The sequence below is a fragment of the Pipistrellus kuhlii genome, unplaced genomic scaffold, assembly GCF_014108245.1.
Source record: "Pipistrellus kuhlii isolate mPipKuh1 unplaced genomic scaffold, mPipKuh1.p scaffold_m20_p_5, whole genome shotgun sequence".
Lineage (NCBI taxonomy): Eukaryota > Metazoa > Chordata > Mammalia > Chiroptera > Vespertilionidae > Pipistrellus > Pipistrellus kuhlii.
Window position 1 is genome coordinate 69,011,678 of NW_023425551.1, and position 72,089 is coordinate 69,083,766.

Here is a 72,089-nt window from a genome sequence, read left to right on the forward strand (position 1 = left end):
CCCCTTTTTCGGGAGGGTAGTGAGCTTGCCAAACAGTAAGTAAAAAAAAAAATTGCAGTTTAGAATAATAACTAGAAACAAGAAAATTTAATAAGGATATATGTATAATCCTTTTAATACATTAATTTATAATTTTAGTTTCAAAAAAATAAAAAGTACCCATAAAATTCCAGAAGAGCTGACATGAAAAGGTCGTTAATTTAATTGAACTCTCATTGAAATGTTAGTTCTGACCTGTGACATTGTGATTTATAGTAAATATCTATTTGGTCTTCCTCACCCTCTGGCACAAGACTGGGGATTTCCGAAGTGATGACAGCAATGAAGAAGTCTTTTGTTATGTTAGTGAGATGACTTTTGGAAAACCTCTAAGTCAAGCATGTCCAACTCAAAGGCCAAATAAAAAGAAAGTTTATGTGGATCGTAAAAACACAAAAGCTTCAATTTTCATAGAAACGTAGGTTTATTTCAATAGACATGCTGAATACAAAGGGCTGAAATAAATGAGTAATCATTAGCATAAAATAATAGGACATCTATATAATAAAGAGGAAATAATGCTAATTGGTCCTAATGGTGTCCCAGTCACTACCAGTGAACAGGCTGCTTGTGCATGCGAGCTGGTGGGTGGGAACAGGGGCGGAGACTTCCACTCCCAGTGGAGGCACGTGCAGGCCTGCCCAGCGCTGTCTTGGAGGCGGAGGCTACTCCTGAGGTTAGCACACACAGGCCAGTTGTGCCAGCCAGCCCGGAGTAAGGGGGCATCAGGATGGAGGCAGCCCCCTCTGATGGAATTGTGTGCAGACCCATCCTGCCACCTGGCATGAAGGGGGGTGTCAAGATGGGGGCTGGGCCTTGGCAGAGAGTTCTCAGCACTCCTGTACCAAGGTCTGAAGGTGCAGAGAGGAAGGGAGAGCAGATGGGCAGTTAGGGGGTTTATACCAGAAGGGGAGAGAAGTTAGGGCCATTGAGCTGGCAGGGGAGCAGTTAAGGGCATCAGGCAGGCAGGTGAGCGCCTAGGAGCCAGTGGTTCTGGATTCCAAGAGGGATCCCAGATTGAAAAGGGTGCAAGCCAGGCTGAGGGACTCTTCCCCCCACCCCATGCACAAATTTTGTGCACCAGGCCTCTAGTTTATAATAATAAAAGGGCAATATGCTAATTATACTGGACATCCTTCCAGGTGTCCTTCCTTCTGAACAAAGCTGCAGCAGGTGGGGGCCACAGCAGAGGTGGCAGAGGCTCCTGGCTGCAGCTGCAGCAATGGGCAGCATCAGCAGGCAGGGGCTATGGCCAAAGCCTTTTCATGGATTTTGTGCATCGGGCCTCTAGTTTTAATAAAAATTAATAATTTTTCTTGAACATTAACTTAACAGATACTAAATAACTGCACAAATTAATATGCATAGATCAAATAAACCTATTTTTCTTATTCTCTGAAAGCAAAATATTTCCTGTTGCACACACCAAACAAGTCGGTACAAGACTAATGAGGAGGCAATCGGCTGCTAAAACATTTGCTACTAGTATTAGTGGAGAGAAATGGTGCTCCTGTACATAGGTGCATAAGGGAAATGGATGCAACATGATTATAGTAATCAGTCATTAGTTAATGTTGTAGTTCATTATTAATAACTAGAGGCCCACTGCATGAAATTCATGCACTCAGTGGGGAGGATCCCTCAGCCCTGCCTTTACCCTCTTGCAATCTGGGAGCCCTCGGGGGATATCCAACTGCCATGGAGTGGGAGAGGCTCTCACCACCACCACTGTGTGCCATGAGTCTGTCTTCTGGCTGAGAGGCACTCCCCCTGTGGGAGCGCACTGACCACCAGGGGGCAGCTCCTGTGTTGAGCATTTGCCCCTTGGTGGTCAGTGTGAGTCATATCGACCCATTGTTCCACTGTTCAGCCCATTTGCCTATTAGCCTTTTATTATGTAAGATTTTATATAACAGGATATTGTAAAAATTCAATTACAAAATTTTTATTAAAACTTTTCTTACATACTGTTATGTTGGCTGAGCCACAAAAATATTTATTGTGGGCCATATATGGCCAGTGGGCTGTGAGTTTAACATGCTTGCTCTAAGTAAACTAAAGGTGTGAGCTGTTTGCCAGTGGAGCTATCCACCTGATTAGAGGGTTGGAACTTTCAGTCATCCCCACCTCCACCCCCAACCTCTGAGATGGGGATAGAGGATGGGGGCTGGAAAAAATAGTCTTATTTACAAAAGATCATATTCTAGCTAAATAACAAGCTGTGCTTGAAAGTAGATAAGTATATTTCAAAGGTCTTTTTAATAACCTGGTTGAAATAAAGGAGGTTTTCTTCCTTTAGTTAGTCAGAAAATTATTAATAATTTTGTTGAGCAGTGTGCATTACAGGACAAATCTCCTTTATTCTTTACTGCAACCAAGTACTAACATAGGCATTATGTTGTTATTCCTATTTTGCTTTTGGTGAAATGAGGATTAGAGAGTTTCAGTATCTTCTTTAGCTCACCCAGCCTGACCTGGTATTTGACTCCATTTTCTCAACTGCTGTTTGTTTTCTAATCATTCACACTTATTTTTTTTGAGCATATGTGTGTGGGTGGATGCATATATACAATTATTGTTTATTATTACCTGACCACATATTCATTAAGCCTCACTACTCTCCTATTTTAAATTTGACAGCAAACCTTTCAATGCACTGTTCTAAACATTTTGCTGATATTAACTCATTTCATCTTAAGTGACTTGTCCAAAGGCACAAAACTAGTAGCTACCAAAGCTGGGATTTGAACCTAGGAAGTAGGATACATTTTGTTTTTTATTTAAATACCAGAGGGCCAGTGAACAAAATTCATGCACTGGGGAGAGGGGAGTCCCCTCAACCCGGATTATGAGGGGGTACATGCCAGGCCGAGAGACCCCACTGGTGCACAGTTAGGGCTGGGGAGGGACACAGGAGGTTGGACAGCCAGGGAGGGAACACAGGAGGGCTCCCTGGTGCAACTAGCCCATCTTGCTCAGTCCCAATCAGATGGACCCCAGCAGCAAGCTAACCTACCAGTTGGAGTGTCTGTCCGTTGGTGGTCAGTGTGTGTCATAGTGACTGGTCAACCATTCGACTATCTGTCCCCTGGTGGTCAGTCACAACATAGCGAGTATTTGAGTGACCTTAACATATCATTAGCATATTACACTTTGATTGGTTGAATGGCCAACCAGACAACTGAACACTTAGCATATTAGGCTTTTATTATATAGGATATTCATCTGACATATAATTATGTATAACATAATATTAAGATTTTTAAGTAGAATTCTATTTAAATCTTAGTTAATCCTTCAAATTCTTCTTGAAGTCATCTTGAGAGGATTTTAGAGACAGGAGAGGCAGTTAGGGCAAAGCAGGATAGATGAAAAGGAATGCATCCGTGACAGATGGAGACAAGCTCCGAGCCACCAGGTTGTTTACTCTACATTAGGGGTGTCGAACTCAATCAGAGAAGGGGCCAAAATCTAAAATCCAGCCTAAATCACGGGCCGAATGGTTTACTGAACAGTCATAAACTGTCATTGTGATGGAAACGCAGCGGAGTGCAGTGATGACAGCGCAGTGCGGGCCACATTGCAAGGCCTGGCAGGACGGATTTGGCCCGCGGGCCTTGTGTTTGACACATGTGCTCTACATACACAGAAGAGAGAAGAATGTTACAAGATAAGGGGAAGAAGAAGAGGGGGGCACCAGGTGAGCTTTCAAACTTTGAAACTGATACCATGCAGGGGAAAGTGGTCAATTAGGAAAAGCACAGAGGATATGAAATGAAGAAGGGTCCAGTTAGAAAGTGGCATGAACAGACAAAGAAGCTGCCAGCATTTATAAACCCTTAGACAAAGAGACTCAGAATTTTTTTAAAAACCATTTTGGGGATTTCTCCCCAGAGAAGAGTGTATATAAGCTTACAGTAAATTTCCATGCTTTTGTTTAAAATCTTGTAATCCGTGAATTTTTATTTTTCCAAGTTCATAGGACAAGAACCTGGGATAGGATTCCACATTGTTATTTGGGGCATCAATCTCACCTATTAAGCTGTCTCCTATGGTCTTGGGCTGAGCTCCCCAGACTCATATAGATATATAACTTACAGCACTCACTGCAACCTTTTTGCATTGTTGTGTAGTTATTACACTACAGATTTTCATTTCTTTGCTCTTACCAGATTAAAAGCCTCTAGAGGTAAGGGGCTATCAGTGAAATCACCCTAAGCCACATCTTCTCTCCCTGTCACCTAGAAAATACTTAATAAACATTTGTATAATGACTAAGTTTTGTTCATAATTACGAATATCAGTTCATTATTATAGGGTGCTATAGAACACCCTGATGCTCTCATATGCTACCACCATATAGAGAGCTGCTTATCTTGACTCTCAGTATATTTGCATTTTAATGAATTCATTATTTTGTTTATTATATACTACAGGTCTTGTGCACAGATTCATGCACTGGTGGAGTCCCTTGGCCTGGCCTGCGCCCTCTTGCAATCCAGGACCCCTTGGGGGATGTTGGAGAGCCAGTTTCAGCCTGATCCCCGCAAGCCAGGCAGAGGGACCCCACTAGTGCACAAATCCATGCACCGGGCCTCTAGTATGTGTATAAGACCTTTGGTTGATCTCTTCCTGCCCTCACCCATCCCCCTTTCCCTCTGAAATTCATCTGTCTGCTCTATGTTCCCATGCCTGTGCATTGAGCATCTGCCCCCTGGTGGTAATTGAACATCATAGCTGCCAGCCAGTTGGCCAGTCCCTTAGGTTTTTATAGATAGAGATGTTCTTTTTGTTTGTTTGTTTGTTTTTTAGTTTCCCTTGCTGGCTTATGGTCTGCAATCCCCTCTTTTTAAATTAATAAACTATATTTTAGAGCAGTTTTAGTTTCCCAGCAAAATTGAGAAGGGCAGGGAATTCTCATGTAACTCCTGTTCCCACACATGGACAACCTACTAATAACATGTGTCATCACTGATGAACCTACCTTGAGACATCATGATCATCTATCGTACATAGTTGACATTAGGGTTTGCTCTGGGTGCTGTACATGCTATGGGTTTTGACAAATGTATAATGTCTTGGCTGCTTCCAAGTCTTGGCAATTATGAATAAAGCCATTATAAACATCTGTATACAGGCTTTTGTGGGAATATAAGTTTTAACTCATTTGATAAATACCAAACAATGTGATTATTGGATCATATGGTAAATGCATGTTTAATTTTGAAAGAACTGCCAAACTACATTCCAAAGTGCTTATTGCTTGGTTGTTGAAATACATTTTCTCTGGTTATAGAATTTTAGGCAAATGTCCTCTCTACCACCTCATTTAGCACTTTGAACACTCTGGTCCATTGTTTCTTGTTTATGTCTGTGACATCTTCAGTTTTCCCCTGAACTTCATTTTCTATTGAGATAACACATAACATGAGATTACCCACTTACAATTTTAAGTGGACAGTACAGTATTGCTAACAATACACACTTTGTTGTACAGCAAATATAATACCTAGAACTTTTCATCCTCTATGACTATTTAAAGAACATATCCTTGGGTAAGGATCTTAAAATATATAATGAACACTACAATAATAGTTATATCATATTTGTATATGAAATCTATTATTAGATAGAGGTCCCTGATGCCTGCCATCATAGCTGACAAGCTGTCATATTTATGCCCTCCTTGACATGAGAGAGGCTGGAAAAATTTTGTTTGCTGTTAAAATAAATTTTCAGGGTTGATGTATTTTTAAAATGTGGTCCTCTTGTTATTTATAATATTCTATTCATTGCATGAAAGTGTTACCTGAGTGGTTCTCAAATTATTTCTGAATGAAAATTTCAGTTGCTACTAAAAATAACTACTGGTATGTCTTAAAATATCATCTACCGTATTTTTCGGACCATAAGACGCACCGGACCATAAGACGCACCAGTTTTTAGAGAAGGGAAATGAAGAAAAAAAGATTCTGAAACAAATAGTGTCCTAAAATATTTTATGTGCATTAAAACCCAACATCACAGTCATAAACACATGTAATCAACCCTGTAAAGTAAACAGCAGCATTTAGAACCATTTTAGAGCCGGGCAAGCACACAGAGACCACACAGAGCCGGGCAAGTAAAAAAACTTTTTTTAAAAAAGTATATGTGTAGGTTATATTTGGACCATAAGACGCAGGGACTTTTTCCCCCCACTTCTGGGGGAAAAAAAGTGCGTCTTATGGTCCGAAAAATACGGTACTTCATCTCATTCACTTTCCTCTCTCTTTGAAACTTCCTGTGAATGGATGCATATCTACAGTTTGCTCCCTGTAAGTTTCCAGAGTTAATTCAATGAAAACTTTCTTAAATTCCATTCAAAACACACCCACATGGCTCTTTTTTGAGTTTTCTTATCTAGCAGGCCTCTATGTTTCATTTGAGCACAACATTCAGCATTTGCACACTTTCCAGGATATTAGTCTAGAGTTCATTAATGTGCCCAGTCATACTGCTGCTGGTTTTGACTCCTCATTGTCCCCACTGCCTCATTGGGGCAGGAAGCCTTGCAGAATGAAGCATTGGGTCTCCAGCTGATCACCCAATGGTAGTTCATGGACTTGTATGGGTTCAAGCAAAGAATAACAACTTTTAATAACTTAAAATATGATTGTGATGAGCACTCTTGGCTTGTTGAACCTGAGATGTGTGTTTGTCAGTTACCAGAGTTTTTTACTTTTAGCATGAGAACCCCACGTTATACTTCTCTCTCGTCAATTCTGATTTTTGTAATGTTTTCATTTGCTTTGCTTTTATATATACTATACATCCCATATGACATTTTATTATTTTGGCTTAAACAGTTGCACTTCCAGAAGATTTAAATAATGAAAAGAGCATTTACATAATTATATTTCTGTTCCTTACCATTCCTTTGTGAAGATTCATATTTCAGCCTGGCATCATTTTTCTTCTGCCTTAAAGAATTGCTTGAACATTTGTAGTGTGGGTCTGCTGCTGCTGAATTCTTTTGACTTTTGTATGTTTTTAAATGTCTGTATTTACCTTTGCTTTTGAAATACATTTTCTCTGTTATAGAATTCTAGGTAAATGTCCACTCTGCCACCCCATTTAGCACTTTGAACACTCTGGTCCATTGCTTTTTATCTTGCATTGTTTCTGGTGATAAATTTCCTGCCAGCCTGTATTTGTTCCTCTGTGTGTGATGTGTCTTTTATCCTCTGGCTCCTTTTAAATTTTTTTTTCTTAATTATTGGTTTTAAGCAAATCAATTATGATGCACCTTGATGTAGTCTTCTGTGTGTGTGTGTGTGTGTGTGTGTGTGTGTGTGTGTGATTGTTGAAGTTTGTTGAATGTCTTGGATCTATAGGTTTAGAGGTTTGTTTTTATTTTCTTAAATATATTTTTATTGATTTCAAGAGGAAGGGAGAGGGAGAGAGACATAGAAACATCAATAATGACAGAGAATCATTGGTTGGCTGCCTCCTGCATGCTGCCCTTTGGAGATTGAGCCTGCAACCAGTCACGATTCTTTATAGGAATCAAACCCAGGATTCTTCAGTCCACAGGCTAATGCTCTATCCACTGAGCCAAACTGGCTAGGGCTAGGTTTAGAGTTTTAAACAAATTTGAAAAAAAAAATATATCAGTTATTATTTGAATATTTTTATGCTAAAGCAATTGCACATATGTTGAACTATTTAAAGTTTTCCTGCAGCCTACTGATTTACTTATAAATTTTTAATTTTGTTTTCTCTGTATGCTTTATTTTTTGAGTTTTGATTTTTTTTTTTCAGGTTCACCAGTGTTTTGATCTAGTTTGTCTAACATGCTGTTACTCCCATCCAGAGTTGTTTTGTTTTGTTTTAATTTTTATCTCAGACATTGTAGTTTTCATCTTTATCAGTGTGATTAGGGATACTTGTATATTTTTCATGTCTCTGGTTAACTTTTGAGCATGCACATGGAATACAGTCATAATAACTGTTTATATGCACTAGTCTGCTATTCTAATATCCCGATCAGATCTGGGTCAATTTTGATTGGTTGATTTATCTCCTCACTAGAAATGGCATTTACTTGCTTTCCTTCCTTCCTTCCTTCCTTCCTTCCTTCCTTCCTTCCTTCCTTCCTTCTTTCCTTCCTTCCTTCCTTCCTTCCTTCCTTCCTTCCTTCCTTCCTTCCTTCCTTCCTTCCTTCCTTCCTTCCTTCCTTCCTCTCTCTCTTCCCTCCCTCCCTCCTTCTCTCTCTCTCTCTCTCTCTCTCTCTCTCTCTCTCTCTCTCTCTCTCTCTCTCTCTCTCTCTTTCTCTCTCTCTCTGCATCCCCCAACTCCATATTTTCACCTTAGTAAATCTAGATTCTTCCTCTTTGAGTTACACCTGGAAACTCACAAGGCAGAAAGCTGGGCAATAGAGCAGCCATGGAGGACACACCATAAGGTGTCATTGGGGCAGAGTGTGAGGGAAGTGAGTGGGAAATCTTTGAAGATGTCTGAGAAAACATCTTTTTCAAAATACATGAAAAACAACAATTGACTACATGTTAGGTGATAAGAGAATCTTACTATATTTTGAAGCATAGACATAATCTATTCAGCATCCTCTTACCACGGCAATGCAACTAGAAATTAATGATACCTTTAACTAACAAAACACCTGCCCACTGAACAGCCCTTAGGACAAAAGTAGATTAAAGAATAAAATTGCAGAATTTTATTAAAATAATGACTTAGTAGATTTCCTGACTCATAATGAACAAACTTATATGGTTTTTCATTTAAATAGCTAATATTACCACAATGTTCATATGGATACTCTTATATTGTATAGAAAATGCCGATATCTTTTAAACCCTTTATTACTTCCTCCTCAAAATTCCAATGTTTGGGCTTTTATTTTTTATTTATTTTATTTTTTTTAATTCATACTTTTTGTGGCCATTAGTTATCTTTTCATATAGATTGTAAACACAATTAATCCTGGAATTTGGGTTTGCTAAATTTACAGTCAGAGATTTCATTCTGTGGCAAGCATGAATCTATGTAAAAGGCATGACTGAACATGAGTAGAAAATCACATGCAGCCGGAACTGGTTTGGCTCAGTGGATAGAGCGTCAGCCTATGGACTGAAAGGTCCCGGGTTCGATTCCGGTCAAGGGCATGTACCTGGGTTGCAGGCACATCCCCAGTATAAGTGTGCAAGAGACAGCTGATCGATGATTCTCTCTCATTGATGTTTCTAACTCTCTATCCCTCTCCTTTCCTCTCTGTAAAAAAATCAATAAAATATATATTTTTAAAAATCACATGCAAATTAAGGAAACTAATGTTCTTTGCATTGTTCTCTGTTTCTTCATCCCCCAACTCCATTTCTTCAACTTGGTAAATGCGGATTCTTTCTCTTTGAGTCACACCTGGAACTCTTTAGGCAGAAATCTGGGCAATAGAGCAGCCATGGAAGGACACATTGGTGTGTCATTGGGACAGAGTATGAAGGAAGTGAGTAAATGTGGATTGGAACTCCCCTTCCTCCTTCCCCCCCCCCCCCACACACACACTCCCACTTAAGCATCTTTTCATTACTTTTCTCATTCCAGTATCTTTCTTCAGAGAGACATAGGATTTTTAAGGTTTAAAAAATAAATCATCCACAGACACTCCAGGCTTTTGAAAATAAGGTATCTTATCTCCAGGCAGATAGGTGAGTAGTGAATGGGAGATGAATTGAGGCATGACTTATGGTGAGAATCTTTTAAAAAATGGGATCATATAGATAGCCAAGATATGGAAAAATCTGTGTCCATCAGGGAGGAAGGGATAAAGGTGAGGTTATTTTGTACAATGGAATATTATTCAACCACAAGAAGGAAGGAAATTATTTTAGGACAACACAGATGGACCTTGAGGGCATTATGCTAAGTGAAATAAGCCAGACAAGAGACAAATACTGCATGGTCTCACTTATCTGAGGAATTTAAAAAAGAAACACAAACCCATAGAAACAGAGTCAAAAAATGATTTGTGAGGTTCTCTTCTTCTTTGTCAAGCATTTATATTAGATAATTGAAGAGAGTATGTTTTGATAAAAATTAAGTTAAGAAAACAAATGATTAATAAAAGCTTTAGGATTAAATTCTTGATTATTTAAAAATCAACCTGAGATTTTGACATCTGAAAAGAGAAAAGCAAGTATATGGTGTCTTAAAGTACATTCAGCAAACAGCACTGTTCTAGTTCTCGATCAATTTAAGAGCCCAGTGGCTGCCGCTGTGTTTTTAATCACCGATAAGTTAAGCTTCCAAAAATTGCATCTCTCCTCACAATTCAATAAGATGAGATTATATTTTCCAAGGATGTGATTGGTCCTTTCCATAGAGGGGTGGAGAGAGAGGACAGTCTAGAAAATGAATACCTTTCACTTGATAATGTCTGGAAGCAGCTGAGGCGCAGAGTAACGGGAGGGAAGCACCAATAGGAAGACATTGCAAGATCCCAGCAATTCCAGCCTGAGCAGCCCAGGAAAGGGAACTTTGTGTTGGCAGGCCCTGAAACTGGTGAGTTGCAACAAGGGGATCAACTAAGAAACAACAAATGCTAAGAGGTACTGTCTGGAAAGCCGGAATATGAATTGCATAGTCACTTAAAGGGGATTATGATGATAGCCAAGGTGTGATTCATGGGGCACAGAGACAATGGGGAATTAACTTTTGGGGGCTACCCCCCTCTTTTTTGTGGTTATAAGAACTAAGATCATGTTAGAGCCTCTCTGTTAGACTCTTTATTCTGAATACCTCTGTGTAATTGATGACATTAACTGGATTTTGTTTTTCTCCTGTTGAGTTAAAGCTGAAATCTATCAACTAATATTGATCAACTTATGTTTAAAAGGTATCTCAGAAACAGAAATTCAGATCATGAGTAAAACAACAAATGTACCCAGCAGTAGAATAATGAAAGACTATAAAATAAACAGTTTCTGACCTGTCTGATGTTCTTGCCAAAGTAACTGTGTGTCTAACCTGTGTGTTCCTTCTGGTTTGTATTTTGTCAAACCTCGTATGGTATGGTTCATTTCTTTTTGAGAAAGAAAGTGTACATTCTGTTGTGGACAATTCTGCCTGTATTTTATGTTGACTGTTGTGATTACTGAGGGCAACTTTATAAGCATAAGTCACAGCTAACATGATCAGTAGAGATGTATGATCTCAAAGCAGGAATATTAAACTTGGGGAGTAAATAGGGGATTTCTGACTATGTTTTTCAAAGTTATTTTACTTTGCCTAGATTTCCTTTCACAACAGAATTTTAGAGTTGGAGGAGGAAAGACAACATCTGTGAAGGGTGCAGACGAAAAGTGTCCCAACTGGAGAGGGGTTTGCAGATCCTGTGTTCTGTAATGATGCTGAGCGTAGTCTGAGGTTCTAGTTTCCTCCCTGGGGTTGAAAGTGTCCTGGATGTCCTCGAGCCAACCTCTAGGCCAGGTGCAACCTTGATTATCTCCAGAGGTTTGGGCTGTTTGATTGTTTCTTTAGAACAGGCCCTTGGGTGAATGGGAAGTCCCCCCAAAGAGGAATAGGAGAAGAGTCCCCTGCCAGAGCTGGGCAACATTGTCTGGTACATGAGTTGGAGGGGCCTTGTGTTATGAGATAGAAAAGTATTGAGGGCTGGTAATTAAAATAGTAATTATTATTTGAAACATGCACCTCATCCCTTTTGCCTGGGGGGAGTAGATTGGAGAGAAGGTGGGATCAACTCATTTGAAACTTATTACTCAGACTTTCAGAGAGAAGAGAGGTGGTTGAAACAAGAGTTGCATGACAGTTGACACTTTAAAAAATTAATATTAAAGTTTAAGACAATATTAAAGCAGACCTCTCTATTGCTTACAATACTCCCATTACCTTAGACTTGCTGATTTGTGTCAAGCTGAGCTCCTAAGGACAAGTTGGCACAAAGGTTATTATTGCCAACAGACAACTCTGCCCCTTTTCTGAATGGCTTAGGAGGAGATATTGAGTTGAATTGATTGCTCTCTTGCTGGCTTTGTTCTGTAGAGGAAAATATTATTTTTTCTTTCCTCGTTCACTTCTTCCCCCCTTTCCTTCCTCCTTTTCATTTCTGTGTCCTGCCATACTTCTAGTTAAGTGGATCAAAAACTAGAACTGATTCATTTCTCCTTTAGCATCATATTGAACCATGGCAGGAAAGCCTGAAGGGCGTGCATGCATTTCTGTTTGACAGCCAGCCGTGGCTGGTCACTAGTTTTCTTCGTGGCTGGGCCAGTTCCCCTGCAGAGAAGGCAAGACTCTCATTAGCACCAACTAATAGGTAAAGGTCATGGGGAGAGGGGATTTCAGTCCCCAAATTGTTTATTTTATTTCTTGATTGCCACTTTGGAAAAGTGCATATTGTTTCCTTTATAATGTATGGAAAATACTATATATATCCTTACATATGCAAAATAATCCAAATCTGTTCAGGAGAACACAGATTTGATCCATAACCTATTAGCATGGGTATTATTACTGCTTGGTGCACATTAAGCACCTGTAGCTGCTGACACAGAAAAAGAAATCATTACGAAGTTCAGGCTTATGCTTATTGAATTTACAGAACACTCGGTGAGTAAGAAGAAGCACAATTACTGGGGATAAACTCCCTGCTGCTGACACACAGCCCAGACCATGCCGGCCACATGATCAGGAGCACACATGGGAGCTTCCAGCTGTGTGGTGAGATTTCAGGGCCATGAAAGGAGTCCTTTGCTGAAAAATCTTCTATCTCAGCTCCTGGGGGGCACCTCATTAATGGCAAAGCCCCAAGGGAAGTAACCCATGGACTCCGGAGGGCCCTGCCACATAACCCGTGGTCACTAAATATTGACACAAATGGACGAATTAGTGGTTGTAAAGTTTCACTAATATTATAAGTAATCTGTAGCAAATCTTCCATTAAAACATAGAGAATATATATATTATAAAAATAGCATAGCATTGCATAATTAGAAAATGGGTATGTCAAATAGCACCCCACTAAAGAGTAAAGAAAAATGGTATTCCTAACATCACTACCATAACTATACTACCACTATTCATAATTTAAAATTTTAGTCCCTCGACATATGTCTTTCTATATATATTTCACTATGCTTTATTTCTCTTAAAAAATGTTTTCTAACACCAATCATTGTACTTTTCCCACCAAGTATATTATGAACATACTACCATGTTGATAAAATGTGTACTTTTATAGAAGAATATGACAGGAAAAGAATGGGAGTGGGAGGAATGGCATGAGACACTCTGGTGCTCAAATGGGGAAGACAGAGGTAGAGGTTGAAGAGAACAGAAACCAGAAAAAGAAGCTAAAGAAAACACCCCTCCCTGGTCTTTAGCAACATCCTTCCTGAACCCAGAGGTGGACTCAGGCTGGCTGTCATCAAGGTGGAGGTGCATGAAAATTTGGTCCTGGGTTCTTGGCTCCTCACCATAAAACACTAGCCTACGTCAGTGGCACAAATTTCTAAAGTTGATGTCAAAATGAATTTAACCAGAAACCCTTTCTCCTGCAGGCTTAATCTGGGTAATTCTTAAAGACAGTGGTAAAAATGGCACTCATTCCTTTGACAAAGACTGATACATTAGACCATCCAGAAAACTTCAAAAAAAATTTTTTTAAACCATGTTTTCTTGTTTACATTTTATCAGGCAATTTTATCCCTAGAAGTTAAATATGTCAATTCTTGCTGCTCATCTTTTGTTGGCATCCTTTCCTAGTTCTTGGATATTCTTTTGTTAACTTTCTGGACATTTTCTGGCCTTCCATGTTCTTTCAAGGATACCCATGGATTGCACTGTCCCCAACTTCCTCTTCTGAGACATGACTGATATAGCCTATGTCACACCCATTTTCAGCTCCACTGGCTACTACTATGTATCAAGTACCTAATCTCATGAATTCCTTCATGTTCAAGTTTTCATGGGTGCTGGTAGATTCAAATCTTATGTTCTCAGACAATATATACCTAGAAATAAATTTGGGTACAAGGATGCCTTAAAGCAAAAAAAAAAAAAAAAATGGTAAAAGTTTCAGAGGCCAGAGCAGGCCAATGGGAACGCTCATTTTGAGCAGAACACATTCAGACACTTTGCATACACAGCCCTCCACAGTGTCCATTCTTTTTGCTAGCCCCTTAAACCAGTGAAAATGTAGCATGTCAAAAAGAAAAAAAGGTTGCCTAGTATTTTTGAAGGTAATTCAAAGACTGGATAAAGTTGAACTGCATTACATTGTCATCTTTGATGCTAATTTATTGGCCTTATTTCCCCTTAAAAGGTGACACTTTGCCATTTCCCCCCCCCCAAATCAGCTAAATAGTGTTTAAAAAAAATACCATTCAATTTAGGCATGTGAGGACTTGAATCTGTCCATGCCTCAAATTACCCCTTAATTTTTATTGTGGGATCATAGAGATTTTTTTTTTCAGGTTAATCCTAGTAACTCAAAAATATTTATAACTTTTATGGATGGTGAGGGTGGGGATGTTTTCAAATTTTTCTATAATAAGCTGTTATGAGAATAGTCTTAAATATTTTTATGGTCAAAAGGACCATTAATTAGCACATATGAGGGCAGTAGAGTATATTTTGTTGCTTAAAGGATTATGCTAATATGAGTAATGTGAATAATCACATATAATTTATGCCAAGAGATTTGCTTTGTATGTTTGCATAGAATCGTAAAAACAGGAAGAATCTTGAGAAGTTGTTTATTTTATTCTCCACTTTTACACAGAATGCTTCCTTAGCAATGCCCTCAACATCTTTTCTGAAATATTAGATTTTTCAAAGAAGTGCTTCCGGTGGTATGCAGTATTTTTCCAGCAACCAAAAACTTCATTCAGTTTAAAGTTATCCTCTCCACATGCAATATGCTTTTCCAATTCCCAGTCACAAATAAGTTATTTAAAGTGCTGTATCTTTAATGCAGTCTTCAAACACAGGCGGTAAAAGCAGCATTTCCCCACGTATACTCTCCCTCTGAGCACTGGTACAAGGAGATACTGTGAAAGAAAAGTTTCCATGGTTACAAAATTTGGCAGCTTCTGCATACTACAGGACCCTCCGGAAATTATCTTGGTGTAGCTATCACAGTCTCTGAAAATTGTCTCCAAACCACATAATCTAAAGGACAACTAGGACATAACTAACAAGTAACATAAAAAGCAAACTAAGTGCAGAGGTACTCAGATGTACAGCTGGTTGAGAACCATTGCTATTTGTTTATTTGTTTGTTTTGTTAATCTTCACCTGAAAATATTTTTCCAATTGCCTTTTAGAGAGAGTGGGAGACGAGAGAGAGAGAGAGAGAGAGAGAGAGAGAGAGAGAGAGAGAGAGAGAGAGAGAAAGAGAAACATCAGTGTGAGAGAGAGACATTGATTGGTTGTCTTTTGCATGTGCCCTGACCAGGGCCGGGGATTTACCCTAAAACCCAGGTACATGCCATTGACCAAGAATTGAACCCATACACTACTCTAACCACTTAGCACCGTGGCCAGAGAAGGGAACCATTGTATTTGATTATAGGATGCTGTCCCAGGAACTGGGGCATGCAGTGATGAGGATCCTGAGCACCCAGAGCATAGAATGGGACAGGTAGAATGTGCTCAGTCTTCACACACAGGCGGTAAAACAGGGAACAAAATAAACAACCTTCTTTCATTTACACAGTGAGGTAACTCAGGTCCACTCAACAGTGAAAAAGGAAAATGCACAAAGACAATCATGGCTGTATGTTGTATTGATTATTTTAGGTAGTAGAGCTAGCATTGTTCTATAAACACCCTTGTGTTGGTCACATTGCTTCATCCTGCTTTAATCCTACTCAGAGGACGAAAGAGCACCGCCATAAAGTAATGAAAATAATTGCAGGGCCAATGCTTTTTCTATGCATTGGTACCTCCTCCCTTTTTCTTTAAAAGCTATTCTGTGCATGTGAAGGTAAACGAGGAAAAAGGAAGTAAATGAAGCACTAATAAGTACCCCTCAGAGTATTTTAGGGAGTGGAGAGAAGGGTTCTTCCCTCAAGTAACTATTGAAGGAGCAAAATTTATCTTCTAAAGGATGTGGACTGAACGTCAAGTAGAGTATAAATAGCATAGGAAGAAAGGGAACAGATACTACCTGTAAGGGGAACAACATTTGTAAAGTATGTAGTTGAAAATGAGCCTTTACTGTATGGGGAAAAGTGAAGAGTCCCCAAATGAAAATTTTTTTATATTAAGACATCACACACACACACACACACACACACACATACACACACACACACATGCACGTAATCTACCTAATTTCTAAAACCATAAATATTTGTTATATATATATAACACAATTATTTTATTGCTTTAAAAAATTGTCTAAAGCAAAATAAGGCAGCATATTATTATTTTACATTCTTGTGTTATTATTTTCTGATTATTAGTTGTTTCTGTCCAAAATGAAAATTATATTCCTTATGTCTAGATGGCATGCTACAATATCTCTTATTCTATCTCATAGAGTTGGATTAAATATAGGTGTTCAATGAATATTGTAATTGTTACACAAGCATATAATTCTATAGCTTAGGACCTGAGGAAATTTGTTATACAATTGCTAGTCTTCATGGATGGGCAAGTTTGGGAAAAGCAAGTGTCCCAGCGCATGCATAATAACTAGACAGGATTCCCATTCACAATGTGCTTTCAAATCCAATATCCTATTGTTTCTACAGCAAGCATGAGTGGTGAGTAAAAATGTTAATGCCCATTTTACAGAATGATTGTGGTCCAGAGAGTTGAAATAATCTGCTGCATATTAGAAGGTGGGTGTCATGGCTGGACTCAAACCCTCATTTTATGATTGTGAATCTAAAGTAGAGAACAGGGTTGGACAGCCAGTGGGCAGAAGGAATATGCTGTGAGGAGAGAATGAGGGTCAACCATGGGGAATGAGTTCTGAAGATAAACTTGGACTTGGGGCAGGTTTTACAGTGGGGTGGGATTGGTAGCCAGATGTTTCTCTTAGAAGCTTCACTTTCTACAACTCCTAGGAATAAGAATTTTGAATCGTCATTAACCATGTGACTGTCCTCAAGCTGTGTGTGTGGAAGTAGTCAGGAGTTTCAGCTAACTTGGCACCAAGAGGGTTAAGAGTGGGTTAAGAAGTCCTATTTCAGCTGTAAATGGGCCATTAGCAAGTGGTTAAGCTGTGCCTTTTGTAGAAAGTGATTGGCATCTGCTAATCAGCATGCCACCAATTATGTGGTAAACATCCAAGTTATACTTGGGAGAGGTTCTACCTCATATCTCTTTCTATGGGGCTGAACAGTGGCATCTAGTGGTTTGTTTTGAAATAAGCAAGTTCAAAACAGGTTGAAACTTCCACCTTAGTATTTCTCCTCAGGACATGCTCAGCTGTACGTTTTATCTCAAGAATAATACAACACTCCAACTTTTAGTATTGGGGTTATTGTGTGATATATGCTTGCACAAGGCCAATCAAAGATTTTTTGTAAACTTTTGAAAATCAAAATGTAGTAGAAACGCTACAAAGGTTTATGTTTTGGGGGGTTCCTTATTGCTCAAGGTTTCATCCTGGAATGAGCAAATTTAGAAAGTGAATTAGAATTACAGTGGGAAATAAAGAAGTTGTTTTCTGCTTTGGGAAACTTAAAAACCAAATCTTCCTGTGGATGAAATGTGAGTTACAACCAAAATTGAATTCTTTTCAAATGGCCCCTCAAAAATCCAGCTCTTAAAATTATGTGGCTAAATTTCTATGTTCCTTTGTACTTAATACCTTAATATCAAAACTATGCATCCTCTTAAAATACACTAAACATGATTGAGATTTTTTTGGGGGGACAATTTTTATAATTTAAAAAAATAACCTACAATCTGGAAATTTTTAAAATATTCTATATATTTAAAATATTGATGGAGAATCTATCTATCTACCTACTTACCTATTTATCTATTATCTACCTATCTATTGTAAACTCCATACAATATCTTCTCTTAGATCAGACCTTTATAAAAATTGCTAAGGAGCAGTAAAACAGACAGACAGGATTTGGCCTTCAAATTCATAATCACTTCACCCAAGCTAGGGGTGAAGTAGCCCAAAGAGGGTAGCATGGTGAAGAAATGAAATAATGTAGGCATGGATAATCAGCACACTGAATAATTAAATATTGACATATTTAGATCATGGAAAAGAATGTTAAAATGTTCTCCAGTTATTAATTAGACAACCAAGCATGACTTTGGGAACTTTTTATTTTTATTTTACAAGTGGCATGGTTATGAGATTTGGTTCAAGTTGCCTTATTCAGGTTTGTGAGATCACTCCCAATTTGCTTTTCAGACTCAGTTGCCTGAGAACAGCATGGCTCTAAACCACACTGCCCTGCCCCAGAACCAGGGCCTGCCACACTACCTTCAAGACGGAGACCCCTTTGCTTCCAAACTTTCCTGGGAGGCGGATTTAGTGGCTGGAGTTTACTTAATAATAATCGGTAAGCTTCCTTAATTTTTCTGTGCAAAAGCTGCATCTAGAAAATTCCTGGGCTGATATGTCAATTTTGCATCACAAACCCAACACTCATGTGGATATTGTGAATAGAGGTGAAAAGTGGGAGGAAGGCAGAAGATGGAATGTATTCTCTATGTTCTTTATTCTTAGAAATAAATACTCCCTTGATGATTTAAAAAATTTTACAGCAAGAAAAAAAATACCTTGAGACTACACTTCATATTCAATGTTTTGTAGTAAGATTGTCTTCTGAATAAGAAAATGAATAATAATGAGCTTTTATTTAAATACAGTGCTTTTGCTTGCTAAAAAATGCTTCGATATAATAAGATATTATAAGCGTAGAATGGACCATGATAAAGTAATTTGGGTGAGAATTGAAATGACGGCTTGGTAATAAATGGGAGTCAGTCCAGGGCCAATTCACATTGGCTTCCAGACTGTGCCATCCAATGCATTGGCCACGTGGGTCCCATGCACCCACCTGAGCTGTGACTTTTCCAAACTGAATGCACTATAGCACATGTGTCAAACACAAGGCCCACGGGCCAAATCCGTCCCGCCAGGCCTTGCAATGTGGCCCACACCGCGCTGTCATCACTGCACTCCGCTGCGTTTCCATCACAATGACAGTTTATGACTGTTCAGTAAACCATTCGGCCCGCGATTTAGGCTGGATTTTAGATTTTGGCCCCTTCTCTGATTGAGTTCGACACCCCTACACTATAGTGTAAACACACACCAGACACTGAAGACTTAGTACCAGAAAAACAATGTAAAATAGCTTGTTAATAATTTTTTAAAATAATGACATGTCCTACCTATAATATTTGGATATATAAGCAAATCTTAAAATTAATTTAGTGCTATTTTTACTTTGTTTAATGTGACTATCAGAAAAAAAAAATTAACTACATGTGTGGTTCACATTGTATTTCTATTGGGCAGCACTAGTCTAGGCACTCAGAATTCAACCATAATGCCTTTCTAAAATTTAAAATTGTTTCAGATTTGAGCAACCAGTGTACAGGTGGGTTATGTCTTTAGGTGTGTCTGCCTTTCATCTTTTCAGATGTTGGGTCAAGCTTTCTCTTTTTCTCTTTCCCTCCCTCCCACCCTCCTTCTCACTGACTTTCTCTCTCTTTCTCTCCCTCTCTCTTATCTATTTATTACTGGATAAGAATTTTATTTGAACTCCTGAAATTAGCAAAACTCACTAGAAAAGTCTGGAGACTCCTCTCTGGTCACTGCCCAAGTCAAATAAATTCTGCTGCAAAGGGATTCCCTGGGTCCTTGGCTTTATTAGAAGTAATTATGAAACTGATTTAAAGTCTATATTTTATAAATAGGCCTCCACATCCTTTCACACACAAATAGATACCGGATGCCCATTCTTCACCACAGTTTAAGTTACCGTACTTGGAAAACAGCAGCGAATAAAGTGGGCAAACTCTCTGCCTGCATGGGGACCATCTATCTGGAAATAAAACTCACATGGCATTTTTATTAAGCATAAGTACTTTCAATGATGAGAAAAGACAGAAAAAATGACATCATATAACTTGAATTTGTCTCAATTAATTACAATGAATGAATGAAAAAGTAGCACCCGTAACCTGACCCATTTCCCCAGGCAACACAAACTAGGGAGGGAGAGCTGTCCATTTCCATCCTGACAGGAGGGGTCCAGGGGGAAGAGGCAAGTAGAGTGGCTGTGAGTGGAGGAATCCAGAGAATTTCTCACTTGATAGACCTGGAGTTGGAGCTAGGAAAAAGAAGTCCAAAAAGAGTCCCCAAAAGGATCATCTAGTGACTTACGGAGCTGGGGGGAGAGCCAAGACATGTTCTAGAACATTCAGTTTACTCAGGGGCAGCTGGAGGGAGGTGGATTCATCCTAGTCTCAGGTCTTGGGCTTTGTCCTATGCCTGGTTTTCACACCCTCCTAGGATAGGTTTACAGGATGTGTCCAGATTCCTTTTAAGGAACCAGAATAGAATGACATTCTTTGTTAAATACTGGAAGTCTTAGGGAAAACTGGGAGGTGAAGAGATCAAACTGGAATGGAGGAGAAATAAACTACAGACCATTCCCATCCTTTACTCTTTTACTATGACTTAGTTTTTTATCTGTCAATATATGAGAGTTTACATATTTTCGTATTCATAGAGTCAAGATTTTCATCATATAAAAATGTTCCCCCTTTAGTCTTTATTTTCTTAACCTGATTTCCCTTAAAATTAGTTTGCATTCTCTTGATACCCCCCTGAAGCTAAGATTGCCTGTGGAATAATCTAAATGCAACTCATAGTGAGTTGACTATATACGGATAATACTTTGGACACTGGGTGAAACCTTATGAATCAGAGGTAGTTAAGAAAGGAAAAGCAAGAAAACCAACAATCTCAAAAAAAAAAAAAAAATAGAGAGAGAGACAAAGGGTATTTAAATGATCTTTGTGTTTCAAATGCATATGCATGCTTATTTCAATCTCCTTGGATACTAAGTAGATGGCATCTGTTTATAATTTTTCAAGTCATGTTTTCACATTTTAATTTCCCAATGTGACTTGCTAGCTTATTTCCTTTCATGAGCTGTAGGTTTCACTGTAGTGGGTTTGCTCAAGAATTCCATATTCATTTATATTTTTAACTCTTCTGCCTTAAGATAGCTAAAGAGAGTGTAAAGGGCCATTAAGCAGCCCTGTTCCCGGGATCAGAACCTCCTAAGAGCACAGGGCAGCTAGTTCCTGGTGGTTTCATACCATCAGCTGAAACGCACATTTTTCTCCTTGCCTCCCAAATGAATTGTAGTGGAGAGGTAGGAATTAAAAATAGAAAACTCTGGGTTTCTCCTGTTAATACTCTCCTTATTCCTTACTACTAAAGGCAGCTGTACAAGATTCTCATTTATACACAGCTACACTATGAAGCAAGAATTCCTGAAGAAATCTACTCTACATGTTAAGCTATGGAAGTAGGTGTATTATTTTCTTAAATAAAGTCAGTAGGGATTGGGTCATTTTGGCTTTAAACTGGGTTTGTAAGCACTTTGGAACAGTTTCGTTGTAATGCCACAGGCAATTAGTCATTAAATGAAAGGATATTAAGAAACAAGTGGGAACACGTTGATACCATTGTTGGTAGGTTGGTGGTTGAGGGTCAGTTTCTCTCCCTCTGGCGGGAGGGGAGAGCTCGTATTACCAATTGTCACCCACTTCCCTTCTATACCTATTCCAGTAGCAGCTGCAGACACCAATGTCCATGTGTCCTCAGGAGGCTGTGGCCCTAGGACGTGTCCCTAGGAGATGCCCTTTCCTGGCTGGGGCCATGCCAGCTTCCTCTGGCCTCAGCCTCTCCTGCATCCCTCAGAGTCCACAGCAATAGTGAAAGCAGCTAGTTTGGCTTGGGTCACTTTATCTTCAGGATTTACCAAGAGCCAAGAGGTTAACCCATCTTACCAGAGGGAGGGAGTTCTAGAAAGTTAATACTCCATACAAATGCCTGAGGAAATATTTTTCTGGGGACCAGTACAAGCACTGACTGGTAGGATGCCCACACCTTCCTAGGCTCACTGGGAAGTTATGGCTCCTTTTTCTGGGTAAGTTCAGTCTTATAATCCCTGGTTCCTATTTTTTTGGAGAGAACCATCCCTCACCTGTCACTCATGCTTTTTGTTTCATCTTCTTAATCTAGATTTTTATGTAGAGTCCTCTCACCACCCTCTAACCCTATGATGTCCGTTTTTGAAACTGAAAAGTGTTTCGTGTTTGAGTGAACTCTAAACCCCAGTTTTAACAACGGGGGATTTATATTTTTCTTTGTAGGGATTCTGTCCACAGTTGGAAATGGGTATGTCCTTTATATGTCCTCTAGACGAAAGAAGAAGCTGAGGCCGGCGGAAATAATGACTGTCAATTTGGCAGTCTGTGACCTGGGGATCTCAGGTAACACAGTCATGCTGTTTCTACTTTGGGGGGTTGAATTGTGTCCCATTCTAAAGTCGTCACTGGCTTGGACGTCACCCCCATCCCATCTCCTTTTGCTCCTCTCTTCCCAAGTCATGTTTACATTTTGTGGTAAGTCAGTAAAGTGTTGTCTGGATAAAACAATCATTCCTTCAGCCTTCATTCATTCTATGTGCCAAGCATGTTAGATGTTGAGGACACTATCTGGAATAATACAGGATACCTCAGTCTAATCTAAATGCAACTCATAATGAGTTGACTATATATGGATTTTGCTTTGGGCACTGGGTAAAACCTTATGAATCAGAGTTAGTTAAGAAGGGAAAAGCAAGACACCTCCAGATGTTGTAGGGCTCACTGATTGAGAAAACAGAAACTTACCAGCAGGCTGTGGATTGCTGTTTTGAGCTCTATTAAAACCCCTTCATTCCCATATGGAAATCTATTAAAATAAGCAACTTTCATACCCAGCAACTTTCATGTAATTGGCTGAGAATGTCACCTGGATATCAGGGTATTTAAAATTAAGGTTTTCAGATGCATATACTGTGAGTCCAAAATTCAAAACTGCTTCTCTGGCCTCTGGTAACCCATCAAGGATTTGGAATAAAATTTCTCTTTGGCTGTAATTCATTTTTGTAAATATGAATGACTTTGGGGAAAGCACCTCCCTTTCCTTTCATCTGTAAAATTCCCAAGTGGCCTAGATACACTCAAATGTGCCTCTGGAGCCTGTAGCCTGCTGCTACTTAGAACATAGGGTCTTCAATCACTAGAGTTGGGGGTATGGAGTATGAACAGCACACATCCACTCCTCATTCTGCTAAAATCCTTTTAAAAGTTTCCTATCTAAAGCATATCCTTGAAAAATATTTTCTGATATTTCATTTCTCTCTTCACCTGGGGTTATTTCTGCCACTGCCAGTCTCTGAAACAAGGCCCAATAATAAGCCTCCCCCACTGGGCACTTACCACACAGCAGTAAGGGGCTGCTCTCTTACTGAGAGTTGGATGGTGTAGGTTATTTGGAAAGATTTTGCTCAGCATGGACAGACTTAAGTAGCATGAACTCTTACAGGAAATACACAGACACATTAAGGGAAACATGACATGTCAGGCCCCTCTCTGTGAAAATAGCCAAGATGAACCCCAGGGAATTTTCGAGGCTGTAAAATAACTGCCATTTTTGCTATTGCCACCCGATGGCGCTGTCACAACATACATGACAGCTTTCCTAGTCAACTAGCCCTGCTGACCCCAGATGGTTTTCTTCCTGGTTGGTACTGGAGGTAAAGAGCTTGAAGAGGTACACTCTGTAAACTGGACACACATCTCCTCCAGAGTGAAACTTGCTATTTCAGAGACATCTTTCATCATTAAATCATACCCCACTGATGCTTATGGCTGAATTAGAGTAGGCTTGAGTCAAATGTCCTTAAACAGTTTGTATTTACATTGAAAATACACTCAAGTAAGCAGTTCTGCTCTAGAATTGCACAAACCACCTCACCAGTCTGCATATATCTTTAGAGTAATTCCCTGGGAAATATTTTCTTCCATGTGATAGCTTCCTCTGGTTCTCAGATCATTTTTTCAAGGTCTGAGGGCTATTTCTAATACTTTCCCTTTCCAATTTCTAATACATTTTGTATTAGTCAACTATATTCCATTATATTCCATTATAAGCACCTTGAGCAAGCAAATCTTAGAGACCAGGTGTCTATACATCTGTACAACTAGCATTTGTTGTTTAAGTACCAATGGCTTGCAATCATATATAAGTATTAGAATCCCCTGGGGAATTTATTCTTTTTTTTTTTTTTTAAGTATATTGAAGTCTGAACTTAGTGCAGATAAATTAAATCAGACTATCTAGGGATTGGTGTCCTGAACATTAATATTCAAAATAAGTCAAAACAATGCAAAAAACAAACAAACAAAAAAACTAAACAATTCCTTTAGCTATTCAGAACCAGATGGGTTCATTACCATTCCACAAAGCAAAGAAGAGAGAAACATTTTGCGTGACATTGCAAAGGTTCATCAAATGCTCAGCTCCAGAAGGAATCTTAAAATAGCTTTTGTTAATGGGTTGAAGGCACAACTGACACCAATTACCCCATGTGAGTCACTTTCACTTGTCTTCTGTTGCCTTCAGCACCCACCTGCAGACACTTAGCTCTCAAGCTTTGAATTGGCTATTTCCTCTACTTAGAATATTTTTCCTCAAGATATTTCCACTGATTTAGGCATCTCCTTCAATGTCATATCCTCAGAGAGGTCTTCCCTTTTCTCATTATGTAAACAACAATTTCTGTCTATCCCCTTCCTCTGCTTTATTTTTCTTCACAGCACAAATCAGTACCTATCATTCCATTACATTGTATCTTACACTACAAATGTTTTTTTGTTTTTTTTTTTGTCTGCTCTCCTTGTTAATACCTGAATTTGTGAATCTTATTCGCTAGCCCTTGCAGGCAGTAAATGTCCAGTTGAATATTGGTAGCTGGGTTTTCCTCATGCAGTAAGGTTCCAGAACATTCTTGATAGATATGTCAGGTAGAGAGTTTGAAGAGCTTTGGGATCACATTCCCTTCAGGGAGGTGGTGATTGAGTATAAGGACTGAACAGGGTGGGAATGAAAGTATAGATGCTCCTCCACATGCAACATGTTTTCATCCTGATAAACCCATCCCACACTGAAAATATTGGTCAAAATGCATTTGATACACTAACCTAATCCATCCAGCCTACCTTAAACATGCTCAGAACACTAATACTAGCCTACAGGCCGGCAAAATCATCTAATAAAGCTAAACCTACATAATAAAAGAGTAATATGCAAATTAACCATCACTCTGCTACACTCACAAGCCATGCCCGCTAGCCATGTCCACCAGCCAATCATAGTGAGTATGCAAATAAAACCAACCAAAATATCTATGGCCACAGAGAATAGGAGGGAGGCTTGGGTTTCCCAGGCAACAGGAACATCCTCTGGACCCAGGTTGCTCCTAGGCCCATAAGCCCTGAGCTGCAGTGGTCCCAGAATGCTCCCTGACCATTCGGAGCCTATGAGTGAAGCCACTTGGGAATGCTCCAACATCAAGTAGTGGTTTGGATCCACACCCCCAGCCTGGGGTCTCAGGCCTGCAGCTATGCCGGCACTCACCCAGAGATCCCCTCCCAGCCCAGCCTGGGTTCTCAGCCACTGAGTCACATCAGCCAGGCAGACATGGAAGAATCTTAAATGTTTTCTTTTGTTTTTTTTTTTTTACATATGTATTTTATTAATGTTTTACAGAGAGGAAGGGAAAAGGATAGAGAGCTAGAAACATTTATGAGAGAGAAACATCAATCAGCTGCCTTCTGCACAGTCCCCACTGGGTATGTGCCCCCAACCAAGGTAATGGCCTTGACTGGAATCAAGCCTGGGATTCTTGAGTCTGCAGGCCATTGCTCCATCCACTCATCGAAACCAATTAAGGCTGTCCAATATGTTAAAGAAGAAATCCTGCCTAATAAAGAGGGAATATGCAGAGGAGAGCATTTAGGGGTGACCAGGCTGTCAGGGGAGGACAGTTGGGGATGATCAGGCAGGCAGGAGAGCAGTTAGGCATCAATCAGGCTGGCAGGGGAGTAGGTAGGGGGTGATCATGCTGGCAGACAGAAGTGGTTAGGGGCAATCAGGCAGGCTGGCGAGCAGTTGGGAGCCAGCAGTCCAGGATTGTGAGAGGGATGTCCAACTGCCTGTTTAGGCCCAGAAGTTGAACATCCCCCAATGGGTCACAGATTAGAGAGGGTGCAGGTTGGGCTGAGGGACACACACCCCCCTGCACAAATTTTGTGCACTATAATAATAAAAGTGTGATATGCTAATTAGACCAAATGGCTGAACAACCTCCTGGACAAAGCCAAGGCTGTGATGGCCTAGCCCCTTGCACAAATTTTGTGTATGGGGCCTCTAGTTTTACAATAAAAATGTTAAATATCTCATGTACTTTATTTATTGCACATATCACTTTCACACCATTGTAAAGTAAAAAAAAAAAAAATCATTACATTGAACCATCATTGGGTGGGGACCACCTGTAAAAGAATATTTTCTAGAAAACAAATAGCAACAACAACTAAACTAATGGACAGCAAAAAGGAATAAAGAGTTAAAATCCCAGAAATCTGGGCCTGATTAGAAAGAAATTGAACCTGACATTTACTAAAATAGCTCTCTCTCATTTGATTAAGATGTAACTCAATAGTGAGTTGAGGTAGGTGGGTAAGTGTTAACTGGAGGGAACTTCCCTTCACAAACTGCTTGGCGCTCTAGTTGTAGGCAAACCGTTCACGATCATCTCTTGCTTCTGTCACCGCTGGGTGTTCGGCTGGATTGGCTGCCGCTGGTATGGATGGGCTGGATTTTTCTTTGGCTGTGGAAGTCTTATCACCATGACTGCTGTCAGCCTGGATCGATACCTGAAAATCTGCTATTTATCTTACGGTAAGTAGAAAGGTTTCTAACTCCCTGATAGTCAAAGCTAGATGGCTTGTCAGAATTTCACTCATAGGCAATAAACAAAGATTATTCATAAACCCATTAATACTCAGGAGTATGTGTATTTATAACCTATTTTAACATAACATATGTTTAAAGGTTTAAATTGGTATCAATGTGGCTTTCTTTCAATACTACAGGTATAAGAATGTCTGGTGTTTGCTTTTAAAAGTATCCTTCCCTTGTATAAAGCTTCTCCCATGTTTTGCCATGCAGACAAAGGAAACAAAATGCTTTGGAAGGATGTTAGGTCCATGATGCTTAGCTGGTCCCACACAGTAAGTGTAATTGCATGAGATGTTTGTGATTCTCCTCAAGCACCAAGGCTCCCTGTGATGGCAGAGATGAGGAATTCAACGGTCTGCCTCTAAGCTAGAGAGCCGGGCAGCTGGGTCTACAGGAAAGGACACACACAGAAATGTCACTCCACATCCCTTTTGTGGTATTGGTAGATAGGTAGAAAGATGAATGATGGGCCAACAATAAACAAGTTTTCAGAGGCTAAAATTTTTGTTTTTGTTTGTTTGGTTGGTTTTTAGTGATTAGATTAACCCACATGTTGAATAACTTTTTATTACCTTTACTTCTTGGGTTCTGGAAACTTATTGAACCCACAATAGAAGCATTTGGGCCCTTACATTCAATATTGAGAACCAATGGCAACCAGGGGATAATATTGGCTCCCTCTGGATTCAGCTGCTCTGTCCCTCAGTCTGCCAATCAGAATGACTGTGACCTTGGGGACAGAGTACAGTCTGGAGCCTGAGGTTGGAAAGGTTGAGTTGACTTGCCACAGTCCCCAAATCCAAGGAAATTATGCACAGAAAAGGGCAGGGTCATGATTTACCATCTTCACAATCCAGCACTCATTCTTTAAAAAAACAACAAAAAACATTGCATCCCCTTTTGTAAACAGTTTAAAACTTCCAATAGAAATAGCTTAAATAAAAATTCCCAATAAGATAAAATATATAATTACATATATTCTAAAAGACTTCAGAGTCAAATTATTTTGATCATATCAGTGATGGAAGAAGACTTGATTTGGGGTGGTGAACACATAATGCAATATATAGATGATGTATTACAGAATTCTATACCAGAAACCTATAGGATTTTAGTAACCAATGTCACTCCAATCAAGCCTATAAAAAAGAAAAATGTGAATATGTATATATGTATGTATAATATTATATTTATATATATTATAGACAAGAAGGCAAAACGTTCAACTTCCTGGGAATATTGGAGGTATATGAAGCCTTAATATCTCTGCTTTTTAAATATTTTCTTAAACATAAGCTTTGTGTCAATTAAAGAGGTGATCTTCTCCATCCTTAGAATGATTGCAGGGCACAACTACTATGGGAACTGTAGACCTTTCTCCCAGATAATGCGATAAATTGTTTTAAGACATCCCTGACAGACAGCCACTTGGCCTCTTCTTGAATAATTCCAGTGACCAGTGACGGGGAGCTTACTACTGCACAAGGCAGCCCATTCTCTGATTGGTCTGTTGTCATTGTTACAATGTTATTCCTTATATTAAGACAAGACTGCCTCCCAGTAATCTCCACCCATTGGTCCTAGTTCTGACTTCTGGAGCAACACAGAACCAACCTACTAATCTACTCCCTCCTGTATTGACAGCCTTTCACCATACTCAAATGTAAGTATAAAACACCTCACCAAGTAACTCTAACTATAAATGCTTGTAAGTATGCCTATGCACATTCCATAAATATATGGGATTTTCCATGCCCATGTTTGATCCATGATAACGGATAACCAAGGGCTGACATAGATAGCTGTTATCCCTATCTCGTTGGGTTCAAAAAACATTTTAAATGCCATATACTTAAAAAATATATAGATAATAGAGTATATAAACAATCTGTTTATTTCTTGTTAGCATTAAATGAGACAAACCCAGGAGGGAAAAAAAAAAGGTATGTTACTTTTGTTCTGTACAGCTTGCAAAAGAGGCTTTGCATTATTTCACTTAATCTTATCATCTTATCAAAACCTGTAAACAATATAGTCTTACTTCTTCCATTTGACTCATAACAACACTAACATTGACAGGTCCTATGAAGAAGGTCAAATACTAGAATTGAGAAGTAGGCACTGCTGCCTTCCCAAACCTCACAGGGCACTAAGTAGGGAGAGACCTTAAGTCTATGTCTCAGAAATCATTCTTTTTAAAAAAATTAATATATTTTGATATTTTCCCCCGCTACTGTAAGACCAAGGCAGGAAGGCCCTGTGGTGTGAGGTGATAGGCAGGGTGTGGAAATAATTTCCCATGAACTGCAGCCAACCTGCCCGTGGTGGTTGTGTTGAACTTTGGGAAATGCCCACCAGTGCCTTACAGCTCTTCTAGATGATTGCACTGTCTCTTCCTCCTGGAATTCTCTTTTGGTTAATAGAAACTGGTGCTGAAAAATGGAGCTCATTATGGTTTCTTTTTCTTTCTTTTGTTTCATTTTCCTGAAAATATTTTCACAGAATATTTTGCAGAATGTGGTACCGTCTACCTAGATTTCTTCCCTCTTCCCCTAAGGCTGTGTGAGTGTGGCTGTTGTGTTCATAATGTTGAAAGATTCATAATCTGCTCTCACCAAGCAGCGTCAACCATTTCAATGTCACCTCAAACAGCCATGATAAATGGCCCATCAATCCACATGTGACAAGTTTTTAGGAAGATAAGTGACATGAGAGACACAAAAGCTTTTAGGGAGAAGAGTACACATGTAAAAGATATAAGCAATGTCTTGTCATTTGATTCTACCTTGGATGACCCACTAATACATGCCTTTTTTAGTTCAGTCTACCAGTTGGCCTCTTGCATTGAATAGGATCTCAAAGTTCATTCTGGATGCTTTCCCAAGATCCTCACTGTCTTCAGCATCCTCTCATCTTTTTTTTCTGTCCCCAGCTTTTGTCATGTCCCTCTCCAAAGGCTCCCAGATGTCTAGAGCAAACCATCCCTGTGAAATCACTTCCAATTTTATTCTCTTAGAAAAAGGTCCAGCTCTGGAACTTTTCTCCCTTCCCTCCGCTCTCCCTCAGGCTTCAGTTATCTGACCACTTCTCCCAGAAGCTAATGGAATAACTCTTTGGATGTGGAATTTGACATGTCCAGGGGAGGTATTTGGGTGGAGGGCAGATGCTATCTTGGTAATGGTTTTCTTCCCCCTCCAGGGGTTTGGCTGAAAAGGAAGCACACCTACATCTGCCTGGCATTCATCTGGGCCTATGCTTCCTTCTGGACCACCATGCCCTTGGTAGGTCTGGGGGACTACGTACCAGAGCCCTTCGGAACCTCCTGCACCCTGGACTGGTGGCTGGCCCAGGCCACAGTAGGGGGTCAGATTTTCATCCTGAACATCCTCTTCTTCTGCCTCTTACTCCCAACGGCTGTGATTGTGTTCTCCTACGTGAAGATCATTGCCAAGGTTAAGTCCTCCTCCAAAAAAGTAGCTCATTTTGACAGTCGGATCCATGGCAGCCACATGCTGGAAATGAAACTGACCAAGGTAACTGCAGTAACCATTTATGGAGGTGTTTTTTAATCACTTAAAACTTCAAAAAGCAACAAGGATAGGGAATGTTGGAAACTAGGAGGTCTTAGAATCTCTACTGTTTATGGCCTTCTGAACTTGGTTATTATTTTTCTAAACCTTGTGGTATATCTTTTCTCTGTCTCTGTCTCTCGCTCTCTTTTATGCACATACACACACACACACACACACACACACACACACACACACACACACTAATTCTAATATTTACCAAAATTATACCGTGGATCTACTGAAGACTTATTCTCTCTATTAAAGAGAATATTACTGGTTCTTATAAATTATTTTAGCATAAGAATAATAACTTTTATAAATTAAAAAATACCTCACAGAATTTAGTGTTTTATATGGACTTTGATTAGGGACATGATTGGGGACATTCTGTTCTCACACTTTGTTTATAGAGTAAGAACTTACCACATCTGCTTTTCTATGGAAACTTAACACAGGAGCAATTTCTGCAGGTTTGGGTCCCCTGGTAAATGCTAGTTTTCAGAGTTGGCAGCAATTTAAATATTGTAACATAAGGAAAAGGGCAGAAAATTTGAAAACAAACTAGGGTTTAAATTTTATCACCAATGCTTGCCTGGTTTGTGACCCAAAGCTAAGCACCTTTAAATCTCTATTTCTTCATGAGTATAATCTATGGCATTGGGTTATAATGAAGATTTAATGAGATAAAGCATGTTGTACTGTCATTTGGTGCATAAAAGATGTTAAATTAACTGTAACTTTGACTTTCTTTTTACACTATCATCAAATCTCATCCTTATGTGGAAAATACTTTCAGCTCAGACTATCACAATAAATGACATACAGATAATATCAAGCTGTGTAATTAATATTAGTACACTGGACTTTCCATCTTCTCTTTTAAAGATAAAAGTAAAGGTAGATGGAAGTTCTAGTAATTCCTTCTGGTAACCCAGTAACGCATGTTGATGATAGCCCACCTTCAGGTGTCATCACCGCCTATTTAAGGACCAAGATCTCAGGGACCTTACTAGTTCCTTCTTGACTGGAGATAGCTTCCTAATAAGTCAGGGCCCTCCTCTTAGTCATTCTTCTCTCCAAATTGCTGACTTCTAATTGGTCTAAGATCTCTTGGTTGCACAGTTGAGGTAAATATTCTTTTAAAAAAAATTAAAATACAGTAGACATCTAATATTAGATGTATAACCCAGTGATGCAATATTTATATTCCTTATGAGATCACTAAAATAGTCTTGTAACTGTCACCATACAAATTTATTATGATAATATTGACTGATTCTCCTATACTATACATTACATTCCTATGACTTATTATTATTATTATTATTATTATTATTATGTTTTTTATAACTGGAGGTTTGTACCTTTTCTTCTCCTATTCCTTTTGTACCCATTCCTCACTTTACTTCCCTCTGGCTACCATCAGTTTGTTCTACTTGACTTTTGCTTCTTAAACTCCACTTGCTAGGCAGGAGGAAATTTGACAGAACTTTTCATCATTCCCAGTTTATACCAATAACTTAAATACAGAGCAGCTCTTCATGAACAAAAATGCAGAATTGGGAATCATAATCTACTTCTCTCTTATAACTGGCTACAAAGTAAGAAATTTTTTTTTCATAAAATGAAGGATCACAAATTAATTTTTCCCCCCAGCTCTTCCTTGAGCTCCTAGCTCTAAAAAATAACTCCAAGTTAAATGTGGGTTACACTTAATCCAAATTCTATTCTATATCAAGCACTGTTTTAGAAACTGGATGAATGCAACAGTGATAGTGTTCCTTTCTGGTCACTGATGGGAAACAACGTGATGTCTATCACACTGCTGTAGATTTCAGTTGACCTGTAAGCCTTGTAGTTTGACATATTGTGAGGGTGCTGAGATGTCATGTGACTTTGTCTTCTTCCATCCCCCAGTGTCATTGGCCTTGAGACATTTTGCTGATCTTGCCTAGTGAGTCTGGGTCCTCATATCCATGAGGTTCTTCTCTAGTTTTTCAAGTCTGTTAATCATCAAGTCAGTTATCTTTCCTATTTGTCTTATTGCTTGACTTGACCCACTCACAACTATGAATATGCCAGAGTTTTGTTTTTGTTGTGTATTCTTAGAGAGTTGCTAATTTCTGCAGCTCATTATCCATATGAGGCGAAGCTCAGCACACACCATTTAAATTGATTTATTATCATTCTCCTTGTCTAGACTGTATAGATTAAACAGGCTCACCCAGACCAGATTAATCAAGCACATGTTAAATGAAAAGTGTAGGTATATATGTGCATGATTTTATTTTATGTATATTTTCTACCATATATACTGAATGATATTATAGTATATATATTTCTATATTTCATTTACAAAATGTATATTTAAATAACCTAAATATATGTTTTTAATTATTCACACTTGTGCAAAAACCTTAAGTCAAGAGTGAACCCACAGTGAACAATGAACACAATTTTCTATTGTGGCATATTCTGTACTAAATTAAAACTATTTTAAATCACTATTAATTTTGACCTTGATTTCTATACTGAGTGAAAATAAATAGGAAAAAAAGGCCTCCTGCTGAGTCTTTTTCCTCCATTTAGCTACCTCTCAGGATTGGCAATTCACATGTTTGCTTGGAGCTTCTGATATTCAGAACAGCCTGGTCTAAAAGCTTATGACTTAAAGGCCACCTCCGAGGATTCTGTGATCAAAATCATTTACTTTTTTGTGTACTCTAATTATTTCTAGATGGGTTATTACCTGGGCCTGCGTTTTGCCAGTCTGGCTTTGTCAACTTAAAAATTGATGTTTTATTTATAACCCTTTCTCCACATTGTAGCTTCCCTCTAATTTATTTTAAAAGGTGGTTTTGCTAGGCTTTTGTAGCAACCTGAAATTTCACAGACTACAGACATTGCAGAGGAGTGCAAAGTAAAATAAAATAATAATAATCATAAAGAAACCAAAAGGAAAAACATTCTCTCTTCATATCTATGTCTATGACTCAGCCTAACCTCACTTTTAGGTCTTCATTTGACCTTGTAAAACAATGTTAAATGATCAGGATAAATACAGTTGAATCAAGATTCTTTGTCCTCTTCTTGCGGCTACGTTCTACTAGTAAGGACTTCTTTATAATTCCATGGTGCCAATGGGTGGGGGCTCCTAATCTGCTGGTTGTTTATTGATCCTGGCATTGCTGAGATATTTAAGGTTCCCTCTGGTCTCAGTCATCACTTGTCATGGGTCACTTTGCATCCTTCTTGTCCCAACTATAAAGCCTCTTTAGATTCATCAACAATTCCAGCTACTTCCCCATCTTTGGACTGCAAATGTTAGGAGCTTGGTTAAGACCCTGAAAAGTGAGCCATCTGTTTTCTGCTCTTCTATCCCCAAAGCGTTGAGGCTCTATTGCTCCCAGACCCCCATCCCTGTCCCTCCTTCTCTCCCCCTCCCCACCCCATGCTTTCTCAGTGGAGTAGCTTAGGAATAGTTTCTCTAGGTCAGCTACCAGCTCCTCCGATGCCCTCCCTTGCCTTCTGGCTATAGGCTCTTCACTCAGGCTGCAGTGGGAAAACTGGCTCCTACAGCACATGCATCCCTTAAATTGCTCACATAATAAGCCTAATGCCCCGAGTCCTTCAAGTCTCTGGCTGCGGATACTCAAAGTCATTTTAATCCCACTCAAAACCCTCTTCTCTGATGTATTTTCTCTCTCGTAAATTTCCAGTTTCTTTTATAAAACTCAGATGCGGAGAAATGAATGTTTTACATCTCTGGATATTTTGGCTTTTAAAAACCTTCACACAAGGCAATGAAGGAGGCTCTTGCTGCTTCTTTACAGAGGGACGTGGTGGAGTCACAGGAAGGGGATGCCAGAAGCATAGATGAATTTTTTCCAGATTTAGTAGGCAAAGTCTAGTAGTACTTCGTATGTATTCATTTAACAGACGTAGATCAGCTATAGTGTCCCAGATCTATAGTTAGTTTCTAGATCCTGTGGGTACTCAGCTTTTTCTTAATTTTCCTATTTTCTCTAAAGTCCCTGCCTAGTGCAAGCCCCTCTGTAGGGCATCAGAGCACTTGGCATGTTTATGTTACTGAATCTCATGTTTGTTGCTCTTTTTTGAAAGACAGTAGTAGGTGAGGGCAAGCACTGTTTGCTGCTGCCCTCCACAGCCTGGTGCCTCCTAGATGCTTAATCAAGATTGCTGTAATGAATACGTAATTGCATAAATGAAGTTAGCCTAATTATGTTTGATGAGTTTTAAGCAGTCCCTTGACCCCTGGCTTCAGACCCTCTTTCCCTTTTATTCCTGAGGAGGTGTTTTGTTTTGCTTTGTTTTTTCACCATGATTGTAAATGATTTTTTTAAATTCATGAACATAAATGTCTGCTTCCCTCAAAGGATTTCTCTCCTTTGTTGTTCATCAAGTGTTATTTGTCATTGATGATTTGGATTTAGGGAACCCCATGTGAATTCTAAGGGTAGTCTGTAATAAGGCTGACTGCACTGCTTCATTTTTTCACCTAATTAATTAACTTATTTTATCTGTTTCTTCTTAACTTAAATGTCACTTCCCAGAGAAATATCCCCTGATTGAACTCATCTTCTTATTATAATACTAAGGGCCCAGTGCAGGAAATTCGTCCACTGGGGAGAGGTCTCTCAGCCCAGCCTGCTCCCCTCATATACTGGAAGCCCTAAAGGGATGTCCTACTGATGGTTTAGGCCTGCTCCCTGTTGTGAGCAGACCTAAGCACCAGTCTGATCAGGGGAAGGCGCCAACCCCATCACCCCGCTATTACAGCCATTGCCAGTCACCACAGCCGCCAAGGTATTTTCATCAACATGGACTCCAGTCCCTTCACCATGAAAAATGGGAACTTTCTTTAGGCATTTTCAAGATGTATCTTTCATAGGATATGACATTTCTTTCTTTATTTTTCTTTTTATTCCCACCTGAGGATATGTTTTCATTGATTTTTCCCCCCCTTCCTCTGTTCCAAGGCTCAGCCCCTGTCCAAGCCTAAAGCCTCCACCCCAGGTTTTAGGCTTGGGAAGTGGGCTCCTCCCTCCTTCCCTCTCTGAACTTTAGTTTTCTCATCTATGAATAAAAAGCTAGGGGAGGGGGATTAAGTGAAACTAAGTTATCTTCTAAAACTCAGAGATTTGCTCTGCAGGCATGGCTCAATGATTGAGCATCAACCTATGAACCAGGATGGTTCAATTCCCAGACAAGGCACATGCCCAGGTTTCAGGCTTCATCCCCAGTGGTAGGTGTGCAGAATGTAGCCGATCAATGATTCTCTCTCATCATTGATGTTTCTCTCTTCTTTTCTGAAATCAAAAAAATATATTAAAAACTAAATAAATACAACTCTGGGATTCTATGAAAATGGCTGGATTGGTTGGATTATTTAAAGGTCTGTGGTGCCAGTTTGGCTCAATGGGTAGAGCATCATGATGCCTGTGGACCAAAGGGTCCTAGATTTGATTCAGGTCTGGGCATGTACCTTGATTGCAGGCTCCTCCCTGGCCCAAGTCCTAGTTGGGGTGCAGGCAAGAGGCAACCAATGTGTTTCTCTCACATTGATATTTCTCTCTATCTTTCCCTCACTCTTCCACTTTCTCTAAAAATTGATGGAAAATTATCCTCAGGTGAGGATTAAAAAAAAAATCTGTGGTCTCTTATTTCTAAAACCACCTGGCCTCCCTACCTGAGTGCCTGAGTGTTTACCCATCTTGGTTCATCTGTAACGAAATGAACTTTCCCTTGTCTTATTGAACCAGATACTTATAAATGTACTAGAGGCTTGAAGCATGGAACTCATGCACAGGTATGGCCCCTAGGCCTGGCCTGTGATCAGGGCCATCTTCCCAGGCTGCTGGCAACCAGCCCCACTGCCCCCACCACCCACCTCCAGTTCCCTGTTCCCATTGGGAGATTGGAGTCTGCTGGCTGGGGGGAAGAACTGAGAGATTGGTTGGCAAGCCCTGATTGGGCAATGCCTGTGGGTTGGGGGTAGCTCCTGCATTGAGTATCTGCTTCCTGGTGGTCAGTGCACTTCATAGTGACTGGTTGTTCTGCCCTCTGGCTGATTTGCATATTACACTTTTATATGTATAGGTATTTTCTGTTCCCTATGCCAACCATGACCTCATTGGGGAATATTGTGTTCAGTTTTAGATAAAAACTCTAAAACACAGATGCATGGAGTGACATGACCTAATTACACCCTCTCTTCTCAACAAGCTTCCGCTTGTTTATAGAGTAGTGGTATTTTAAGATTTGAGAAAACTGCAACTGGGAAGTGTAGAATTCTTCTGCTTCTTATTTTTTTTTTCTTTTTTTTTTTCTTTTTTTAGTATGAATTGATGTTCTCTACTTGGATCACAACCAGGGCTGACATATGGCAGACTCACCAAAGCTCTCAAGAGCTTTTTTTCTAGAAAAGTGTTTAAAGGAGGGTTTTGGACAGTTAGCTCTAGTTGTCATTCTGCTGATAACATAGAAGGAAAGTAGAAACTCAAACTAGATATTCTTAAAGTTGCTGAATTAGTTAATTTCTTAAAGGTGATGTGAAAGGTTAATATCACCACCTTTGCTTTTCTAGAGATAAGAGGTCTAGGGGCAAAAGGAGGGAGATCATGATGTCAAGTTCTCTGCCTTCCTCAGTACCATTGGAAGTATCACTCAATGACAAGTATCACTCAAGGCTGGAGTCTTATAACTGCCATCTACTACTGCATTACTATCTTTTAATATCATTTCCCTCCTCAAATTGGGAGCAAATCCATAAAATTGCTAGCTAGACCCAAGTAAAAAAAAAAATCAAAATCAAATCTTATTATTTCTATGCTCCTGTCAATTATAGGACCCTTGCCTTGGAAATGTGTGCTGGATGGTTCAGGTGTGTTGTGTCCAACATCAAACCCTATAATTGGACAATTTACTTTAAGTCCTACTGTTTTAATTGGTTAATTCATTGGACTTGATCCATATGGGCAATATTAGTTCCATGACACTTGATGCCAGCCTGCACTGGAGCTGAAAAGCAATGATATCCCTTGGTCTCTGCAGCAAGGTGGTTTTGAAAGGAACTGGCCTGCAGATGTGGTTCTTTTGTAGAAGCTAAACACATATTCTGTGATTTTTTTTCCCTCCCACAAAAATTGCCCAATTTAAAAATTTAAAGTTTTCCTGCTTTCCCCGTGAACCAAAAAGCAGTGATAAAAGTGCGGCAATTAAAACTAAACAACATAGAGCAAGCAGACAGGTACAGGCGCCCATGTTATAATGGGTTTAATGATATCTGGGAGGAAAAATTCTGGAAAACAGTAACGAGGACACATTTAAAAATGAGGAGGGCAAAGAACAGACTGCAGAAATGATTAAACATCTTGAATAGAAAACTGAGTAGAAAGTTTTGGGAAAACTGAGTGCTACATGAAAGTTTTGGAAGATTTTGTAGAATATATCTTAAAACAGGTTGAATATTTTAATGTTTAATATTTTTTGTAATGTATTTTAGCATGAGAAAGTTAAAAATAATGAACATTCCTCATTTTTACTTCGTATTCACTTCAAAAACCTAAGTAACATTCTTTAATAGCTTTTAAATCCAGGGTTCCTTAGCTCTTTTTGCTTTAAACCTGCTTTCTAGTCATTCACTTTAAAGTATTTAGCTTTATTCTAATCTCAGAAAAACCACACTGATTTATTTGCTGTGTTTAAAAACTACAGTGGTTTAATTCTCCTATGCCCTTTTAAAAGGGATGGCAGAATGAAAATGTTTTTGGTTCTTCCTATTGCTCATTGCACACTCCCATGATAGCAGAAAATATGGAAAATGTGGACTAAGTGCCAATCTACTTTTTGTCAATGACTTTGGCAGCAATACAGAAAACAGCTTTTCATTAAGATACTGTGAAATAAAAACCTCACCAAAAGGAGAAGGAATGGTGCTAAGTTAAGTGCCCAGACATCTGCTAAAGCAAGTTTTATTTGTATAGTTATTATTTAGTGGGGGTTTGAAAAAAATATATACCCTTAGTGTGAGCCTAGGGGCCTCCATTTAATTTACAAACAAAACTCACACCAACCAAAGCAAATACAATCTCACCCGGGTAATCTGCATAAAATGGAAAAGCAAGCAAGCAGGTAAGTTCTTGTGTGTGTTATGGTTGATCTCTTATCTCCCCTATATCTCCCTATACTCCCCACTGTGATTTGATAGTTTGCTGCTTTACTGTCTCTGTATCTATCTTTTTGTGCTCAGGATCTTAATACAAGGTTGCAGAATGGGTGTATGTGTGTGTGTGTGTGTGTGTGTATGTGTGTGTGTGTGTGTGTGTGTGTGTGTGTGTGTGTGTTATGGTATGTGCGTGTGTGGTATGCCTGGTTTGTAACTGTGAAGCACAGGTGAGAATTTGGGCTCAGGACCTTAACACAAGGCTGCAGAACAGGCTTCAGGACCCAGGAGAGGTCTGGGTTAACTTGACTCATCTTCTTGGGATTAGATTTTCTATTTGCAAAATGGAGTGAAATTAAATATTGTTGAGGGGGGTTTTGATGTTGTTTTGCTGCAGTTCCGTTTTAAAGATGAGCCTTAAACTTTCTGGGTGAAATTCTAGAACCTGCGACTTAAGGATAGATTTGCTTGTTATTTGGCACATCTCACTTATTCCCGGGCTCGTTCACGCTGCTGACAGGCTGTTCGCAGGCCAAGCAAACTGAGGGGTATGGGCAGTTCCTGCATGCAACACTCTCTGCTCCCACAAAGCTTGTTAAAATGCACATGCACACAAATGACTTTGCTGTAAAAAATATTTATCCAACTAGATTTCTATTATTATTTTTATTGACTTTTAGAGGGAGAGGTAGGGAAGGAGGGAGGAAGGGAGAGAGGGAGGGAGGGAGGAAGGGAGGGAGGGAGGGAGGGAGGGAGGGAGGGAGAGAGAGAGAGAGAGAGAGAGAGAGAGAGAGAGAGAGAGAGAGAGAGAGAGAGAGAGGCTCATTATTGATCCTCTACACCCATTCTTCATGACCTTGCTGTTGGGAATGTTATTTTACTTCTAAATAAGGGGAGGGGGAAAAGAAGTGGTCCTGGCCTCAGATAGCTCTGTCCAGGGCTTTAGGGAACTCAAAGATAAAAGGAAGGTCCATTTTTCCTAGAAATCCTTGGTGAGTTTGATTATACTTTTTGTAGTCATGTGCCCTTCTCTTTTCCTGCTTCTGCAGCCCTGGGCATGCAGTCCTGTGGTCAACCTGGTCATGTGATGCTGGTCCATAAAACAGCCGAGGGGTGGGAAGGGAGGCTGGCAGTGCTAAGGTACAGGATACACTGAATAGAGGAACATAAAATCTAACAAACAAAACCAGATATCCTCTACACAGCAGACTGATTTGACTATAGATAGTTCCATTATAGCAGGTCCTTGATTTAATGTTTTGTTCAATGTCATTTTGTCATATTGTTGAAGAGATAAGATATTGTAGGAACTTTACTCTTATTTATATCAATTAGCCTATGGTAAAGTTGGTTTTGTTATAAGTTGTTTCACTTATAATTGTAGACCTATTGATGTTGTTAAGTAGTTATCTAACAGAAAGAATATTCTATTATAGTAGGTAACAGTGTAAGGATAATTTGAAGTTAGTATACTTTCCCTCAGTGAGGACCTGAAATAGCTCAAGTTTAAATAAAATTAAAACCAGCTCTAGTGGATTTGGGTCAGTGGATAGAGTATTGACCCATGGACTGAAGGGTCCCAAGTTTGTTATGGTCAGGGCACATACTTGGTTGCAGGCTAGGCCCTGGTCTGGGCCTTTGTGGAATTAATGTGTATCTCTCTCACATTGATGTTTCTTTCTCTGTGTCTCTCTCCCTACCTTCCCCTCTCTCTTATAGTCAATGAAAGGATATCCCCAGGTGAGAATTAACAAAACAAAACAAAAAAAAACACCTGATAAGAGTAATAATTCTATGTGGGCAGAGATTGTGTCTGCTTCATTCATTGCTCTATCCTCAACACAAAACATGCAAGAGATGCTTAATAATACTTTTTGATTATTTTTCTCAATTGAAAGAATAAACAATGACCTTTCTACCTCCTGGTTTCCTCCTCCTCATTTCATTTTACAGGTTAATCTTCCTTAGCAGGACTCTCAGTATGTCCCCTGCTCAAAAACCTACTAGTGCCTCAGAGCATATGGAATTAGGTGCAAGCTCAGTTATTTGTTATACAAAACCTTGCATACATGGATCCTATCTTTTTTCAGTGCTATCTTCCTTTGCTGCTTTTACATATGCCAAATGTATTACTCACCCATTCCTGTATGAACTTCTCACATACCCGTCTATGCCTTTGCTCACACTGGCTTCACTACTGTTTCTTTGTTCCCCCTTGCCAACGTGAAGGTCATATGTTACATCTCTCATGAAGCTCAGTATGTCCCATAGCATGTAGTTTTGTCCTCCTGGCACTTAACTCCTACACAACCTTCTCCTGTAGTTATATGTTTTTTAGGCAGTAGTCAGCAAACTGAGGCTCACGAGCCACATACGGCTCGCTAGCTGAGGTTTGCCACTCTGTTGACTAATGAGTTTGCCGACCACTGACCTAGGCTCTCCATTCCAATAATTACAGGCTGTTATTGTTCCTTGTGATTAAGCCCCTATCCCAGTGGTCAGCAAACTCAGTCAACAGAGCAGCAAACCGGGGCTCTCGAGCCGTAAGTGGCTCGGTAGCCTCAGTTTGCCCAACACTGTTCTAGAGGGATACAGCCAGGCACAAAGTGTACAGGTACCTCCACAGCACTTGCTAGTGTCTCTTGCCCAAAGCACTTTCTAAAAGAGCTTGCTGAATTAAAGTGAGATGATCTATTCTATAGGGCCAGGTAGTTGCAGGACATTAATTAAAACTACATTACTAAAGGGAGTGAATTGCAGATTGTGAAAAATTAGACAGGATATTCTAAATACTATTTCTTTTTTTCTTTGTTAATCCTCACCAGACGAAGATATTTTTTCCATTAATTTTTTAAGAGAGTGGAAAGAAGGGGTGAGAGAGTGAGAGAGAAACATCAATGTGAGAGAGACATATCATTTAGTTGCTTCCTGTACGCAACCAACCAGGGTAAGGATTGAACCTGAAGCCCAGGTACAGCCCTTGGGTACTCAGGCTGTCACTCTAATCACTGCTCAGGGCTTAAATACTATTTCTAATTATTCTTTGGCCTGAAAGTTAAGAGGCCTCTAAAGTAAATATATTTTTGTGAGAGAGAACAGGGTTTTCTGGAAAAGTCTCTTTTATACAACTGTGTCACTTTAGTTCAAGCTTGGTGATTCTTTTACTTTGTAGCTAGTGAATTTCCATGATCTGAGCCTCAAAAGTAAGAAAGACTTGAGCCAAAAGAAATAACATTTAATGGAAATCTCTGAACAAGATTCATATTAGAATTTCAAATAAGGACAGAGTTTCTAAGTTTCCTGAGGCAAATATGAGTGATTTAAAATTTCATCAAGGTGAGCATATTTTCCATCTAGTTTTTAACTCAACGTCGGCTCAGAAGTCTGGAAATTGCATGATTTCCTGCATTCATGTAGGCACAGTTAAACAGTGTTCATAGGGTTAAACTTTGGGCCTTTGGGCATATTCAAATTCTGGAGTGAAGAATAAATGAAATGGGTTAAGTGGAATAAAGAATTGTAATAACGTCTCCTGGCCTAACATTTCAGATGTTCCTACAGACAGGAGAAATGGAAAGATAATAGACTTTATTGAGTATACCTAAACTACCTGCCTTTCTGCCACACCAGTATTCCCAGCATGTGTCTTGATTTTGTTGACTGTTGCTTCTCTCACCAGGTGGCCATGTTGATTTGTGCTGGCTTTCTGATTGCCTGGATTCCTTATGCAGTGGTCTCTGTGTGGTCAGCTTTTGGAAGGCCAGACTCCATCCCCATACAGCTCTCTGTGGTGCCAACCCTACTTGCAAAATCATCAGCAATGTACAACCCCATCATCTACCAGGTCATCGATTACAAACTTGCCTGTTGCCAAACTCGTGGTTTGAGAGCAAATAAGAAGAAATCTTTGGAAAACTTCAGGTAAAATTTCAGAAGCTGGAAATGAGTGATACACTTTGGTTTCAGAATCTCATGGGGTTCAAGCCACTCCAATGTGCTTTCTACTTAGGCTTAGTGCTTATCACTTAGGAGTAGTGTAGGAAGGGCTTTCATTTCTTTTCATTTATTAAAATATATTTTATTGATTTTTATAGAGAGGAACGAAGAGGGATATAGTTAGAAACATCAATGAAAGAGAAACATCAATCAGCTGCCTCCTGCACACCCCACACTGGGGATGTGCCACAACCAAGGTACATGCCCTTGACTGGAATCAAACCTGGGACCCTTCTGTCCACAGGCCGACCTTCCATCCACTGAGCCAAACCGAATAGTACAGGAGGGCTTTATTTTCTTCATCAAAATTCCTGAAATCAGTTAATGATATATGTAGAAGATGATGACATGAGAATGAAAAAAGTGATTCTGGTTCATATAGATAGATAGATAGATAGATAGATAGATAGATAGATAGATATAGATATATAGATATATAGATATATATATATAGATATATAGATATATAGATATAGAGATATATATCATATATATAGATATATATATATGATATATATATGATATATATATATTACTTATTTTTCAATTAAAGTTTACAATTAATGTTATTCAGTGTTAGTTTCAGATGTACAGCATAATGGCTAGAAAATCATGTACTTTACAGAGCAGTCTCCCCAAATGTTTCATGTACCCACATGGCCCCATTCATGGTTATCACAATATTATTGGCTATATTTCCTATGCTCTATTCTGTAACTACAATACTAATGTGTACTGCCTAATCCCTTTACCGTTTTCTGTTTTTGATTGTAGAGCAACTAAGATATGAAGCTTCTGTTCATTTGCACAACCATTATGTATCACTCTTCCTTATCTAGGACCAAACCCATTTAACTCCAAGACTATGGTTCTACATGGCACTGATCCAAAATTAAGTTCTCACAACAGAAAAGATTCTCCTATTTGGGGACATTTCTATCACAAGCTAAGAGTATAAGATTTGGGCAGGCAAAGATAGGAGAGAAGGGAGATGGCATTTTCACTCAGCCAGGTTATTTTATTTTCACAAGAGCCCTGTGTTATCCCTTCTCTTATCTTCTTCAGATAAGGAAACTGAGGTTAAGTGAGCTGCCCCAGTTCACCTTGGCAGGAAGTAGCAGATCAGGGATTTTAATTCAGGTCTATTGGGTTTCAAAATTCATTCTCATTGATCTATGCTGATTCTGCTTTACAATGAACAAGTGAGTTTGGGGATCCAGGACCATTTTCCCTAAAGGCTCAGGGTAGGTAAAGAGTTGAGGATTATAGATGGTCTTCTGTGTCCAGTCAGGGCCAATCTCAGCAGTAGAATATGGAATAGGTACCTGAATTTATGATCTGAGGTGAGGGCTATTAAGAAGGCCGCAGGTTCTCTGAGCCCACTTTTTTTCTTACTCACTTGAGGTCTAGTTATTTTTCAAAACTATTTTCTGCAAGTAAGTAGGAAACAAAAGTGGGGTTGGGGGTAGAACTATGAGAAGATGTGGGTTTTTAATCTTGTTCTTTCACTGTGCTTAAGTGACCGATGTTTTGACCTTTTGTTTCCTCACCATGTAGTTACAGAATCAAATGAAAAAAGATAAAATGAAAATACAAATAAAAGAAAGTGTTGTTATTTTTGCTATGGTACAGGGGAAGAAATGCACAATACAGAAGTAGAAGATCAGCATTTAATTTTGCTATTTTCAATAAGTCTAAAATTTTGGAGCAAATTAACAACTTAGAGCCCAGAACTGGAATGACCTGAAAGTCCTACTCATGTTCCTAAATTGTAAGAATTACACAAAGTACATGTGAAAAGGGCTAAATAACAACTGCTAACCCTTTTCCTCCCTTGCCCCCCCCCCCCCCTCACACACACACATTGTTGGTTTTTAATGCCTTCTCTGTTGAATTGAAACAAAAATCAAATACTAAACCAAAATGCATCTATTTTGGAAGCAATAACACTTTGCCCTTATCAACTATTAATATTCTACTATAAATAAGGTAGAGAGAATACTTTTAATAGAGCAGTTATGAGAGAAAATAATGGGGCACTTCTTCCGAAAGAAATGGAAATTTAACAAGAAGGGCTGAAGGCAAATTTCATCCACCTCATAATTTTGCCTTAAATTGACTCTGTGTACTGCACATTCACTCACATACATATTTAACACATAAGAATGAAAGGCAGGAAGTTATGTGAAAGAAAGTGGCTTAAGGCTACAAACCTTTAGAGAAATCAACCAGGAGAGAGACAGTTCAGTACACCTGCTCCATTAGCCATTCATAGGAAATATGGCCATTGCTTTGCCAGAGGAGGTCAAGGGCTGTTTCCTTACTCCAGAGCTTCAGCTTTCAGTGGAAACAGTAGACAGTCATGCTGAAGCAAGAAGGAGCCCTTAGATTCTAGGGTTGAAGCATCTTCAGGGGAGGTACGCTAAGAAGGATCTGCTTCAGACCAAGGCAGAAAGGTGAGAAGTGGCCACCAGAGGTTTCTTTATAACTTTCCAAAGGAAAAACAAACAAAAAGAACCCTGTTTATCTTTGTTGCTATTAAGCTAAGATGTTGTTATTCATAATAGTGTAAATAATCTGTGTTTTCTGATTATCTTAGGCTCTACAGCAGCGATTCTCAACCTGTGGGTCAACTAGCAGGGTCACCTAAGACCATCGGAAAACACAGATATTTACATTATGATTTATAACAAAGTAGCAATGAAAATAATTTTATGCTTGGGGGTCACCACAACATGAGGAACTGTATTAAAGGGTCATGGCATTAGAAAGGTTAAGAACCACTGCTCTAGAGACATAGATTGATTCAAAGAAAAGAGCTAATATGTTGAATATGAGTTAACTCACCCCCACACCAGCCCCAAATTAAGCTGATAAAGGGAAAAATATGTCCAAGACCCATTTTTGAAATGGTATTTATTTACCCTCTCCCCACCTCACTCACCCACACACTCAGGGTGTCCAAGTACAGCTCCTGTATTTTTAAATTTTTTTTCTCCACCTTGTTGCATGTAAGAGACATTGAAAAATTTTTGAAAAATTACTGTAGCCGGATATCACCTGCAGAGATTTGGCTTTAACTGGTCTTGACTGGGGCTGAGCTTCAGTTGTTTGGTTGTTTAACTCTCCCAGGTGATTCTCATTTACAGGCACAGTTGCCAGCCAGTGAACCCGAGCCTAGAAAGGAAGGCATTAGCAAAGCTCATGGGATCATAGCCTTTCACCCATGGTCACTGATTGTTAGTGACAGTTGACCCAGAAAGCAGATGCTAAGACAATCTTAGATGGAATAGAAAAGTTCTAAAGTTTAAAAGACACTTGAGGTATTTGGTGAAGAACAAAACATTTTACATTCCTAGGATTTTAGTAAAGATAAGGAAGAACAGAGCCCTAAATTCCTAAATTCCGCATTGTTATTGCAATCATACAATACTTCTCCTGACTACCTTAGTTTAATGCTGTCTTCAAAAAGAATGCTCTTTCAGTAGGTGAGTCATAGGGTGCAACTGAATGGTAGACAGGTACAGTGATTTTTATTTCCCCCTAGAGGACAGCAAAACCACTAGAGCACAGGAAATGTGGCACGAACAAATAGCATGTTTTTGAAAAGCTCTACTCACGGGATTACTTTTACTTTGAGAATTCTAAATTGAATTATTACTTTTTATACCTTTGAAAAATAAGTTTTTATTGATTTTAGAGAGAGAGGAATGGAGAGGGTGAGGGAAAGATAAAAAGAGAACCGCTGATGAGAAGCATAGATCAGCTGCCTTCTGCATGCTGGGGATAGAGCCCTCAACCTGGGTATGTGCCCTGATCTGGAATAAAGCCCAAGATCTCTCAATGGACAGATTGATGCTCAACCAACTGAGCCACATCAGCAAGGCTTATTTTTATCTTTTTAACCCAACTTTTGTGCATATAATATTCTTGGTAGTCAATGATGATATGACGGGCAAGTATATATGCAAATAAAATGCATACTAAATTGCATTGTTCTTCTCTCTCTAGGCTGCACACTATAACCACTGTCAGGGAGACTTCTGCTGTGCTGGAAATCCATCAGGAGGTATGAAGATGGACACAGCATCACATGGACACCATTGTCATTTCTCTGCCACTTCACTGCTGTTAATGTTTAATTGTGAACACACTTTCTCTGTGTTATATTTTTATATTTTCTACACTATTCCTCTTTCTCCTTAAGCCAGGATTTACTGGGAAATATTCCAATGGTCAAAAGGAATCTAGATGATAAGATCCTGCTTAAGTAATATTTCTAGAAAGAGTCTCCTTAGAATTCTCTTTTTATTACTATTTTAAAACCTATTGTGATGCCAAACAGTGTTAAGTCCGAGATATGAAGAAACACGTTTAAATTTTTTATTTATGAGGGTAGTATTTAATTCCATTGTATCGTCATTGTTATTTCTTAAGGCAGGCAGTTTCTGGGGTTCAGGGAGGCGGGTGATCACCGGGATCCTGTGCTGGACCGTGGCTTTCACTGGTAGATGTTTTGATTCTCACAGCCACTCTCTTCTCATGCAGACAGAGGTGCCAAATCTAATGGTAGAGATTCTACAAAGCCGTCCTCTGGGGAAATCAATTTTGCCTTAATTCCCCAAAAGCTCTCTGGTATCTCAGAATTTGAGGGCTGAAATAATTTGAGAAGTGATGATAATTTTATCAGTGTGGGTTTTTCTCATTAAATTCTACATGCTAATATAGTGGGTGTAATAGGCCATTAGCAACTATAATTATTCCAGAAACAAATTTAGAGAAAATAACGATATATGTGTTGTTTCATTGTTTGTTACCTTTATTCTTTCTTGTGCCTGTCTTTTGTTTTCAATAAATACCTTGTAAGGTTTATAGATAATGAGCTACAGATAAAAATGAGAGAGAATTTCAAAGGATGATAGATCCATGTCTTTTAAGAGTTAATGAAGGGGCAGGCATGTAAATACTAGGTACAAATTGGTCTTCAACTCACTGTCTACTAGTATACTTGATCTTCTTTCCTAATCCAAGGAGTAGGGCCAACCTATTTTAACTCAAGCCCTAGGCAGGTATTGTCCCAGTTCTCCTTCTGCTTGAATCTAAGCCCTGTTCACCAAATCTGATCCTACCTTTCTCATCATATCTGGTGAGAGAAGTGAGAAAGGAAAGAGAGATACCCCTCTAGAGCCACCGATAATTTCTCCATTCTTTGCATTCAAGTATTTATAGAGAACTAGAGGCCTGGTGCATGAATTCATATACCTGTGGGGTCCCTTTGCCTGGCCTTCAGGATGAGGCTGAAACCAGCTCTCTGGCATTTCCTGCGGGGCCCTGCATTGTGAGAGGGCATAGGCTAGGCCGAGGGACTGCACCAGTGCACAATCAGGGCCAGGGAGGGACATAGGAGGTTGGCTAGCTGGGAGGGACCATGGGACAGCTCCAGGGTATATCTGGCCTGTCTTGCTCAGTCCCATTTGTCTGGACCCCAGCAGCAAGATCACCTACTGGTTGGAGCTTCTTTCTACTGGTCAGTGTATGTCATAGCAAATGGTAAACAAAACAACTGTCTGCCCCCTGGTGGCCAGTGCACATCATAGCATGAAGTTGAATGGCCTTAATATATTAAAATATTATGCTTTAATTGGTTGAATGGCCAACTTGACGAACGAACACTTAGCATATTAAGCTTTTATTATATAGGATGGGACCCTCCTCCAATATTTAGTCCTGGTACATTGCACCGTCAATTTCTTTGTTTTCATTTTCTCTAGAGTTGGGGTGGGGTGAGGAATGAGCTGATATGGAGCAGTAGTTTAAGATTAGTACTGAATAGATGTGTGTATAAAACAGGCTTTATGATTACAGCAAGAAAAAGGACAATTCTGCCTGGGGCTTAGGACTGCTTAACAAGTCTGAAGAAAAGAGGCAGAATTGTCAAAAGAATAGAGAGATAAGGAACTTTTAGGCAGAGGGTAAAGTACAGAGGTGTGAAAGCATGTGGAGCCACAGGTGGATGGGACACAGATCAGAGCACAGAATCTCTGCCTATGTCTGCACCCAAACTCAGTGCCCTCGCCAAACCTGTGAAATGGGAATACTAACAACTGTTCATTCACAGAATTTTGAGGTTTAAATGGTATAAAAAAACACCATGACTGAGGAAGTACCCTCTACATATAGCAATTGCTATAAATATTATTAAGGTGGGTGATGGTAGTCAGAGGTGGGGCTGGAAATGGTAGTTAGGCAAGGCACTAGGGGCTTTGTTTATGCTTTTATATGAATTTTACCTTGAACACAATGGAGAGACCCTGCAGGATTTTAGGTAGAAGAAGGAAGTGATGAGATTTACAATTTTGAAAAAGATCAGTCTTATAGCAGTGTGAAGGGTGATGTTCCTGAGTGGGGTTGGGGTTCAAGATTAGAAGTTGGGAGATCAGTTAGGTGGCTTCCCCAAGAACTTACAATTTATGAGAATCTGAATTAAGGAATGATAATAGAAGTGGAGATGAGAATATTATAGGTTTACAGTATTTTCAGAAGTAGGAAATTTTAGTCATTGATTGCATTGTGAATTGAAGGAGTCAAGAATGACAAGGGGCCTCTGCTTAGGAAATAGAGAGGATAAGGGTGTCACAGAATGGAAAACGCAGACAAGGGAGTGGGATGGGACAAACAATTCCTTACATTTGAGATTTGTTGAACACAGAGTTTCCACAACCCAGGTGACGCTATTTAAAATGGGAGTTATTGATAAAAATAATCTAAAGGCATACCCTATGAAAGAAGGAGTATAGAGTTTGGGAGTTAAGAAGGTAAGATAAAACTGTTAAGGGAAACTTTGCCATTTTAGCCAATCTGAAGGAAATTAAGTGAATGCATTTTTGTTTGTTTTGTTTTGTTGTTTTGTTTTTGTTTTTGAGGAAGTGTTAATGGAAGTGAATGATGGAAGGAAGAAGAAGAGGGGACATTCAGAGTAATGTTGCTTTGTCTATAAGGTAGAATTTAACAGACACTGCATAGAAGTCCCCAAAGATAGATCAAGTGCTGTGTTTAATTAGCTTTTTAACTAGAATACCTTTAGCATACCTTTAAAAAGCATGATTAAGAAAGGACTAGCATAGTTGTGGGATGTTGAGTGGGGGGATGAAGTTAAGTACTAGAAGTCGTGGAGGTAAGTCAAAAAATTAATTTCTGTTTCTAATTTGAAAATCATGATTTAAAAAGTGATCTTCCATGCTTTAGTTTTTTATATTTATTTATTTTGTAATATTCTGGCAGCTGGGAAGTACCAGAGTTGTTAACAGAATTGATAGGGAAGGAGGAAGCTGGTTCTGTGGGTAAATGGAGAAAAAAAGATTGGTCCTGGAGGGTAGCTTTTTATACACCAGGCTATCCTTATTCGGGGGCTTCCAATGATTTCAGAAAGTTCTGTGTAGTCCCCAAACACTTCTACAAATTCAATTTAAGCTTAATTTAGTTTAAAAAAAGGTATATTACCTTGGTGTGCTGGTGGGTTTGTGTGTGACATAGGATTTAAAACTTTGAGCAGATACTCTATTCTCCTTTAAGGTCTCATAAAAGGCCCAGTGCCTGGCATGGGAAGGGTATGATTCAGGAAGTACTTAGAAGTGTGTGGTAAAATATTAAATGGAGAATGTAAAATCCTAGATCTTTGATTTATTCTATATTTTAAATTCACTTGCTTCTACTAACCTCCGTTTAAATATGACCTGTCTCATTAATGAAAGAATGAATATATAAATTTGTGATGTGGGAATCAAGAATAGAAATGCCCTATTCATCTGAAAGGTTGTATTTCAAAGTCATAATAAAATCTAAATATATTTTTATTTTTCCAAGTAAAGTGAAGCAATCTATAATAATAAAAGTGGAATATGCAAACCAACCAAACAGCAGAATGACCATCAGGATGACCTTCTGGATGACCTTTTGGACAAAACCAGTGCTGTGAGAGCCCAGGCAGCCAGGGCTGTGAAAATTTACAAAAATTTCATACATAAGGCCTCTAGTAGGGATATATTATGTAATAAAACCTAGTTATTTGAGTCTTAGAAATGCATTTGCTCAGGATTTAAGGGTTATATTTGTTTGATCTAAAATGGTAACTAATTTTTTTTGTCTCATTTATTTTTTTCCTTGAAAAAGACATTGACACCTTCAATGAGCTTTAGAAATATGAACCCCAAAGCCACCAATGGGAATGCTTCTCCATTAAGTTAGGGCAAATGAGGGAGGAAGGATGAGGAGAGGGAGAGAAGAAGAGAATGGGAATAAGCTGACAAATACTGAAGGGATTACTGATACCTGTGTAACAAAGTGTCTTAAAGACTACAGAAATGTCCCAGATGTTTTTTACAGAGTGAAGATATATGTGTGTCATTATAGAAAAAAAGGTTAGTGAAAGTAGTATCAATTTTGATTTAATAACTAATTTTGTAGAGAGAGAGGTAGGCCTTTTGCCCAGAAGATGAATGAGATAATATAGAAATCATTTGTAGGGATCAGTTTGATTATAGACTACTAGTGACCCAGTGTACAGATTCGTGCACATTTAATCAGGAGGTAATCATTGGGATGGGACTGGGTAAGATGGGCTGGACACACCCTGGAGCCAACCTTCTGAGGTCCCTCCCTGGTGTCTATGGAGTAAGCGGAGTCCCTCTGGGAGGCTGTGGTACAGGGTGTGGAACACAAACACAAATGTGGAGTAAACCAGATTTGGGGACCACAGTGCCCCAGCAACAACATAACCCACAGCCCAAGGTGAAATCACGCAGCCCCATGAGGAACTGGGCTCCTTCCTCTCTGGTTTCAGGTGTGTCACCAGAGAACCACGGCTGTCAAGTCACTGCAGCTGGGTAGCTCCTGCATTGAGCATCTGCCCCCTGGTGGTCAATGTGTCTCATAGCGACCAGTTGGACCGACACTTAGCATATTAACATTTTATATATGTAAATATGTATATATAGTTTATACATATACTTCATATGTATAAAACTCTCATATATATATGACAGCCTCTAAAATAGACATACATTACATGAAACATATTTGAGAGCAAAAATCAATCCAGACTGTATTTTGTTTATATGTATATATATATATACATATACATATATATATAAACAAAACAAACAAACAAACTATATATATATATATATATATATATATATATATATATATATAATTGCTTTTGGTTTATTTTGGTTAAAACAGTCAAATATATATAGCCAAATATTGCATACACTCATTCAGTTTTGAATTCAGAAAACTTTTATTAAGTGATTGTAGTATACCCTATTATTGGAAGATACAAAAGGAAGGGAGGATGTGCTCACAGTTTTTTAAGAATTTGGGGGTTTGGGCAGTCTTGACCTTTATCTATAGTGTACTAGTAAATGGCTTTAATGTTAGTAATTTTTATTTTTATTTTTTTATTGATTTCAAAGAGGAAGGAAGAGAGAGAGAAACCAGTAATGAGAGAGAACCATCCATCAGCTGCCTCCTGCATGCCCCCTACTGGGATTGAGCCTGCAACCCAGGCATGTGCCCTGACCTGGAATCAAACTGTAAACTCTGTAACCTCCTGGTTCATAAGTCAACTTTCAACCACTGAGCCACACTGACTGCGCAATGGAGTAATTTTTAGATGGGGCTCTTTAGACACCACTACGTTTACTTTGATGGGATACTTTGAGAAACTGCAAAATGTCAGGACAGATATCTGTACTGGGATGAGGAAAGAAATATGGGGCTTTCACCAAATCCTTCAGAACAGATTCATTCTGGGGCATTGCTTAGTTTGAGCATAAGAAAAGCTCACGAGTCCACATTCTTTTCCAAGATACAACACGTTTTGGCTGGCTATGTGATTTAGGCCGCCGTGAATTACACATTTTCTCCTAAACCATTGCAAGGACATCAGGGAGGCAGTGCAGTACATAAGTACAGATTAATTGGTAAGTTAGCCAGACCTGATCTTAAACTCAGGCTCTGCCGTTTACCAGCGATGCTATCATGAATAAATTACTTGATCACTCAGTCCTCAGTTATCTTGGCTGTGAAACAGCAACAGCCTTACCTCATTAAGATTTGCTGTGAGCAATTTGAGTGAAATTTGTAAGTTTTATAGGACAGTCTGCGCTCATTGAAAGTATAGCATCAAAGAAAGTATCATTATCATCTTATTGAAGAACCATAGGATTATTCCAAATGGGTTCTGTGAACTCTTTCCTAAAGGTGGTAGGAAAGTGTTCTTCAAGAAGCCTGGCCACTGTAGACCTGAGAGATGTCCCAGCTGTTTGAGAAGTTGACAAGCATGAGACCCAGCTCCTGTGGGTGTGGCCACTGGTGACTGCCACAGGGAGCTGCCAGTGTCAGGGACTGCCAACTTGGGAAAGGCTTGCCCTTTGGGTCATGGCTGGGGACAGCTGGAAGAGCATGAGGCCAAGAGAGTAGAGGTTTACTGTATACCAGTGGGAGTTTTCCTGGGAATAGAAGGGAGTCAGAGCACCTTGTCTATTTAGCTCTAATTGAAGGGTCAAAATCATCAGCCTTTTTGTAGACACTTTGCTGAGAATCCTATAATTCCCCACCATCGATCTCTGTAGGGAAAGAGGCAGAATCATAAATTATCTTTGGGGTTCACAATAGTTACAGAAATCCTCCAAAAGTTACCTGGTCCTATGGTTCTGAGATAGAGAGTACATTGAAAGCAGAGGTTTGTCTAGGATTTGTAACTTGCTACTGATTATGTATGGTGTTGTATACATTGTGGCCCAAATCCTTGTTGCCCAGAGTGTGGTCCTTAAACCTAGAGCCTGGCTATTTACTCGAAGCTGGTTGGGTACACAGAACTTGGGCTTCAACCCTGACCTATTGAATCAGAATCTGCAGTTAACAAGGTGATTTGCATGTTCATTAAAGTTGATTCAGTCAATGGATGTTAAAACTAATGTGGTTCCGAGTGTTTCCTTAATTGGGTGTAATAACAAGCAGAACTTGTCTGAGTAATAGTGACCCAGCCAATGGGCTGCTGGCATAAGAGCAGGAAATTGGTCACTTCAAAGTATCCATTGGTATGTATGGGTAAAATACACATATTTTATGAACAAACTCGGAGGGTCCCTATATGCAATGACTATGGTGTCTCATTTCTCTGGCATGGTTAAGGAAATCAGGTTCAAAGTAACTGAGAAAAGTGCTTCAAAATGTGAATTTTCTCTGAGAACACTCTCTTAGCTGTGCCTCCTTTTTATATCCACAAAAACTCAGGACAACAGCACAATATGATACCGGGTATCTCAGGAGAGAGCTCTGATTAGTCTGGGGACAAGAACCCATCCTTCCCCCCAAGAAATCAGCGGAAGGGAAGGAAGGCTTTGGGTAAAGCAGCACATTCCTCACACGCAGCAGTACTGGTGGAGACTGACTGCTCAGAGCTACCTTGCTCAGAAAGAAGGATATTTTTCCTTGATACTAAAAGTTGCATTCTTGCAAGTATTTCCCATTTTGAAAGAGTCATTCACTCGTAACACCCACCCTCCTCACATAACACACAGACCCAAATGAACAAAATCTAATTTTGTGACAGGAACAAAACAAAAAAAAAAGCATCTGATCTGTTTTTGAAAAATGAGCCATTTTGGCAGCAACATGTGGGATTTTTCCAAACTGCCTAGGATTAAATCGGAAGCTACACATTTTGACATTTCATCCATGTCGAAACAAAGCCACGTGTGAGCCCAGACTTATAAAAAGCTTTAAAGCATGGCAAGTGAGGAATAACAGCCTGAAAGCTGCAAGTTGATCTCAGCACTCCCAGGCAGTGGGGAAATTGGCACTCTTCTCTAAATATAGGGCCCGGCCTGAACACTGCAAACACTTCCAAGCTAGTGTTTTGCAGTTACTTGCTGCTGGTGGAAACTGGCAAGGCCTTCATCCAAAAGAGAACCTAATTCTGTAGTTGAGCCTGAATGTGGGGCATGGAGGAGGCTTAGTTTAGGGTAGAGATGAAACCAGACACTCTGAAAAAGATGATACTTCTCCAAAGAAGGGGAGGATGCCTCAAGGTGTGAGAATTCCCTCACCCACCCATTTCTTTAGAGAATTTTTCTGTTATCATTAGCTGAGACAGCTGGACAGATACCCATGAGGAGTCTGCAATAGAAGGTGTGAGCTGGGAATAAGACAGTCTGGAAATCAGCATTCAGGTCAGCCTGGGAGTCAGGAGACCAGGTAAGTGCTGTAAGAAGAAACCGACTCAAAGTAGTTTGTTGCAAGAGTCAAAACTTGGGGAGTGTAGTCTTTAGACCTAAATCCTAGGTATTTCTTTGGAGCTGGTTAGGTACACAGAACTTGGGCCTCAGCCCTGACCTACTGAATCAGAATCTGCAATTTTACAAGGTGATTTGCATGTCCATCAAATTTGGCCTAGTCAGTGGTTATGTTACAGAAATACACTGATAGTTAAGATTGATGTGGATATGAAATCTGATGTGGTAACAGTTAGTACCCCAGCCAACAAGCAGCTAGTGTAAGAGCAGGGAGCTGGGGTCAAGTGGGTAAGGCAGAATTGAGAGGGAAATTGGAGCTACACTGAGACAGTGAAAGAGCAAGAGAATATCCTGTCTCATGCTGAGTTGAAGCAGCCACTTCTGGTCCAGCCCCTGTAGGTAGATACAGCTGTTTGGAGGATCTAATATGCTGAGGGGACTATGTGAGCTGAGGAGATAATGACTTCTTTTGGGAAAACTCTACAAAATATATCTGCTTGCAAAAGTGGATATAAAAAAGAGGCAGGCATTCACTTAGAAATGTATTTATTTATAGTTAGGTCCTGGAAAAAATACCAGAGGTAGTTAAATTGTTCTACTAACAATTTAGCATCACAAGCACTATGGCTAGAACACATAACTGTTGCCTGACCCATTGGTCACCATTAATTTTATAAATGCTATGACTAGCTAATCAGATACTGAATAATTCTGAATATTATTATATAATATTCTGAATATATATATATATATATATATAATATTCTGAATATATATATTATATATATAATAAGTACCAATGAGTAAATAGATGAGTAAATAGATGATTTATTATATATATATATATAATAAGTACCAATGCGATCCTGGAGGGAAGAAATAGAGTGATTTATTCCATATTGAGCAGTTTAGTGGCTTGGTTTTATTTGATGTCATCTTAATTTAATACGATTATTAATTAACATAATTTAGCATGTAAATGAAGAGTGGTGGGAAATCATTTGAGATCATGAGTCTCAGATTCTAACCCATTTTGTATTGATTCCAATTAATACAAATAGGTGAGATTTATTCTTATTATGCGGGGGTTACATGATTGAAAGGCTGTATGAAAGGTCAAAACTTGAATCACATACCAGATAAGTAAATTTCTCCAAGGAAAGTAATAACAGCTGCAATAATATTAAGTTTAACTTCTACAAACATTGTTTTAGTGTAGAGGCCAGCAAACTCCAGTCCTCAGGTCAAATCAGAGCGACTGCCTATTACAGTAAATAAAGTTTTATTGTGACACAACCACACTCATTGGATTACATATTGTCTATGGATGCTTCACCAACCTGATCAAATTCACATAGCTATTCAGTGGAAGAGATGGGTTTCTATCTCTTTCTGGTTGCCTTCAAAGCCTGTGCCTCTGACTACTGTAGGGGTTGACAGATATTTATTCTGTGTTTAGATTTTCTCCTGCTTGCTTTAGCATTCTGCTCTAAGTTTCTTATACTCCCTTGCCTGATTTACAAGCAGAATGTGAAGTAAGAAACAATTTCTAGTCCATTTTTGTTATACAGGGACAAGTCGTATGGGCATGAGTTGAGGTGATGCAGGTGAGAGCAAATTCAAGTAAACATTATTTAACAAGTGCTTCCTATAGAGGAGGCTAGATAAAAAATAAGGCCTGCTACTTATATGAAAAGAGATTATTGCCTAGTAGAAAACAAGATGAGTAAATAGATGATTTCAAAACATCATAAGGAGTGCTATGATAGAGGTGGCACAGGGAGCTATAAGAGCATATAAGGCCTTTCCTAAACCAAATTTGGACATTCCTGGAAGAGGAAATCCCTGTGAGGAGTTGGAAAGAAGGAATTATTAATACTAGGAGGCTCTCTAAAATCTGACAGGACTTTGTGAAGAAGGGCACACCATATGTGGAAAGGCACAGTGTGTTGTGAAGTCTCTGAGAACTATTGGGAACAGATGACTTTCACCAAGTAGGAGAAAGTTAGACTGGACCGATGAATAGGGAGCATATCTAAGAGGGCCTTACAGGTTAGCCTTAGGAGGTTGCATTTCATTCTAGGTAATATATAGGCTTAAAGACAAAGACATGCATTGGAAGAGTGTTGCACATATGCTAGACAAGAATAGTGCCCATTAGAATATCCAGGAAGGGAACATCCAGAAAGTTCAAATTTGCAGAACAAATTACATCTGGAAAAAGGGAGAAAGGAATTCCCAGAGAAACTGTATAATGTCCATTTTAATTCATAATCCCTGTCCTTCTGGCATAGGTATGTGTGGTATGAGTAGGATCTAAATGTAGTTTTGAAATTTTCCATTTATAGAAAGTTTGCTTCTTTCTGAAGCTCATTGTTTTCTTCTTTACAATGTGAATAACAAACTTATGAATTGAGAAGAGTACCTCTACAGTGCTCAGATACTGTCTGGCCATACTGAAAAGGTAGCTTACAATGATACCTGACCTCACCTCCCACTCCCACTGTATTAGCAGAAAACTAATTAGCAAAGAATATCAAAATAATGATGCACCCTAAGAATATTGAAGTCAATTATGTTATCTAAATATCCCATCTACACCAATGAAAGAGAAAGATGCAAATTGACCATATCTCTGTGACACCTACTAGCCAATCAGGAGTGGGTATGCAAATTAACCCAACAAAATGGAGGGTTAATTTGCATATGCAGGCATGGAGCTAAGACTGAAGGTTCAGCCTGAGTGAAGACTGAAGACTGAAGATTAAGACTGAAGACTAAAGGCTCCACTGCAGCCAGAGTCAAACCTGAAGGCTGAAGGCTTGGCTTTGCTGCAACCCAGTTTCTGGGTACCAGAGGAAAACTGGTGCTGGCAGCCAGGGGAAGAAAGGCCTATTGCAAGAATCTTCATGCAATGGCTCTAGTTCTAGGACAATGGTAGAGTTACCAACTATAGTGTTAGAAACCCAGACTTTCAACATCCTCAAATGCATCCCTCAGTTTAATGAGTAAGGGACTCACTTATTACAGAACTTGGGTTTGTGAAAGCTGGTCTTAGACTTGGCTTAGGGAGGTCAGACTGCATCTCAATCTGGGGTAACTGCACCCCACATCTGTAATTTGATTTGTCCTTTTATAGATGGAATGCTGGGCAAATGTGAGTGTGAAATGGTGAAAATATATTTTTCTATAACTGACAAAGCAACCCAAAAGATTTTTCTACTAATAGGAAGGGTCATCTGATTAGGAGGCAGAGTTTGGTCCTGATGCCTTTATAGAGCACCTCTGTGGGGTTTCAGTCCAACTCCAATTTCAGTGAGGATAGTGTGGGCTTTCTAGACCCAGAAAGTGCCCACTCATTACAGTTCATGTGTAGATGCTTGCCCTGTCCCAGGTTCAGGTTCCCAGATGTGGGTCCCATATAGTCAGAAACTGCCCCATTCTTGCAATGAATTACTTCCTCCTCTTTTTTTTTCTTGCTTAAGGATCTTGGGAACACCCCTATTACAAGTCTGAGGGAAACAAGAAGTTAAAGTGGGGCAACCTGAATCAATATTTTATAAAAAGAAGACTGGAAACCCATTATTACTATAGTTCAGTAGATTAGACTTTTTCTTTTTTCTTACTTGTAATATACAATAGAAACAAATAAGAAGTGTTACTTTAATTTCAAGGCTAACTTTTAGGTGAAGAAGGTCATTATGCATTGCCAGAGAGTGGAAACAAGAAATTTAGAGAATGGAAACAAACTTAAGCACTTTATAAATTTTCAGTGGATTGTAAACACAGAAGAGATTAATAAAATCAGTCCACTAGGAGACTATGAAATGTTCGCCTTAGGAAATGACTAATGCATGAACACAAATCATGGTGACAGGTGGGTTAGCTATATGTGAACTTTCTAAAGGTTAAGTGAACAATAACGGGATTTTGTTACTGCTCCAGAGTGAGTTTGAATCATTAAATATGTGATGCAAATATGCAAGTACCTTTAATTGGGCATAATTAAAAGTAAGGAGGTATGCTTAAAACAATGACATTTAAAGCAAGAGAACAGTTAGAAAGAAGTTTCCTATGCAGCCAGGAAGTAATATTTGTTTGGTGACTTGATTGTTATCAGTAAAGATAAATCTCTTAATATAATATATCGGGCCCTCTGCCAAGAGAAATAAGTTCTAAGCCAACTACAAGTCCCTTGCCCTCCCTGGACGCTGGAAACCTTAGCATTCTTGCCGAAAGGAAAGATGCCTATAACTTACTGCAGCAGATTCATTGAATGTTTGACATGTTCAGTTCTCTGTCACCCAGAGGCTGATTCTGATTTTCTTCCAGCAGGCATATAAAAAAGTGAAGCCAGTTGGGTTCTCATTGACACTGTCACTACAGGTGACCTCTTCAGGTGTATGAAGAACTTCATGTCCAAGTTAGTGAGAGAAACAGTTAATTTGCCATCGCTTGAGTGGGTCTGTGAACCTTAGGAGATTAACCATTCTTCTTAGACTTTGTGTGCATGTGTGTGTGTTCTGGTTTGCTTAATATAAATTCAGAAATATTTATGGAACTTTTCAAACATAGAGAAAGAACAGTATAATGAAGTCCTATGTATCCATTGCCCAATATGACCTACACATGGCTTATTTTACTGCATGAATATCTACTTCCTTCCCTCCCTTCCCCGCTCATTATTGTGATTTTACCACAATTTTATGAATGCTTCATTTGTGAGAACAAGATTTTCCAAAAATATAATCCATAGAAACAGTGTTCTGCAAAATGACTACAATCATAAAGCATTCTAAACCAACACTTTGAGTGAATGCTAGACACCATTTCTCTTTTGTGAAGAGCTGTCCTGTTAACATGTGAATGGTTCTGAGAAGTCTGCTTCTTAGAACTCATTTAAACCAGTATCCTTTAAACCGAACTGGGTCTGGGACTCTTTCTTTCCAGGAGATCCTATTTACATCCTATGGGAAAAAAATACTGAGATAATATTTACAGCATTTACCAGGCACTCACTATGTGCCAGGTTTTCTGTAAACTATAGTTTATATGCATTCTATCATTAATCCTTATGATAATCCATTTAGATTACTATATTACCTCATTTTCAGATGAAGTAGAAGCTCAGAAATAGGAAATAAATTGATAAACAGCATATAAGAAAAAGGGGCAAGATTTACATCCACACCTGTGTGACACCAGAACCTGTGATCTCAACCACCATGCTATACATTTGGAGAGGAGGGGTAGTTATATCTGATGAAATCAGCATGGTCTAGTAGCCTTGATATATTCTTGTTTTCTTGTAACAAGGGAAACAAATGGGTCAATACACTTTATAAGTCACCCTGCTAATGATTTTGTCTATTTCTATTGTGCTATGTACTTTTTAGATTATTCTCATATCAATTATTTTAGATAAACTTCCCAAAGCCTTAGGGAAAGTAAAGCGTCAGCATTATTTCTACTGAGACAACAAGGCACAGAGAAGGTACAGGTCTTGCTCAAGATCACAAGTTCATTATAGAGCTGGAATTAGAACCTAGGTATTAATGTCTGGTACATTTTCTTTTGACTGCATTGATGTAAGGGGTGTGCCCCTGACTCCTGGCTTGTTCTGGTGGAGGTAAACTGGAAGGCAAAGCAGAGCAGGTGGGGAGAATTACTCAAGAGTAGAGTGTCCACAAGTGGTGATGCTTTTCCCAAAAAAAATATTCTAGAGGCAACGTCTGGTGATTCCCTCAGCATCTAAATCATGCTTTTTGGAAGTAGGTAAGGGAGTATATAAAGATTTAGTTTTCACAGGACAATCTGCGCAAAACATCATATCCCTTTGCTCCTTTAGATCAGGGAAAACTCTTCCAATGCTCATTGTGATTCCAGTCCAACCCCTACCCTCAACCTGTTTTGGAAGCTTTTGTCTATGTCCCATCAGTGATGGGACAAGTCTGTGGACCACATAGTAAGTGGTTCCTTTGAGGAGGTGTCTATGAGTTAGCTGGAAAGAGCAATGAGCATCTATTTAATATCCATATCACTTTTCTTATCAAGGTCAAAATACTGCTTCCTCGAATACATGTTTGGTGCATTCTTCCCTGGTACAAATTTATACAGAAAGCTAAAAAATCTGCAATTATCTTCAGATATATCACGGGAAGAAAGGCAGTTGTGTAATAGCTACACAGAATTAAGCACAAGTATTATTAGAAGTTTGCTGAGACAAAGCACCTCTGATTAACAGGGCATTTATTGTGGCTCAGACACTCTTGCATGGAGATAGGGAGCATTTGCATCTGCAGCTGCTAATAATGAACATTATCACTTCATTAAGGTAGGTCAGGGTAAGTAAATGTGATACATGTTTATTCCCCCACATGCTATAATTACCAAAGGCATTTCAGAAGTTTTAGTCCTGTATCTGGACCATAAAATTGCATAATAAATAATCATTTATTGAGCAAGTGATTAAAATACTTGTATCTGGATAAATTACAAGGGGAGAGATTACAGAGTAAAGAACAATGATCTCATTATATATTATATTCCCTCTCATACGGAGGAAGGTATAAATTTAAAACTTATTAAAAATGTGGAGGAACCATGATATACAAAAAAAAAGCTTTGGCCCTTGGATTAAAAAAACAAACAAACAGGGTTAAGAAATTAATTGTACTTTCAACAACATGGCATTGGGAAAATAATTTAATTTCTTTGAGCTTTGGCTTGCTTGTTTGAAAATAGAGATGATAATAAACCTTTAAAATGTTTTTCTGAGGACAATAATATGATATATGAACCTGAAATGTCCTAACCAAATTATTAATAATGATGGTTTTTAAACTGGGTGCAATAGAGTCAGAGCAGGAAGACAGCAATAAACAACCACAGAGTCCCCTGAAGAGGTGGAGTATGTGTGTATGCAAACAGGAGTGTGTCAGGCTGCCTCTGGGCTCAGCCATGAGAAAAAGGTCAGCCAGCCCAACAGTAGTGATTAGGGAAGAACAGAAGATCCAACCACACACTAAGTATCAGCCTGAGAGATACAGTAAGTAATGGCCTTGAGATCTAAGACACTAGAAAGAAAGGTATATTTTTTCCCTGCTTTGGCCTCCTTGTTCCTTATCCAAGTAGGTGTCATGATAGTCAATGTTTATTGAGATGCAAGAGTGTATATCTTGTTAGTTTATTTAGGTTGTGATAATCCAGAATGAAAAATGCCCATTTCATGTTCTTAGGGAGTTCCCTCTAACTCCAAATTTGGAAGTTTTAGTCCTGTATCTGGACCATGCACATTTAAAACATGCCCTAGGAAATCAGTCAGCCCTCTGTGTTTCACTTCTGGAGGTGTTAGAGGCAGAGAGCCAGCCCCAGAGGTGTGTAAAAGGCAGACAGCTAGCTACAGAGCGAGAGGAGCCTGTGTGATTCAAGGCTCTTCCGCCAGCTTTATCTGCTGGAAGTTACAAGAGTGTTTTGTAAAATATCCTGAGCATATCTGTTATTTCACAAAGAGAGTATCATTAAAAAAAACAAAAAAAAAAAATAGTGCCCTAGTCGGTTTGGCTCAGTGGATACAACATCAGCCAAGGGCACATACCATGATTGTGGCTCGATCCCTAGTGTGGGGCATGCAGGAGGTAGCCAATCAATGATTCTCTCTCATCCTTGATGTTTCTATTTCTCTCTCCCTCTCTCTTCCTTTCTGAAATCAATAAAAAACAAAACAACAACAAAAACATATCAAGGGTGGGTAGAAGTTTCTGGGACATGCTGAGGATACCTTTCAGAGGGATTGGTAGAGATCTGGTAAAAGAACAGAGAAGGTCTGTGGTAATTGCTTCCTAAATAATTTGGTAGGATATATAATCTTTCCAAATTATAAAGAAATGATGCCTCACTGGAAAGACCAGGGGGCACACAGGTTAGCAGTGGGAGAATGCATCTTAACTTGTTGGGGAATTGGAAAGGATAGGAGGTATTAATAGAAGGTGAGTCAATTGGCATTGTGGGGAATTCATTTTAAGTTAGGGCTGAGAGGAGACCTTTGTGGTCTTAAAATAGGCTCCAGCATTTCCATTGCCAGTAACTGTCCTTTTGTTGTCCTCATAGTAGTATTCAGGGTAAATTTGCCATTTGAGACACCACTGCTAAATGCTCAAAGGAAAAATTTCCAGTTACTTTTTTCCAATCAAGCCTTTTAAAGATTACAAATATTTTGAGTGGCAAATTGTATAATTGGGAGAAAATTATTTCCACTAATGTTATGTTATAATGTCTCTTATGTTATTATATCAAAATGACAGAAAATGTAGACAGATGTCAGTTCATCCTAAAGAGACCACAGAAAAAAAAAAGTAAAAAGAATTTTTAATTTTTTTTTGTATTTTAAAATTAAAATAGTAATACAATCTCATTGACAAAGATTGCACAAAGACGAATAAAAGCAAAAATAACAGATCACCTTTTCTCCAATGTTATGTCAACACTGAAGTGTTAATGGTGTGATAACCAACCTTATTCAAGGATATGCAAAGACTGTTAAAAAGACAACATTTTAGCATTAGAGAATCTCAAAGAACTTGAGACTTTTCAGCAAAATCAGAGACAACCAAACTATCTTTTGTGGGGTTGAATCTTATTATGAAAGACAGTAGACTGGAGGCTTTGGGTCTAGAATCAGCAGAGGTCATAAAGCGACACTGAGAGAAGCAAACCCAGAAGTTCTTTCTAGAGCATTACTCCAGAACAGAATCCTAGATACTAGACTCCTCCCCTCAACCTTTATCCTCCATTTCCTTAAGTAAGCTTCACAGAAATAAGTCTATGATGACATGGCAATGACAGATCCTTAGAAGAGCTCTCATCACCAAATGCATTTAATATGCATTTTTGTGGGCAGGGTAATCTGGTGTGAAGGTTAGAAAATATAGCTAAAGAGACACGATCCTGACTTTTAGAGCCCAGAAAAAGAAACAAAAGGCCTAGAGAGAGGTGGACAAGTAAAGTAAGTAGAAGAATGAGCCAAGGATTTGATACAATTGCTGTGTATGAAATGGTGAGTGAGGAGGATCTGGAGTAGGTACATATTTGGACAAGATGGGTCTGGAGAGGAGTAGCTGCCTCAATTCCAGATGTGTAGCTGCTTTTACCCAGTAACTATAACATGGGGAACTGCTGGGATGAAAGGTACTTTTATTACACAGAGATAAAACCTCAATCTGACTCTAATGGAGCATAATCCCATTATACCTAAATTATCTCTCTGGGACCTTTGACTTGCAGTGTGTTATCCAAATTGTAAGATAATAAATACCATTATAGTTACAGAATGTTTTTGTCTACTCCATGGGAGAATTTGAGGAAACCAACCATCTGTCTGTCGATCTATCTATAATCCTATTTGTGTTTGTGTGGACATTTTAATACAATTATATGTATGCCTGCATACAATAGGCCTATTTCTCATCCAAAAGTTTTTGTAAAGATTGTAACAAGTAATAACTGCATTATTTCTAGTATTCTTTGAAATTGGAAAATTGTATATTACTTACACTTGTGACAATTGGTTTTATTTACAGAAAACTTAGCAGTAATTTCTTAATTTAGAAATTGTACACATTTCTTAATGGGACACAGTACAATGGGCCATTATCTTTATAAGTCCAACTTTATAAGACACTACTCTTGGAGCTCTGTCTGTTTTTCATCTTGGGATTTATCTGAAAATACTGAAGGCAAGCAGTTAATGTGCTGCTTTTTAAAAAACCAAAACCAAAACCAAACAAAACAAAAAACTTATATATATATATATATATATATATATATATATATATATATATATATATAATTGGTTTTTTTTTTTTTTTTTTTTACAGAGAGGAAGGGAGAGGGATAGAGAGCCAGAAACATCGATGAGAAAGAAACATCGACCAGCTGCCTCCTGCACACCCCTACTGGGGATGTGCCCACAACCAATGTACATGCCCCTGACCAGAATCGAACCCGGAACCCTTCAGTTCACAGACCCACGCTCTATCCACTGAGCCAAACCGGCTTTGGCCAAACAAATAACTCTTCATCTCCACCCAGTGTCCATGGCTGAGATGTATAAATAAATAGGTAAATGAGAGTCTGGCCTCAGTGAATATGGCACAAAGATTAGAGTTTCCATATTGTTCTGCCTTCTGTGAATAGGAATGAGAAGCTGTACAAAAAGATTAAAATCAATGGCTATGTTATACCTCAAAAATGTTATTGTTCCCTACACAGATCAGGTACAAATTTACTGGTACTCGTGAACTGAAGGAGAGTCATGGTAATAATGGTCACTATAGCAAGAAATAGGAAACTATATTCTGAGGCTAAGAAATCCTACACTCTTTAGCAGAGTTTCAGACAAATTATCAATTTCTAGTATATATTTTAAAATTAAAACATTCGTGTGTTAGTTAATTTTTTAAACTTGAGATAATGCATGGCCAATCCTTGCTGAAGTATTGAAGCTTAGTCATCAGTATGTTAAATACGCACTCTTCAATCTTCATAGATGACTAAAAAACAATGACCCAAGATAGTAAGGACACAATAGGAAGTCAACAGGGAGCTTAAGCTTTTCTTTCATTGTGATAGCCATTGAACTTCTTGATGCATTTATTATTGAAAAAAAAATGTCCTGGAAATCACCAATTAGTTCTTCTTATTAGAATTCTGAATATTTATCTGGGAAACATCTAGGAGCATGTCTGTCAAGTCAACTTGTACAAAGCATTTTAAAGTACTTTCTTCGAGAAAAGGCAGAGATTGTTATAGCTTCTGATTCATTATCTTTAGCCCAATTGTGATTGAACTGAAGGATTCATTTGACTACCACACTGGGGAAAATTGATTAGTTCTTTTCATCTCTGTCAGTTTCTTTTTATCCACACATTTTAAATAATTTCTCATTCTTTTCTTTTTAAGCCACAGTTGTGTTATTCGAGTGCATTTTTTTCAATAAAGAAAATATATATATTCCATTGACATTCTGAGTCATTTTGGCTTGTTGGTATTGTTTTCTTTTTTAAATCTAAAGATTCAGCAGCATAGTGGGTGAAAAATGAGAGGCTTTGACAGAACTAAAATAAGGGTACCTTAGATTAAAGAAACCAGCCAAATCGCACCATTCAGTAACTCTCTATTTGTTCATTATGGTGATTTGTGTAGACTTCTCTAAAACCACAAAGTTTCAGCAAAAATGCTTGCTGGTTATAAATATTTCTGAACATTTAGTTGCACTGGGAGTTATCCAAACAACTTAGAACATTTCTAAGCTACATCACTGGTTGCCTTGACTAAACCAAAAATAATTCCCCAAGGTCACACTCTAAAAATTAAAAAAAAACTGAATAATTGTTCTATTTTTATTATTTCTGCCTTCATCTGAGAAGGCAGCACTGTCTAGTGAGAAAAGATGATTCTCCAACTGACTATAAGTAGAGCAGTCATTGCATATTTCAATGGGGGGGGTCCCAGAAATTTAAAGAGTCATGCTGTCCAATAAGCCCAACACCCAGCAAACATCTCAATCCTATATTATAGACATTTTTAAAATACCCAACAAAAACATGGGAAATAATATTGAAGCAAAGCAAAAAAAGGATAAAAGAGGATGTGTGTGTGTGTGTGTGTGAGAGAGAGAGAGAGAGAGAGAGAGAGAGAGAGAGAGAGAGAGAAGAAGAAGAAGAAGAAGAAGAAGAAGAAGAAGAAGAAGAAGAAGAAGAAGAAGAAGGAGGAGGAGGAGGAGGAGGAGGAGGAGGAGGAGGAGGAGGAGGAGGAGGATTAATATTGACAGACATAAATAAACATTTGCATAGTGACAGCCATATTTTAAAACTTTTTAAAATATTGAAGGTGAAGGGATTGAGAAGTACAGATTGGTAGTTACAGAATAGTCATGGGGATGTAAAGTACAGTAGAGGAAATATATAGTCAATAACATTGTAATGACTATGCATGGTGCCAGGTGGGTACTGAAAACATCAGGGTGTTCACTTTGTAAAGTATGATTGTCTAACCACTATGTTGTACACCTAAAATTAATACAAAATAATATTAAATGTAAACTGTAATTGAAAAAAAATTTAAAAAATTGTTTTAAATAAAAATAAAACCTTCTAAACTGTTTCTACTGATGTTTTATTAAAACAAAGCCTATGGTATGCTGCAGAAAATGACACACAAAAATCCTCCTACTCTCAGTATTTTAACCCCCCAAAAAATGTGCTGCTTGTTTATGTCACAATCCAATGACAATGGCAGAGGCACTCCACTCCACATAGTCCTTCAGGTTCAGTTGTCATTCCTTCCATTCTGTGACAAGTCCTTCTATAACATGCAGTCTCCAAGGTCACTGCAGGAGGTGGAAGTTCAAGATGTGAGATTTTATGGATCATTCCAGTAAGTGTTAATGCATCACTTCCACCCACATTCCATTGGCCAGAACTGAGTCATATAGCCCAACCCAACTGCAACTGGTATGGAAGAATGAGTCTTCTTGTGTGCCCAAGAGGAAAATTAAATGATTTTGTTGAACATAGGACACAAGTGGTGGTGGTGGTTTTGTTTTATTGGTTGGCACCAGTGAAAATATCAACTCTTAATATTACTGCAAGTCTTTTTAAGTTCTTGATAAAATGTAGTAGGGGATAAATATTATCTAAGTGGTAGACCTGTAGATATAGCCATCAACTTGCCTCACAATATTTCCCTTACAGCATCTAAAATAGAGGCTGTAAGTATTGTATCGAAAATCGGTGAGCTGGACAAGATGCCTAATGAGCCAATTAGTTAGGAGTCATCTTTATTGAATGAAGGTTCAGAGCAGATTACCTCTGTCAAATTTTGAACAGCGCAGAAGGGAGTATTTCCTTTTTATATCCTTCTAGTTCTTTGTGTAATTCAAGCTTGTAACTTTGAATACATATATCTAATCAAACACCTGTAATATCTATACAGACAACTTGTAACTTTGAGTACATTTTATATCTAATCAAACACCTGTAACTTGGATGAACAAACACTTAACAAAATATTTGAATTAATATAGTGTATCAGCCCCTTTAGATGACTAGCTTGCAAGATCAGACAATTAAGTTTATCTTTTCTATTCAAGCAAAAAAAAAAAAAAGTTATTTTACAGTCTAAAAATAACAGAGTTGACCCATGGAATAAGAGACTGTTTAAGTATAACAGAATAGTTCAAACAGTATTTTCAAACAGCAGTTTTTCCAAAGGAGGGACCACTATGCTTCATAAGTAATAGTGGGTCAAATAGGTGACATGTTTATTTCTCTGATAGGTGGTCTGGTGCTGCTCTGATGCATGGATTCAGTCTGATCAGGGACCCAGGCTCCCTCTATCTTGTTGCTGTGTCATTCTCAACGCCTGTCCATGTCAATGACCATGATGGCTGCTCTCATTCAGAAAAGTGCAAGTTGACACTCTTACACAAAAATCCCCCTAATCTCATTATTTTAACCCAATTAAATTGTAGTGTCATTTACACAGAGCCATAGCACTTACCAAATCCAATTACAATTAGTACCTTAAAGCAACATAATTTAGTATCTTATAGTTCTGAAAGTCAACAATCTTAAATGGGCTAAAATCAAGGTTTCAGCAGGGCCACATTCTTTCCTAGAGGCCCCAGGGGAAAATGTTTTCTTACCTTTTCTGATGTCTCCAGGCTGACCGAAGTCCTTGCCTATGGGTCTTCTCCTCCATGTTCAAAACCAGCAGTGGGTGGTTGAGTCTTCTTCATGATGCCATCACTCTAGTTCTGATGCCCCTGTCTTCCTCTTTCCCATTTGATCATCTTGTAATATTGGGCCCTTCTAAACAGGTCAGAATAAGTCTTTATCTTAAGGTCATTTTAATGATTATCAAGCTTAATTCCATCTGTGAGGTTAATCCCCTCAGGCCATATAATATTAACATATTCATTGGTTCTGGAGATTGAGAACAATGGGGGCCATTATTCTTCTTATTACAGATACCAAGAGAAAACTGGCAGGGATCATTTTAGGTAGTAGATAATGAATTTATTAAGTTCATTTAATTCATTTACTAGAGGCCTGTTGCAGAAAGATTCCTGCAATAGGGCTTCCTGCTGTAGTCGCTGCCCCACCTCCTTCCCTCCTTCTCTGCCCCCCCGCCCCCCCTTGCTTGCTTCTCCTCAGCTTTGCTCCTTTCCGCAGGACTTGGCTTCTTTCTACTGTCTTCAGTCTTCGCTCTGGCCTGGATATGCAAATTAACCACCATTTTATTTGGGTTAATTTGCATGCTCACCCTGATTGACTGGTGGGTGGGACTTGTGGACAGCGAAGGTGCGGTCAATTTGCATGTTTCTCTTTTATTAGATAGGATTTCTTAAGGAAGTATGAATTCTGTGCCTGCTGTGAATTCTGGCATTGAGCTGGGCCCTAAGAATAAAAGTATGGAAAAAACAAAATAAAATAAATAAACAAAGCAACCTCCTTTCCTTTCCTTGTCAACCTTAGAATCTTTCTGGGGAACTAGACAATAAGCAAGCCTGCAGCACCAGTTGGAACATCCTAATCCAGGGACATCTTAAAAGCTACAGGAGTACGAAGGGGTGCCTCAACCCTAGGCATACTGGTTGGGGGCAACTGGGAAAACTAGTACAGGGGTAGATGTGTAGAGTAAATGGGGATGGGGATGTGCCAAGAAGAGAAAATATAAGTGATTGGCAATTTAGTGTACAAAACTAACTAAAAATAGCAGTTCAGAATTGTGGCAAATGGAAACAGAATTTGAGACCCTGGAGAAGTAGGAGATCAAACTGGGCATGCAACTTGAGTCAATACCATCAGTTTTGTAAGGTCTTTTGAGGGATTGACACTTTATCCTCATAGTAATGAGAAACTACTATAAATGCTCAGAAGGTCTATGCATGGTCATTGCATAGAGCAGTGCCAGGAAAAGGGTGGTCAAATAGAAAATGAGTGTGAAAAGGTAGGTTAGAGGCATATTTAATATATATATATATATATATGAGGGGAACAGAGGGCTGATTAGATATACTGAGTAAAGGAGAGAATAGAAAAATGACTCGAAAACATTGTCCTTGGTGACTAAACAAAAAGAGGGTTTGAAGTGAGTTGATATACAATATATATATATATATACAATGTAGAAAATCTCAAAAGATGATCAGAACCATTTAGCTCTCTACAGAGTGATATTAGACAGAGTTTGAAAAGTACTAAATGAAAATATTACCTAAAAAAAATAAATAAATAAACAGACCCATCTTTGGCCAATAAAATTGCCACCTTCTTATATTTGTATTATAAAATGTAAGTAATATGGATTTCTTGTGATTTGAAGATCAAGTTGAAGGTGAACTATAATAACAAGCTCCCCTTATAAAAAGACCCAAACATTTTCTCTCTTTCTTCCTATGTCCAATCTAAATATTCAGTGATGGAGAAATCACTTTATGTCACTAGGGAAAGTGACAGGGGATGTCTTATGAAAATCTATTTACAGTAGTACATTTCCAATCCCCAAAAAGTTAAAGCAGAGATATACCTCTGGAGGATTTCCCACTTTAGTAATTCATTATGACACAGGTTTTTCTTGGTGTGAAATTCCTCTGATTAAGAAAAGCTGATAGAGGCATTAGTGAAGTAATTCTTTTGTTCTCCCCTAAACAAGCCATACTTAATATTTCTTCAAGGTCAAATTCAATTGAAAATAGGACAGGGTGATAGCTCCTTGGATTTGTACTAATAACTGGTTGTTCTCAGAAGAGGCCTTTTGGCAGGAGAGCAAAGTTAACTTATCAAAATGCTTAAGAAAGCAAAATTGCCTGCCAGATAGCAGATCCAAAGTTTCAGGGCCCATCCTAACTAGATTTCTCTTTTCCACTCAGAGGAATAGCCTAATGCATGCATCGCAATGCCTTTGTAGGTCTAATCTCAGATGCAAAGCAAAATGTTCTCCCAAGGATTTTGTTTGTAATTTTATTTGAGGTTTTACTTCCAACTGGCTTTAAAATATATTAGAAAAATAATGACAGGAACCAAAGTCCTTCATCATGGCTGTGATTTTTTTTTTTAATAATGCCTTACAGCAAATATTAAAAGATCAAGCGGCTCCTCCATTAATTTCCCTTAATTCACCTTTCATCATTCTTTGTTTTGACATGTCAATTCAAACATTCAAAGCCTCAAATATCTAGAAAGTTTATATTGATTGTCTGTAGATTCAAGAATATATTTATTTTAACTCATAGGTGTCCAACAGGGGCTCATATTTTCACAACTGGGACCAAATCTCAAACAATATAGCATGGTTAAGAGAATAGGCTGGGGCTGAGGGTTGGTTTGGCTCAGTGGATAGAGCATCATCCTGTGGACTGCAGGGTACCAGCTTCAATTCCGGTCAAGGGCATGTACCTTGGTTGCAGGCACATCCCCAGTGGGGGATGTGGGGTGCAATAGGCAGCTGATTGATGTTTCTAACTCTCTATCCCTCTCTCTTCCTCTCTGTAAAAAAATCAATTATATATATATAGATAGATATAGATAGATAGATATAGATATAGATATAGATATAGATATAGATATAGATATAGATATAGATATAGATATCGAGAGAGAGAGAGAGAGAGAGAGAGAGAGAGAGAGAGAGAGAGAGAGAGAGAGGTGGGGGAGAGGATAGGGTTGGGTATCAGCTCTGAGTTTAGCCTCATCTCTACCTCTACCCAGCTGTGTGATCTTCGCAAGTTACTTAACCTCTTTGAAGCTCAATTTCTTAACCAGGAAAATAGAGGTAAGAGAAGTAATTACCTCATGGTGTGTTTTTAAAGTTTAAATTAAATGAGTTGTGGA

At 38.8% G+C, this 72,089-nt stretch overlaps 1 protein-coding gene across 1 annotated transcript; it reads left to right on the forward strand.

Moving 5' to 3' along the window:
* Positions 1-18,463: 18,463 nt before the first annotated feature.
* Positions 18,464-46,970, forward strand: OPN5 (opsin 5). Its single transcript, XM_036415216.2, has 6 exons — positions 18,464-18,602; positions 22,444-22,563; positions 26,912-27,082; positions 30,341-30,675; positions 42,579-42,820; positions 46,907-46,970. The coding sequence occupies exons 1-6, from the start codon at positions 18,473-18,475 to the stop codon at positions 46,968-46,970; spliced, it is 1,062 nt and encodes a 353-aa protein (XP_036271109.1). The 5' UTR covers positions 18,464-18,472.
* Positions 46,971-72,089: the final 25,119 nt, after the last annotated feature.

What these genes read in the sequence shown, in the direction of transcription:
- OPN5 (XM_036415216.2), top strand. Translation starts at nt 18,473, where the DNA reads ATGGCTCTAAACCACACTGCCCTGCCCCAGAACCAGGGCCTGCCACAC. An exon ending in AGTTTACTTAATAATAATCG is followed by an intron (nt 18,603 to 22,443) that starts GTAAGCTTCCTT and finishes TTTTCTTTGTAG; the next exon opens with GGATTCTGTCCACAGTTGGA. An exon ending in CTGTGACCTGGGGATCTCAG is followed by an intron (nt 22,564 to 26,911) that starts GTAACACAGTCA and finishes TTGGCGCTCTAG; the next exon opens with TTGTAGGCAAACCGTTCACG.